Genomic DNA, 72089 nt, shown 5'->3' on the forward strand with positions numbered 1-72089 from the left:
TTGAAAAGCTACTTAGGTTTTCTTCCTCTCATATAAATGGATTACAGTCTTTGCCTCCATGCTTTGGTCCTATGTTTACTCAATGAGATTTGACACTAGAGTGGAGGGATAGGTCCACTCCCAATTTGATCCCACACGCCCAATTCCATACTAACAATCAGCGCCTGTCTCTGTCTCACACCCTCCTGTGTATTATCTTAGCAGGCCAATAAAATGGCCCATCATACTATATATACTGTATAAACATGTTAATATATGTATACATGTGGGGATATGGTATGGGGGAGGCTGACACCCTTGGTCAGGGACTTACGAGGGTGCAGGGGAGCGAGGAAAGGGGTGCAGAGAGAACCCCGTGGATCCACTGAGTGGTGTGGCAGACTCCCCAACCTCCTGCTAGGATTTGTTGGAATGTGAGAGAGGAGGATTTTAGCACCAGGCGAGCCACGCCAGAGCCACGCAGACTTCATGCCATCTGTCTCCCCCCTCCGTCCTCCTTTTGCCAAACTCATTAGACCTTTTTTTTCTCTCCTTTTCATCCCTTGTCACAAGACTAGGGGACATACTGGGATCTGCTAACGCACTAGAGGAAAGAATGGAGGGAGGAAATGGAAGAAGAAGCTCAATAAACAGATTTAGAAATCTGGGTTCATTAATATGTATTCATGATGTACTGACAGCCTGAACGACATGCAGGCTCTGTATCACAGAGAAACTGAGTCTTCATACTGGGTATGTTGTATCAAAGTTTAATGACCATAAAACACTTCCACGAGTCAGTAAAGTCAGTCAGTAAAGTCTAACACTGGATTGAAGGCAACAATGTCAAAAAGGTATTCATTTTAATAACATATTCTCGTATATTTAACTTCTATTGTCCTTCAAGAGTGGCCGCATTTTTTTTATATTGCATGTCCAGTTTTTCATTGGTAGGACTGTGAGGTAGAGACACATCGTACATTATTATGAAGGAGTTAGTGAAATGGAAGTCTTTTGTGATTAGTCAGAAACATGTCAGATTAATTATCATAACTGTTAATATGGTGTCATATATGCCCCAATTACTTAATGACCTAATAAACAGTATCATAAATAACAGTATGTTGTCGATATGTTCATTTGAACCAGTAATGAAGTCAAGTGAGTAATGTTGTATATGTACTGTATGTTCAAATCAGGAAAACAGTCATCTACAAGCCTTAATTGATCAGGTCAACTTCACATCCATAAATCCCTGAAAACAAACATTTTTCCAACATGAAGCTTTTGACAAACAGATTACACATTTAACACATCATAACCAAGTTTAGGAGGGCTCAGGATCATGATTCAGCGGGCATTATGAAATCCAAAACAGATCCCCTCATCAAATGGCTCTGTGAGCCCTGTGGTGGTCTGATGGGGTTGACCCCTGGCCCTCTCCCTGTGGGGGGCAGCTGAGGAGGGGGCGCGGGAGATCACACGAAGGCCCTGTTCTGGCTCCATGTCCAAACAGCCTGGTCTGTTCAGGAGGAGGGTGGAGGGGTGGAAGTGTACCCCCTCATCCTAAAGAGTGCACCAGGTGGCAAGGACGTGGGCAGGGGGCTTTTGATGCTGACCCCTGGTCCCTGGGATGGGATGGCTCTAGTCATTGATCCAGCCAGAGGAGGGAGGGGAGCCAGGTGCCCCTGGTGGGGATGGGGATCAGCTGCTACGGTCTGGGTATGGAGGAGAGGAGTCTGGGCCCACACTGGTCCCAGTCATGCCAGTAGTCACAGCCCCAGTGTTGACTGGCTGTGATGTTGTAGACAGGGTGCGGTCTAACACTGAAAGCAAAAGGGAACAGATTAATATATATATATATATATATATATATATATATAAGGTCGAAAAGTTCAAGGGGGCCGAATACTTTTGCCACATTTCAGGCTTCAAACATAAAGATATAAAACTGTAATTTTTTGTGAAGAATCAACAACAAGTGGGACACAATTATGAAGTGGAACGAAATTTATTGGATATTTCAAACTTTTTTAACAAATAAAAAACTGAAAAATTGGCCATGCAAAATTATTCAGCCCCTGTAAGTTAATACTTTGTAGCGCCACCTTTTGCTGCGATTACAGCTGTAAGTCGCTTGGGGTATGTCTCTATCAGTTTTGCACATCGAGAGACTGACATTTTTGCCCATTCCTCCTTGCAAAACAGCTCGAGCTCAGTGAGGTTGGATGGAGAGCGTTTGTGAACAGCAGTTTTCAGTTCTTTCCACAGATTCTCGATTGGATTCAGGTCTGGACTTTGACTTGGCCATTCTAACACCTGGATATGTTTATTTGTGAACCATTCCATTGTAGATTTTGCTTTATGTTTTGGATCATTGTCTTGTTGGAAGACAAATCTCCGTCCCAGTCTCAGGTCTTTTGCAGACTCCATCAGGTTTTCTTCCAGAATGGTCCTGTATTTGGCTCCATCCATCTTCCCATCAATTTTAACCATCTTCCCTGCCCCTGCTGAAGAAAAGCAGGCCCAAACCATGATGCTGCCACCACCATGTTTGACAGTGGGGATGGTGTGTTCAGGGTGATGAGCTGTGTTGCTTTTACGCCAAACATAACGTTTTGCATTGTTGCCAAAAAGTTCGATTTTGGTTTCATCTGACCAGAGTACCTTCTTCCACATGTTTGGTGTGACTCCCAGGTGGCTAGTGGCAAACTTTAAACAACACTTTTTATGGATATCTTTAAGAAATGGCTTTCTTCTTGCCACTCTTCCATAAAGGCCAGATTTGTGCAGTATACGACTGATTGTTGTCCTATGGACAGAGTCTCCCACCTCAGCTGTAGATCTCTGCAGTTCATCCAGAGTGATCATGGGCCTCTTGGCTGCATCTCTGATCAGTCTTCTCCTTGTATGAGCTGAAAGTTTAGAGGGACGGCCGGGTCTTCGTAGATTTGCAGTGGTCTGATACTCCTTCCATTTCAATATTATCGCTTGCACAGTGCTCCTTGGGATGTTTAAAGCTTGGGAAATCTTTTTGTATACAAATCTGGCTTTAAACTTCTCCACCACAGTATCTCGGACCTGCCTGGTGTGTTCCTTGTTCTTCATGATGCTCTCTGCGCTTTAAACGGACCTCTGAGACTATCACAGAGCAGGTGCATTTATACGGAGACTTGATTACACACAGGTGGATTCTATTTATCATCATTAGTCATTTAGGTCAACATTGGATCATTCAGAGATCCTCACTGAACTTCTGGAGAGAGTTTGCTGCACTGAAAGTAAAGGGGCTGAATAATTTTGCACGCCCAATTTTTCAGTTTTTTATTTGTTAAAAAGTTTGAAATATCCAATAAATTTCGTTCCACTTCATGATTGTGTCCCACTTGTTGTTGATTCTTCACAAAAATTACAGTTTTATATCTTTATGTTTGAAGCCTGAAATGTGGCAAAAGGTCGAAAAGTTCAAGGGGGCCGAATACTTTCTCAAGGCACTGTATACACAGTACCAGTCAAAAGTTTGGAGACACCGACTCATTCAAGGGTTTTTCTTTATTTTTACAATTTTCTACATTGTATGCTTCCCTATTTGGTAAAAGACCAAGTCCATATTATGGCAAGAACAGCTCAGATAAACAAAGAGAAACGACAGTCCATCATTACTTTAAGTTTGAAAGTTTCTTCAAGTGCAGTCTCAAAAACCATCAAGCGCTATGATGAAACAGGCTCTCATGAGGACCGCCACAGGAAAGGAAGACCCAGAGTTACCTCTACTGCAGAGGATAAATTCATTAGAGTTACCAGACTCATAAATTGCAGCCCTATTTTCACATGTGAAACTGCAAATTTCACGTTTCTTTTGTAAGGGGATGCATGGATTCTTTGACTGGAGACGTTTTTTATTGAAATGGGGTGAATGCTGAAAATTACTGAAAGTAATGCAAGGTAAAATACAGCAAAGTGACATCACCGTGAAAAAAGTAAATGTTGAATGACTGACAACCAGTGTTAGGTACACAACTAGGTTACAACAGAAAACATAGAATGAGCAGAATGCTTCACCAATGTCAGATGTGTAGTAACAAGATCAGCCAGTCAATGAATGTCACGGGTGTCGTAATGTAGAGACCAAGGCGCAGCGGGTTGCGTGCTCATAATTATATTTATTATAGCGAACACGGAAAAACAATAAACAAAGAACGACAGCTAACAGATTTGCAGGCTAAACAACAGCAGTGCAAATACAACTACCCACAATCAACCAGGTGAAAACAAGCTCCCTATATATGACTCTCAATCAGGAACAACAATGTACAGCTGTTCCTGATCGAGAGCCACACAGACCAACAAAGAAATATACAAACTAGAAAAACTTAGAATACCAAAACAAGAACATACACCAAAACCCCGGAACACATAAATAAAACACCCCTCTACATACACATAACCCCCGAACCACATAAAACAAATACCCCCTGCCACGTCCTGACCAAACTACAATAACAAATAACCCCTATTACTGGTCCTATTACTGGACGTGACAGTACCCCCCCCCCAAAGGTGCAGACCCCGTATGCACCTCAAAAAAATAATAAAAAATAAACCCCTAACTAAAGGGAGGGAAGGGAGGGTGGCTGCCGTCAACGACGGCTCCTGTGCTACACCCCCCCTACCCAAACCTCCTACAGTGGAGGTGGCTTAGGCTCGGGCCTAAGACCACCCACTGACCAGTCCACTCCTCCCAAATACCTAGGCCTGACTCGTGTCACTGTAGACCCTGGACTGTAGGGTGACTCATTCGGTTCCGGACCGTAGGCAGACTCACTCGGTTCCGGACCGTAGGCAGACTCACTCGGTTCTGGACCGTAGGCAGACTCACTCGGTTCCGGACTGTAGGCAGACTCACTCGGTTCCGGACCGTAGGCAGACTCACTCGGTGCCGGACTGTAGGCCGTCTCATTCGGTTCCGGACTAGACACTGTTGCCGGATACTCTGGACGAGATACTGTTGCCGGACACTCTGGACGAGGTACTGTTGCCGGACACTCTGGACGAGGTACAGTTGCCGGACACTCTGGACGAGGTACTGTTGCCGGACACTCTGGACGAGGTACTGTTGCCGGACAATCTGGACGAGGTACTGTCGTCAGACACTCTGGACGGAGTACTGTCGTCGGAAGCTCGGGACTGAGCTGACGCACTGGAAGCCTAGTGCGTGGGGCTGGTAGTGGAGGTACCAGACTGGAGACACGCACTTTAAGGCTAGTGCGAGGAGCGGGAACAGGCTGAATAGGACTGGGCTGACGCACTGGAGGCCTGGTGCGTGGTGCCGGTACTGAATATACCGGGCCGTGGAGGCACACTGGCGGTCTCGATCGCACCTCCTGCACAACCCGTCCTGGCTGGATGGAACTAGTAGCCCTGTACGAGCGGAGTGCTGGTACAGGGCGAACTGGGCTGTGCAGGGGCCTGATGGTTGCCGTGCGTAGAGCGGGCATAGGGTAGCCTGGACCTAGGAGGCGCACCGGTGAACAGATGCGCTGTGCAGGCATCCTCCTACCAGGCTGGATGCCCACTCTAGCACGGCACTTGCGAGGGGCTGGGATCACTCGCACCGGACTGTGCGTGCGTATGGGCGAAATCGTGCGCACTTCAGCATACCTCGGCGCTCTCCACTCCATACGTTCCCCAGAACAACCACGGGAGCTGGCTAAGGGCTCACCCTTGGCCCAGCCAAACTACCCGTGTGCCCCCCCCAAAAAAATATTGGGGGTGCCTCTCCGGCTTCCTCGCCAGCCGTGTTCCCCAGTAGCATTCCCGGTCCTCACCAGACTTCCTCCATGGGCCCTCTCCGGCCAGAATCTCCTCCCAAGTCCATGACTCACGACAGTCCACCCGTTGCTCCTTCCTCCGCTGCTTGGTCCGTGTTTGGTGGGTAGTTCTGTCACGGGTGTCGTAATGTAGAGACCAAGGCACAGCGGATTGAGTGCTCATAATTATATTTATTATAGCGAACACGGAAAAACAATAAACAAAGAACGACAGCTAACAGATTTGCAGGCTAAACAACAGCAGTGCAAATACAACTACCCACAATCAACCAGGTGAAAACAAGCTCCCTATCAGGAACAACAATGGAACAACAATGTACAGCTGTTCCTGATCGAGAGCCACACAGACCAACAAAGAAATATACAAACTAGGAAAACCTACAATACCAAAACCAGAACATACACCAAAACCCCGGAACACATAAATAAAACACCCCTCTACATACACATAACCCCCGAACCACATAAAACAAATACCCCCTGCCACGTCCTGACCAAACTACAATAACAAATAACCCCTATTACTGGTCAGGATGTGACAATGAATTAGGAAAAATCTCTGTCAAATCTAAATGAATATGTTAAATCTTCATTTTAATCGACTGTTGTACAAAATAACGACTGGAAAAAATAGGAGTGAGAGAAAGCCAGTGAGAAATCAACGTTTCAAATGTGAGCACCATTACACATCCAAGAGATGTAAATCTCAATTGAACTTATCTGGTTAAATAAAGGATAAATAAATAATACATTCAAATAGTAGTGTTGCTGGTCTCTCATTCATAATGAGCTGATGCCCTGCTGGAGTCGCTGGAAGAAGACAGTACCTCAAAATCTGCCAGCACTTCCAACACTGTGTCTGTATCTGGGCCAGGCTTGGAGGAGGGTTAGTGTTATCAGTGTCTAAACTCTGTACCTTCTATGTCTATAAGACATTTACTACACACACACACACACACACACACACACACAGACATTCACGTGCACACACACACACACACACAAACACACACCCACCCAAAAGACAGGGACTATAATCCTCCCACTTCCCTGGGGCTTGGATGTGAAAGCAGGCTGGATGGAAGAAGAAATGAAGATGTGTCTGATTCCAACAGCAGCCAATAGGAGAGCAGCGCCTTACACCCAGTTCTCTCTGATTGGTTCTCCTGGCCCTCTTCATCTCCGGGCCCATATCATTCTCTCTAATCACAAGCACACCAGCAGTCTGACCCAAAGACAACAAGACCCAGGGAGGGATGGAAGGAGGATGGAGGGATGGAAAGAAAGTGTGTGGGAGGGAACAGCAGCCATGCACGGTGTCAGTAGTAGCCAGTGTGTTATTATTAATAAAGCATTAAAAAGTGAGCACATCAAAGCATACAGGGGCCATGCTATCATACATGAAAGTAACATACTATAGCTTAATGTCTCCTAAGGCGCGTTATGGTGACGCTGCTTTCATTTGAAATGCATTGTGTGGCGAATGGATTTGTGAGAGTGGAGAAAGCGTGGCGTGGGTGCAGACCATAATTTAAAACCTGACCTCATAGGCTCTTCAAAGCCTTAGTGACTGAGGATATTTAGTGCTTACTGGTGTAGGAGACCCGCGCCAAGGCTGTATAAACAACAGATATGTACATGCTGGCATAGCTGGTGATGCATAGGCCTACTTACATACCACATGATCAATACTCACTACAAACAACAACAACAACAACATTTGGGAAACCTTTTATTTATTTTGTTCCTATTATCAGATCACACAGCACATTATATTGACATTCCCTGGGAATAAAAATGTCTCAGTTGATGTTACAATTTCTCTTTTTCCACCCCATAAACCATGAATCCTCAATCCTGCAATTGGCACTATTGCGGTAATACTCATTTTGCAAATGGAGACGGCTGGAAGTAAGACATCTTTCTCTCTCTCTCTCTCTCTCTCTCTCTTTACCACCGACGCCAGGTAATTATCCTAATCTACCTTCCTTCTCCGCTCCTGCTCTTCTCTCCTCCACCGCATCACGCTGCTTTGGACCACCTCTTGTGCCTTCATTATCAGCACTGGGAGTGTCTAATGGCTTGGCTCTCTCACAGCGCAGTCTGTCGGAGGAGAGACAGCCTGCTGAGGAAAAGAGATGGAGGGACCAGAGAAGAGGGGGGAATTGGGGAGAGGAGGAGTGAGGAGGGGGGGAGGGAAGGAGATACAGCACTGAAGGTTAACATCTCAATCACTTCGGGGGCAATTCTGCCAGACTCCGTTAGCTCCAGCTTTTCAGGCGTCTCCCTGGAAACGAACGGCGGCGGGACAAGTTTGTCTGTCGCAATGTCAAAGAGGTGGAGAGGAGGAGGACACTTTGGAGGTGGACAGTGTGCGTGTGTGTGTCAGGATGAGTTGGCCATGGGATGGGTGTATTTAGTGCGACGGGTCGTGTTTTAAGATGGGACAGGGCGGCCGGTGCACCACAACATACAACAGACTCCCACCTTGTCTCTTGGAGACAGCAAGCCATTTAACATACAGAAGGACTGGGGGTGGCAATTCAGTTGCACATTTTTTCTAAATGACACCCTTGATGGATGGAAAAATGTTGGGGTCCCTGAACAGATTTATGCGGTACGAAAATAAAATGTGTGACATCAAGACAAAAAGACAGACATTTTCAAAGCTACTTTTGAACCCCTAAAGAGAGCAGTGACAAATGCTACCACACCCACACTCCTTCTGCACCATACCTGTTTTTCAACACTCCAAAAATGTCATATAGTCTAACTGTGATATTGTACGTTGTAAATGGCACAAACACAATACACATGGACTCATTCCAAGTGTACTGTAACTGTACATTTCATGCATGGAGGAACGACACAGATTGAGATGGTCTCTGCTTCCATGTAAATATACATACCATACAGTATATATAATGAGTTATTGACTATGGAGGTCTAGCACGACATGCCTTTAGAAGGGTACTACCGTGTACTCCATTTAAATGCTAATGAATAGTAATGAATGTGTATTATATAAAGTTTACGACTTGCACACATAAAACAAATGTGTTAGCCTACACATAAACGTACCGCATGGGCGCACTCGCTCACTGAAATGATTCTAGATACAGTATAGCACATTCCGTTGAGTTGCTAAATGCTATGCAACTACATAGAGAGCTGTGCACCACTTAGATGAAAGCATGATCTCAGTGTAGAGCCTGGGTACTGTTTGGTCACCCATAAACAATTGGGTCAGTGTTAGCCTAAAACGTGGCATTAGCGCAGTATTAGTCAACAGCCTGAGTCAATACACCCCACTGGGCTCCGTGTCCTCCTACAAACACAAACAATTGCTCTAGCAAGGCCTCTGCAACTAGATGGAAACATCAATTACAGTAAATTACACCAAAACAATGAGAAACACTTTAATTTGTTTAATCTCCTGAGCTGTTTTGGATGAAAGCAATGGGCGCTGGAGTAAGATAACATTACATAGCCCAAAGTTATTACCCCCCCCCCCCATAATGTTCATACATACAGCAGGAGTGGGCTATTTATATTTTGCTCCTCAGGATGTACTACGAAAGGAGCATCAACTTCAAAATAATGTGCTCAATGTGCGGCCCACTTTATGGACGTAGCTGAATTCCAAATAGGAGACCCTGAAAATCCACGGCAGCTCCAATGTTTGTCTGGAGAGCTGCAAGCATCCGGAGTTTCATAGCAGAGAAAATAGCCACAGCTCCATTGAAACACAAAAAGCTTTATGCGCTTGTGTAGGGGAGGAAAACACACACATTATGTGATTAGAAAATAATTGTAAGTCACAATCCTGGGATAGAGGCCTCGACATTCTCTATAAGGTCGACTTTAAAGAGGAGGTGAAAACAATGGACCAAATACTCACTTTGTGTGTTCGCTCATTCTCTCAGAGAAACCACAAATGACTAGTCTACTAAATTCTAGCAACTCAAAACAGTAACTATGCACCAAAACAAAAAGCGAAGAACTTCAACCAAACACTGTAATGTTTCAATGAGCTGCTTTGCCATGGTTGATTATCAGGGGGGGGGGGGGTTGGATGCAGGGGACAGACAGATGAAGATTTTGGCTGTTCCAGAAAGCTTTTTTTGGGGGGGGGGGGTGGAGTAAATGAAAGACAAATGCCAGTAGTGCCCACTCAGCTATTTTCCCTGTCAAGATCAAAGGCTCCGCTGGACTGGCCTCTCCGCGGGAAACTTGAAATGGGCCCTGCCTTTGTTTGCTGTTGCTAGGAGACCTGCAGACAGCTGAAAGTGTTTGCAGTGGGGTACAAGATCAAAAACATTTCCAATATACATTTTTAAGACTGCTGTGTATTCCAGGCTTAGGCTTGTAATTTACAGGACAAAAATAAAAGACCAAGAAATAATGATGTCTCTGTGTGTTGGTCATGGACTAAATTGACGATTTGCTTGATTTTCGCTGTTGGCAAAGCAAGGTAGTTTAATAGTGACAGGGTTGCATGTTTATAACACACTTGGAAGGGTACATCACTGTTCTTTTCTGTAGTAGGCCTAAAAACAGTATGATATAAAGAGAAGTGAGAATCACACCTTATGTTATATCTTTTGATATTGTTATGGAGAATTAACATAAGGGATATATTCGTTTGGTTAGTCCAATGCCCCCCCCCCCCTCTCTCTCTCACACACACACACACACACACACCCTTGCCCACAAACAGTGGACCAATCAGGCCCACATCCAGTTTGATATTTACAGGGCTGAAGTTAACCTTAGCCACAATGCTAATTATAACATTGTTATGGTTTAATGGGCCCCATGATAGTTTGGGTGCCTACACATGTGTCACCGGGTGCTCATTAGCCATTATTAGGTTGACACTCAACTAAAGTCCAAACCTGCTGAGCCAGAAATAACAGGTGTCCCCTTGATATTTACAATACTGTCCTTGGTAGGTATGCAATGTGTCTGTTTGTTTAACGAGAGAGTAACGGTGTGTTCAGTGTGTATGTTGACCAGATCAATGATGAATAAATAGTCCAAGTAAGCCATGCCTCTTAAATCTTCAATTACATAACATCGTTTGGAGCCGCTTAACCCAACTGGATGACTTACTTTACCTGTAGCCATGTCAGAAGGACCAAGAAATCTGCTTCCTTTCTATTCTTCCAATTAGGAAATGTATACCTTGTGCGTAATGCGCAAACAAAAAACGTAAAACGATGGTGTTGTAGCAGTGGCATGTCCCATATAAACTTGTTTAACCTCTATTGGCTTTCTAACTCTTCTCAAATGTCTTTAAAAATAGGTGTTTATGGTAGCGTAGTCTACTCACCCAACCTTATAGACAATTCTATAATTCTTACAATTCTTATAGACGTAATTACAGTGGCCTCTGGTCCAAGGGCAAAACCTCCTCGTGTGGTAAATGTGTAATTAAAAATGACGAAATGAGCTCAATTGATATATTAAGGCGGTGGGATCTACGTTATACTTAATGAAACAAGTAAAACTGCGATCGCCATGAGAGTGACCTTCATGTCTGGAACGATTGAGATTAGAATCGTGCTGCGTCTGCCTGTTGTTTTCACCAACTCGAGCCAACTGGCACGGCATTGGCGTCCTCTCCCGGCTCCCCCTCTGCCGTGGTGACAATGACAACCAGATACCGCATGGCGTGCAAAGATGACAGAAATAGTTGCACGCCAAAGGATTGTTGGAAATTCCAGACAAACATCACGCTACCAGTCGTGAAACTCGTTATGTAGCTACTTAGCGTGGAAAAATGCCTTATAGGGTGGAATAGTCATCCCTGACCTGGGCTATACGTCCATTCACGTTTGTAAAACATCTGCAGCATCGTAACTACACTCAAGTAGTCTACATTTAAACAAGTGTTTGCTGTGTAAGTAAATGTAGCCTATTTATTTATTTTTGTTGTTCTAATGACATTTTATATGAATTAAGCTACTCTAGTATTAGTTTAGGGTGGTGTAGTCAGAGGTGTATTCTGTCTAACCATAATGCCACATGCGCATCCGGTGCGTGCTCTCTGACTAAGCCCGATTTATGGACACTTGTCGCTCGATTTGGTGATCCAATAATAACGCAGCTGGTAAAATTTTACCAGACTACAGTACAGAGCGCAGCAGACCAGATTCTACCTCCACTTCGTTTACGTCGCATCCCGCTCACTTTATCTCCCAGCCCTTTTTTCCTCAACGGAGAGAGAGACGTCAGGGCTCTCCAGTCGCTGCACAGAGGGACCCACCCCTGTGTGACATCACTCAGAGAACGTACTGTACCAGAGCTGTTTTCAAAGCGTGCATCAGCAGTCTGAATGTCCTGCCAAAAATACATGAACAACAGCAGAGTAAAACGAAAAAGTAGGCTAACGTGCTAAACAGATTTGGGATTTGCACTCTCAGGAAATAGAATGTATTCAATTTGTTGATGAGGACAGCACAATTTCTGTTTTTATGTGTTTGGTTGCATGTAAAAAAAATAAATCGATATAAACTCTGAAACCAGGATATGAATCAAATTTATCCACAAATTGTTTTGCTTGTCTAACGTCATCATTTCCCTGTCTAAAAGGATTAATATGTTGGATTAAACACCATTAGCCCAGTTTTACGCATTAAGGGGACAAAAAAAAATGCTGTACAGCAGGGGTCTTCAACCATTTCTTGCCCAGGCAATCCGGCGACCCGGAGCACAAGACGTCTTGGCCTATTCTAAAGGCACCCTACTAAAATGAGAACAAGCCTGATCATGCAAAAATGGCGATCTAGTATTAATAGACAATTGCTACTTAATAAAAAGATGAAATATACATAAGTAACTTAAAAGGCTAAAGTTTAGTTATTGTGCTAGACCATAAGCTATATGATCAATTCAAACCTGATAATGTATTATAGGCCTAAAAGCGCACAGGTGGGACTATTAGTGGCCCTTTGGCAAATGCATAGATAGAATGACGCAAATAATACAAATGCTGCACTGTAAGAGTTTTTAATAAGCAAAATAATGACCAGGAGACAATTATTCTGAAAACAAACCGCAACAGGCTGTCTTTTTCGTTAGACACAATATTAGGCTAAACAGAAAAGTAGGCCTAAACTGTTGAAAGTTTCATCAAGTCAGTAAGAGTTATCCTTCAGTTCACCTCTCTTGTCGGAACGGCTGTTGCTTGAACCCCGGTCCCCCGTGGTGACAATAAAATGCCTCGGTTACTAGGCCTTGCATAAAAGGCAAACAGTTTATAACGTTGTGAAGCAAAGGTATAGCCTGTGAAGGAGAAAGATTTAGTAACGGTGAGAGGATGGAATTCCTAGTGCGAGGTCAGGGGGCCAAAGTTACCTTTTACAAGCCCCGGAGGGTGTATATGGAGACCATCGACGTAGAACCAACAGTTACAACTCATTATAATACCAAAGACTTGTCATTGTCATCAATCAATAGGCCTATCAATCATCAATTCCACTTGACAATTGTTTTCTATTATATACTAGTTTATTGGGTTAACCAACTTTAGGCTAAACAAATGGGGTTTCATATATATCATGCCTATGTGTTGGTCTAGCCATACGCCTATACAGCCTTTCATCTTTCTGTCTGCCATATCTGTCTGTAATTTTAGAGCAGCTGCTATTCAAATTGCCAAACAATAAAGTCAAATTCGTGAAGGCCTAGACTATTGGATGCTGTGCATAACTGTTCTGGCGAACTGGGGAACAGAAAAGCCGTTGAGTTACAATGAACACAAAATAAACAAAATAGGCCGAATATGATTGGACTTAAGACTCCAAAAATCGATTATATAAAAACGGGAAAGTTATCAGTGCATAATCATCAAGGAGATAAAAATATGTTTAAGAGTAGCCTAAGAGTGTTGATCTTTTCACAGTCTTTCAAATAAGTGTTATTGAGGAGGATTTGGTGTGCGATTCCCTTTTCATTATAACGGTATTATAAAGCGTAGACTTGGAGACAGAAGGGCGAGGCTTACGTCACAGTCCAAGAGTCACCCGCCGTGTGTTCGGCGTCTCCAAGTAAAGACTTATCTGCAAAAAAAAGTTTGGACTGACAATGTGGGTGGACAGGGCGTGAAACTACTATCATCATCAGTTTTGAATGAAAGAAAGAAAACATATCTTCAACAAAAAGGGAGGCTCATTCCAATTCAGCTGCGTTGTTAGGACAACGAGAACCATCCCTCAGATGATTAGTTCCACTTCAAAAGAATTTACTTTCCGCGGTGAACGTCCCCCCTTTTGTGTCCTTACACAGGGGTTTCACAAACCAAAAGAATAATTGTATGTTTAGTCAGTCTGTTTATTTTTTCCTCTGTTCGAACGACATTTGTATTAAATAAATATAATACATATCACAATGCCCCAGAAGTCCATAAACATGTCCAACTCCAGACTAAAATGCTTGAACGCTCAGACGTCATCATAATCTGCGCCAAAGAATAAAGACACATGACCTAAATAATACAAAAGGTGTAGGATGGCAGCATAATTTAAATGGTACCCTACCCCACGCCGTTTGGAGTCGATTTCAAAAGTTGTAAAGAAATCCAAAACTCCACCGTCATACAAAACAAAAAATGTGGATAAGTGGAAAATAAAATGCATAATAATGAAGAACGTTTTTTTTCCACGTTCATAAGAACTGGGAACTCAGAACTCCACTTCGGACTTCAGTGTTTTCACGACAACTGGGAACTCGGGGGAAAAACGAGCTCTGACTGGGAAAAAAATCGTTTTGAACGGTCATCCGACTTGGAATGTTGGAGATTTCCCGAGTTCCCAGATGTTTTGAACGCAGCATATGCCCCATCTTGTTTGACATGGCAAAATACAATAATCAAACCTGTAAATAAACAAAAAATGTAGTTAATAGTTTAATGAAACAGTGGATGGCAACAACACAATATGAACAACTGACCACAGCCAATATGGGCTTAAAAAGTTAGTCCCTCTTTGTTAAATGTTCTGAATATCCCTATTCAAGAGTTACACATACTGTTACACATGCTTGTGTGACCAATTTTTCCACATATTGCATTCTGTCAAAGTAAAGAGAATACACACAACTGAGCTCAAATAGAGCAATAGTAATGTCGTCTTTTTGTAGGCACTAACGGAAGCTAACTCCACCATGTTTAGTTGCAGTGGTGGAAAAGTACCATATTGTCATACTTGAGTAAAAGTAAAGATATCTTAATAGAAAATGACTCAAGTAAAAGTGAGTCACCCAGTAAAATACTACTTGAGTAAAAGTACAAAAGTATTTGGTTTTAAATATAAGCCTATTTAATATTATCAAAAGTAAATGTAATTGCTAAAATATACTTATCAAAAGTAAAAGTATAAATCATTCCATATATTAAGCAAACCAGAAGGCACGATTTTCTTGTTTTTTATTTATGGATAGCCAGGGGCACATTCCAACCAGTGGTGTGAAGTACTTAAGTAAAAAATACTTTAAAGTAAGTCGTTTTTGGGGGATATCTGTACTTTACTATTTATATTTTGGACAACTTTTACTTTTACTTCACTACATTCCTAAAGAAAATAATGAACCTTTTACTCTATACATTTTCCCTGACACCCAAAAGTACTCGTTACATTCTGAATGCTTAGCAGGACAGGAAGATGGTCAAATTCACGCACTTATCAAGAGAACATCCCTGGTCATCCCTACTACCTCTGATCTGGCGGACTCACTAAACACGAATGCTTCGTTTGAAAAAAAATTGGAGAGTGCCCCTGGCTACAGGTAAACAAAAAATAAATACAAATTGTGCTATCTGGTTTGCTTAATATAAGGACTTTGAAATTATTTACACTTTTACTTTCACTTTGATACTTAAGTATAATTGAGTAATTACATTTAATTTTGATATTTAACAATATTTAAAACCAAATACCTTTAGACTTTTACTCAAGTAGTATTTTACTGGGTGACTTTCAATTTTACTTGAGGTATTTTCTATGAAGGAATCTTGACAGTTGGGTACTTTTTCCACCACTGACTCCAAAACTCAGACAATTTACAAACTAAGCATTTGCGTTTGGTGTGTCTGCCAGATCAAATGCATTAGGGATGACCAGGGAAGGATGTTCTCTTGATAAGTGCGTGAATTGGACCATTTTCATGTCCTGCTAAACATTCAAAATGTTATGAGTACTTTTGGGTGTCAGGGAAAATGTATGGAGTAAAAAGTACATTCATTATCTTTAGGAATGTAGTGAAGTAAAAGTACAAGTTGAAAAAAAACATTGAAATAGTAAAGTAAAGTACAGATACCTCAAAAAAACGACTTAAGTAGTACTTTAAAGTATTTTTACTTAAGTACTTTACTACTGGTTAGTTGGCCAAAGCCTATGGGGAAATTAATGGGGTATTTGGAGGGCTTTTGGATAAACGCTGAATATAAGGTCTGTGGTAAACACAGGCTTAGGAGATATGATACGTTTTGTTCTATGAGATAATCTTCATCAGCTAACATCCTTTTTGTGAGTTGTGAAGCATTTATGTAATCAAAACAATTAAAAATCTAACGATGTGCTGCTAACATGTAAAAAATAAAACTACACCTCATGTCCAATGCATTTGACATCTAGCTAACAGGCTTAGCCAACCTTATCAGGTGGACCTAGCCCAATATGTACTCTTAAGGAGCCTACCATTACTCATTAAGGTCCAAGGACCATGTATGCTCTTTCGGAGGTATACTGGCTCTGGCAGCCAAAACAGCCAAATACTCCATCTAGACATTAATCGATTCTCAATTGCGATATGGTTCTAGAAACATAAAGCCCTTTGCCTTCATATCACATCAAAATTATTTCACAAATGCAAAATATACACTTACTGTATACTGTTTTAACCGGCTTTATCACAGTTGTAGCTGGCAGTATTTTTCAGTAACAACAAGTTTCTGACGGCCTTCTTCCATGACACACTGGTGTTCAGCACTTGCTAGATTAGCTAATCAGCACTGGTGGTCCCTCTGTCTTCCATCTGTCTTCTGTAAACACCCGCTGTAACATGGAGATATGGCAGTGTGGGAACCCTAAACCTATAAAGGTGTGTATCAATGTAACCTTTAGTTTTTTGACAATTATTTCTCGCTGATCTTAAAGATAATGTCCTTTACTTCCAAAACCGTACCGCAAGCGACTCGTGTTAATGTTCAGACCAAGCGTTGGCGCTCTTAACAAAACTCCCCCGTACAGAAGACGCCTTCGTCCAATGACTCTTCCGTGTAATGTAACGGAACTGAGAGTCGTGATCAAGGGCTAAGGCTGACCCAAAGTCTGGATAACATCATTTGAGAACTGATAAAACAAGCACCTTACCGCTGAAGAGACATGGTTTCAGCCTGGACCAAAACAATATACCATCCTTGCGTTTTAGTTCGAGCAGGTAAGCAAAAATCTAACTAACCTAACTAGCTTTTTGGCGGACTAGTGTAGCACAGACTAGTTTGAGTGTTCGGCGTAGTGACATGAAACATTTTGCGACTAATGTAGTTCCATTTCTCTGACAGTTTAGCGATTCGTTAGCAACTGACTTATTTGGGGCACAAATTATTCATAATTCATAATGGTCATACTAACTGATTGATATTATCTCATTGAACGAAACGTATAAGATCTCCTAACCTTATTTTCTGGGTATATCTCAAAACCCCATTCTTTTCCCCATTCATTTCCCCAATAGGAATGGCCAATGAACCAGAGGTAGAAAATTCTAACTCATGTATGTTTTTTAGGACTACAAGCTGGTGAGCTCTATTGACTTTGACTCTGTCTCTCTGTAGAATTGCTTTTCAACCTTTTTAAATGTTTTTATTTAACTAGGCAAGTCAGTTAAGAACAAATTCTTATTTACAATGACGGCCTAAGAACAGTGGGTTAACTGCCTTGTTCAGGGGCAGAATGACAGATTTTTACCTTGTCAGCTTGGGGATTCAATCTAGCAACCTTTAGGTTACTGGCCTAACGTTCTAACCACTAGGCTACCTGCCGCCCCTTCTAGCACCTTCTAGCATTCAGCATAAGTATCAATCACATCCATAAACTCTGGGTAACATTGAAAGCATATTACAACTACAATAGCATATGTCAATGTAAGAAGCATAGCCTATTACTTTATAGCGTCTCACCAACACCCCTGCGTCTTTGATAAAGGCCTATATTACTAGGAAAATCTATTCAGTGAATCCTGTCTTGGTTTTGGCCCAGGAGTCTCCATCCATCCTCTCTCTTCATGATCTGTGATAACTCCCTGGCACAGGACACACCAGGAGCAGTCCTTTAATGTTGGCAACTGTCAAAGCTTTGATTTCTGATTGATGAGTAAGGGCTGTGCAACAACAGAGCTTATCCAACCAACCATCCAGTCCCCCTCCACAACCTGGTACTTTCTGTACCTAAATGGGTTAGAGCCTTTGCCAATTCACCCAGCTTTCTGGAAACAGGACAAGGGGGTAGGTAGTAAGATATAAATCATTCATGTGGTCATCTGTAGCCTTGGATGATATGTCTGGGGTGCTAGCTAGCTAGTATGTTTGATGAATGGGGAGCAGTGGAGCCTCTTCAGAGGAGGAAAGGGTGGACCATCCTCTTCAGTGAATTTCATAAAAAGAAAAATAGTGAAACATTTAAAAAGTTATCAATTTTAGATAAAACTATATTAAATATAGTCACGTTACCAAATAATTGATTAAACACACTGTTTTGCTATGAAGGTCAGCAGTAGCCTCAACAGCACTCTGTAGTAGAGGTCGACCGATTAATCGGAATGGCTGATTAATTAGGGCCGATTTCAAGTTTTCATAACAATCGGTAATCGGTATTTTTGGCCACCGATTTGCCGATTTTTTTTTTACACCTTTATTTAACTAAGCAAGTCAGATTAAGAACACATTCTTATTTTCAATGACGGCCTAGGAACGGGGGGTTAACTGCCTTGTTCAGGGGCAGAACAACAGATTTTTACCTTGTCACCTCAGGGATTCATTTTTGCAACCTTCCGGTTACTAGTCCAACGCTCTATCCACCTGCCTTACATTGCACTCTACGAGAAGCCTGCATGGCAGGCTGACTACCTGTTACACGAGGGCATCAAGAAGCCAAGGTAAGTTGCTAGCTAGCATTAAACTTATCTTATAAAAAACTATCAATTTTAACATAATCACTAGTTAACTACACATGGTTGATGATATTACTAGTTTATCTAGCGTGTCCTGCGTTGCATATAATCGATGCGGTGCCTGTTAATTTATCATCGAATCACAGCCTACTTCGACAAACGGGTGATGATTTAACTAGCGCATTTGCGAAAAAAGCACTGTCGTTGCACCAATGTACCTAACCATAAACATCAATGCCTTTCTTTAAAATCAATACACAAGTATATATTTTTAAACCTGCATATTTAGTTAATATTGCCTGCTAACATGAATTTGTGTCACTTCTCTTGCGTTCCATGCAAGCAGTCAGGGTATATACAGCAGTTTGGGCCGCCTGGCTCATTGCGAACTGTGTGAAGTCCATTTATTCCTAACAAAGGCCGTAATTAATTTGCCCAGAATTGTACATAATTATGACATAACATTGAAGGTTGTGCAATTTAACAGGAATATTTAGACTTAGGGATGCCACCCGTTAGATAAAATATGGAACGGTTCCGTATTTCACTGAAATAATAAACGTTTCGTTTTCGAAATGATAGTTTCCAGATTCGACCATATTAATGACCAAAGGCTCGTATTTCTGTGTGTTATTATGTTATAATTAAGTCTATGATTTGATATTTGATAGAGCAGTCTGACTGAGCGATGGTAGGCAGCAGCAGGCTCGTAAGCATTCATTCAAACAGTACCTTCGTGCGTTTGCCAGCAGCTCTTCGCAATTCTTCAAGCATTGCGCTGTTTATGACTTCAACCCCCGAGATTAGGCTGGTATAACCGATGTGAAATGGCTAGCTAGTTAGCGGGTGCGCGCTAATAGCGTTTCAAACATCACTCACTCAGAGACTTGGGAGTGGTTGTTCCCCTTGCTCTACATGGGTAACGCTGCTTCGAGGGTGGCTGTTGTCGATGTGTTCCTGGTTTGAGCCCAGGTAGGAGCGAGGAGAGGGACGGAAGCTATACTGTTACACTGGCAATACTAAAGTGCCTATAAGAACATCCAGTAGTCAAAGTTATATGAAATACAGGTCGTATAGAGAGAAATAGTCCTATAATTCCTATAATAACTACAACCTAAAACTTCTTACCTGGGAATATTGAAGATTCATGTTAAAAGGAACCACCAGCCTTTCATATGTTCTCATGTTCTGAGCATTAACTTAAACGTTAGCTTTTTTACATGGCACATATTGCACTTTTACTTTCTTCTCTAACACTTTGTTTTTGCATTATTTAAACCAAATTGAACATGTTTCATTATTTATTTGAGGCTAAATTGATAGTATTTATGTATTATATTAAGTTAAAATAAGTGTTCATTCAGTATTGTTGTAATTGTCATTATTACAAATAAAAAAAATTAAGAAATCGGCTGATTAATCAGCATCGGCTTTTTTGGCGCTCCAATTATCGGTATCGGTTCGGGTTGAAAAATCATAGTCGGTCGACCTCTACTCTGTAGGGTAGCACCACGGTGTAAACGGACAGTTAGTTTCCATCCTCCTCTGGGTACATTGACTTCAATACAAAACCTAGGAGGCTCATGGTTCTCACCCCCTTCCATAGACATACACAGTAATTATGACAACTTCCGGAGGCCTTTCTATCAGTGCTTTTGCAGCATGAACTGACATGTTGCCCACCCAATCAAAGGATCCTATAATTAATTTAGTACTGAAACCATAAGGTACAGCTAGCTAGCACTGCAGTGCATAAAATGTGGTAAGTAGTTGACTCGAAGAGAGGGAAAGACAATAGTTGAACAGTTTTGAACAAATACATTTCTTCAAAAATGAAGGAGAAGCAAGAGAGAGAGAGAGACCGAGAAATAGCTATATTTCCTTGTATTTCACTTATTTCCTTATTTCTCACTTACTTAGCAAGCAAATGCAGCTTGCTAGTTTAGCATACACAAACACCCGGCTCAAACAGAGAGGGATGCTATGTTAGCTAGCTGGCTATGGCTATCCAACACTGGAACTCTTCCAAGTCAAGGTAAGCATTTGGTTTAATTTATTTATTGCCGGGGGGCCTGCCGGTGTAACTGCTGACCTGCTTGCTGATTGTACACTGTACTGCATGATTGTAGCGGGTTTACTAACGCGTTAGTTCTATTAGCTATGTTGACTATGACGTTAGCTAATATGTTGACAGCTATGTGGGCTGTGTGTAGAGGTTAGCGGTTATGATATGAAGGTTTGGCTTGGAACTTTTTTTTTTGCCTGGTCACAGACAGGTCATTTGTTGTGAACTGAAGTCCACAAGAGAAGGGAAATAATGAGAGGAGGAGAGCGTGTAGATGCGAGAAGGAATTATACAACGAGCATTGGCTGCTATGAAAGTGAACTGTGATTGTGTGCGATCAGGGGTGTATTCATTCTGCAGAGTCTGTTGAAAAACTTTTCTTCAACGGAAGCAAACGGAACAAAACGGGAATAAACGTACCTGAATTTGTCCAATAGAAACTCTCATTTGCAACTGATGGACTAATGACTACACCCTAGATAAGCTAGGAGCAAGCAAAAGCGTACAAGGTGGTATTGTGTACCACGTTGTAAACTTGCATTCATAGGCTAGGTTGTAGCAACTTCATGATGGGCATAGGGGAAATTGGAGTATCATGTAGCCTAAACCTATCATTGAGCTGGGTAAATGGAATATGAATGAGTCATCCAATATGCTGTAACAGAAATAAGGCAATTCTCATTAAAAAAAGAATTGTCTTCCCTCATCTTAAACAGCACCGACCGCCACTGATGGGGAGTCTGTTGATCCAACACCATGGTAAGACACTGCATCCCGTCTACACTGTACTATCGCTCCACGAATAGGATTTCTCCCCAAAAACAAAAACATTTTATGGTTCAAATCAATACCAATTTAAATGAACAACAACTTATATTTGCTTTATAGCGCATTCATGAAGTATTCAAAGATGATTCGCAGAGAGGCAAAGTCATTAGAAAGGGTGAGATTAAAAGCATCAGGTGCTTTGCCATATAGGCAAAAGGGTATGTTTTGTTTCAAGTGGGACGATCACACGGATGAAAAACTGAAATAATGTGCAAATGAGCAGCCTTTCAGTAAAAAGATGGGGGGGGGGGGGGAATCCAAAATGACTGATCCATATATCCCATATCACTGATGTGGCATTGAATATAGTCAGAATGAATACATACATTTTCCTTTGAAAGCTTAGGGTAAAATAAAACCTTTTGACATCAAGATGAAATATTATTGGTTTTGGAACATACGGAAACCATGCTGGTATTGGCTATTGGCTTCTATGCAGTATTGCAGTGTAATAACAAAGCGGCCTCTTCGGTTTCAGACACTATATATGGGAGAGTGAAACTATTATGATTCTCTACATTTAGTTGAAGTCTGTCCTACCTGTGGTGAGGTCACACACAGCTGACCCTCTCTTCAGCTCCAGTCTTCTATGAAACCAGCATAACCTCTCTATGGAGCTATAGACATAGAGACACATACTATGTCTATGCCAAGAACTTGGAGAAAAAAATATTTAAGATCAAAAGACAGTGACACCCTCAGAAATAAATACAATTATGTTTGAACTTAATGCACAAAGAAATCAAAGCATAGCTATAACATACAATTTCCCCCATTCCCATTAAAGAAGGAAGAGTTGACTTGAAAAAAGGACACATTCTTGACTCAAGTGCAACTAATTGCTTCTTTCATCTATCCAATTAAAGGCAGAATTCTAATCCAAGTAGTTTATTTCTTGTTTTGATAACTCATCACGTGCCATAGCCTTGTAATCAGCACAAAAATGTGAGCATTGCATATTAATTATTTCACTGAGGGATGCTTTATGCTATTTACCCTGATGATTTAGATCTTCCTCCCACTGTACTGAATAGGATTCCTCTTGGGCTGCTCCGAGGACTTTGAGGGTCATAACACTTAATAGGCTTTTCGCAAAAATACCCTCGGCTACACACATGTAACACAATGTAAACTTGCAAACCTGTCACGTTTCGACCGATACCTCAGCGGGTAGTGCACAACACTTGCCTGACAGTTGCACCCCTCTAAGCAGGGCAGTGTAAACAGAATTGTCTTGTTGAGCCAACACTCTTAAACGTGATTAATGCCTGATGTCCACCACATGCATATGCTTTTTATTTTGCTGGATGTCTTGCCTGTATTTTCTGTACTTGACGCACATGTGCTTCGCTTTTCAACTAGCTAAAAGCTAGCTAGTTGGAGTCTGTGTGTGTACTTCCGTTTGTACCACCGCACAGTAAAGCAAAGCAGGAGTTGAAAGTATTGAACGCATGCGGTACACAGAACGCAGAACGCAGCCTAGTGCGGCACCCCCAACGTAGGGTTGTGGGCTGCTCCATTGACAATGAATGACTTCCGCCGGAACGCAAAGAGTTTGATGCATCTGGTGGACATGAGGCATTATGCTTGATCCAGCAATGCGGTGCGGAGGCTCTGTACGTGGCTCTGGCTCTGTGATGCTGTGGAGAGGACTCCTGGAAAGAGATCTGGGAGGTATTGGGGATAGATGTGGTCAAAGAGGTCAAAGGAACGCAGACTGTGGGGTATAGAAGGATGCTGGATTGGTGCACATTCAACGAAGTGGATAGTTGTCAAATCCATCATGATTGATGTTTTGTAACAGGCCCACAATGTGGTTACTAAAGTCAGGTGTGGATTTATTTGGCTGTTTTCACTGCATAACATTTAGAAGTTGTCCCTTTTCAGGTTTAGAAGAAGTGACTGCTAAATGCTAACTCTCGCTTGTATAAGCTGGTAGCATAGTTAGCATATAAAAATCGGTGGTTGATGTCAAAGTCGTTTTTTAACTGTAATGCAGTTAATCGATGACGACGACATTAACATGTATTCAGGTTGACACCCATACAAACATTATACTCCGATTTTTACTTTGACATAGTGTGATATACACATATACACAATAGCCTAAATGTACAGTAGGCTAATTTTGCTGGGGGGGCAATGAGGAGATTCGGGATCTTTCTCTGACATGTTTTCATGGCATTTACATTGTTTTGGTCGAGTCCATCTATGGATGGGGAAGCTTACCACAATAAGTGGAGGCAGTTGCGGAACAAGCTCTTAAAGCTGTGGAAATGCAGTGGAAATACAGGTGGAAAAACGGTTCTGCCTTTTTACCTCATGCTATCTTGGCTGAGCTCCTACGTCAAGCACCAGGAAAATTACTCCAACATCTCAGAAGAGGTAAGATTTGTCTTTTTGTTTAGCCAGTTGCTGGTAATTAGCTGGCTGGCTATAGACATTAGCCCTGAATCACTACGAGTGGTGCAATTTAAGTTGTGTAGATCAATTTATTGGATGCGTATGACCAGTGGCGTCTATTCATGGATGGCAAGAAATTACCAAGAGAAAATAAAAAAACATAACAAATGATTTATTTAGTCTCTCTGTGTTTCATAAATGTCCTTCAATTCGCAAGAGGCTGAACGTATCTCACCAGAGAAAGCATCCGAGTGAACAAAACAGCGCCCCCTCTGTCTCAGAATGTGTAGCCCGTCTATCTGATGCTGTCTGGTCAAAAAGAGTATGACACTGTTGGCGCCCATAAGCATTTAATGCAAGTGAAGTCAACGAGCATTTGGCTAGTATGAAATAATAGCCAATCAGCGTTGAGCTAAACTGAGTGAGCTCAGCTGTGAATGGTCCTGGCGCACAAAAAAAAAAGTGTCAAGTGAAGCAAGTTTGGATTTGGTTTCACACCAATAACATTACAACTGAAGCCAAATGTCAACGACAGAAAAAAATATGTAATTGTTGCATCTCGTTTCGTTGTTGTCCTCTGGTGGCTAGCTAGCTAGCTAAAATCGGTCCTTTCCTAAATTAGCCATGGATGGAGATAGGGATTTGGAATTGTGGTTTAACTTAATTCTCTTTACTGGCCAATGACAATAAAGCAGATTCTGATCCAACCGTAAATTCATACATTGCGCACCTGGCCTGACAGGATGGAAGTTCAACGTGTAGCTAGATGTAGTAGGCTAGCGTTAACTAGCTGGCCTGGTGCATCGTTGCCCATGAAAGGAAGCATTTTAGCCAGGTAGCCTAGGACAACAAAAAACAAAAGTGTGTAATGTGTGACAGAGTCATAGACCATTTACGCCACATAAAAGAGGAGGATGGCATTGGAGTTTCTCTACAAGTCAATCAAATCCAATTAAAAAGTAGGGTGAGTCAACATGTTGTTTCTACTTGCACGCACACACACACACACACACACACACACACACACACACACACACACACACACACACACACACACACACACACACACAGATACATACACATAAATAAGTAACATGGACAGCCACATATTTATCTTACGTCGATTGGACTAAATATTTGTTGGTATCTTTTAGTTGTCACTGTATTAGACTAAGCATAGGTGATTAGATGATGTTGAAATGTTAAAGCTGAAATGGTGCTGGAATAGTGGAGGCAGCTCCTGTTTTCTTTGCGCCTTGAGGTAATTCTCAGTGGTTCAGTGTCATAAAACATTAACTCGCTTGACCATGCTTTAGGTCATAAAACTGTTTGTTTAAATGCAATATGTTTTGTGGACTTGCTCTCCGGTTTTGTGATGAAACAAAGGTGTGGTTGAATTTATTCTGCCCACTGTGTCTTCTTATTGGCTCGGCCTTAGGCCTATATAAACTCAGCAAAAAAAGAAACGTCCCCTTTTCAGGACCCTGTCTTTCAAAGATAATTCGTATAAATCCAAATAACTTCACAGATCTTCATTGTAAAGGGTTTAAACACTGTTTCTCATGCTTGTTCAATGAACCATAAACAATTAATGAACATGCACCTGTGGAATGGTCATTAAGACACTAACAGCTTACAGATGGTAGGCAATTAAGGTCACAGTTATGAAAACTTAGGACACTAAAGAGGCCTTTCTACTACCTCTGAAAAACACCAAAAGAAAGATGCCCAGGGTCTCTGCTCATCTGCGTGAACGTGCCTTAGGCATGCTGCGAGGAGGCATGAGGACTGCAGATGTGGCCAGGGCAAGAAATTGCAATGTCCGTACTGTGAGATGTCTAAGACAGCGCTACAGGGAGACAGGACGGACAGCTGAACGTCCTCACAGTGGCAGACCACGTGTAACAACACCTGCACAGGATCGGTACATCCGAACATCACACCTGCGGGACAGGTACAGGATGGCAACAACAACTGCCCGAGTTACGCCAGGAACGCACAATCCCTCCATCAGTGCTCAGACTGTCCGCAATAGGCTGAGAGAGGCTGGACTGAGGGCTTGTAGGCCTGTTTTAAGGCAGGTCCTCACCAAACATCACCGGCAACAACATTGCCTATGGGCACAAACCCACCGTCGCTGGACCAGACAGGACTGGCAAAAAGTGCTCTTCACTGACGAGTCGCGGTTTTGTCTCACCAGGAGTGATGGTCGGATTCGCGTTTATCGTCGAAGGAATGAGCGTTACACCGAGGCCTGTACTTTGGAGTGGGATTGATTTGGTGGTGGAGGGTCCGTCATGGTCTGGGGCGGTGTGTCACAGCATCATCGGTCTGAGCTTGTTGTCATTGCAGGCAATCTCAACGCTGTGCGTTACAGGGAAGACGTCCTCCTACCTCATGTGGTACCCTTCCTGCAGGCTCATCCTCACATGACCCTCCAGGATGACAATGCCACCAGCCATACTGCTCGTTCTGTGCTTGATTTCCTGCAAGACACGAATGTCAGTGTTCTGCCATGGCCAGCGAAGAGCCCGGATCACAATCACACTGAGCACGTCTGGGACCTGTTGAATCGGAGGGTGAGGGCTAGGACTAGGGTCATTCTCCCAGAAATGTCCGTAAACTTGCAGGTGCCTTGGTGGAAGAGTGGGGTAACATCTCACAGCAAGAACTGCCAAATCTGGTGCAGTCCATGCGGAGGAGATGCACTGCAGTACTTAATACAGCTGATGGCCACACCAGACACTGACTGTTACTTTTGATTTTGACCCCCACTTTGTTCAGGGACACATTATTCCACTTCTGTTAGTTACATGTCTGTGGAACTTGTTCAGTTTATGTCTCAGTTGTTGAATCTTGTTATGTTCATACGAATATTTACATATATTAAGTTTGCTGAAGATAAACGTAGTTGACAGTGAGAGGACGTTTCTTTTTTTTGCTGAGTTTATGACATTGTCAAGGCATATGAACTAACAGGTTATAGAGCAAACACCACAATTATCACAACACATATTACATATGGCTTTTTTTTCCCTGGCTTGGCTTCCTCTGTGATTTTACCCACGCACCACTCCTGCATATGACACTCTCCGCTCTACTCTGCTCCCCGAAGCGCAAGAAGTATGAACGCTCTAACTTCTACGAAGGCCGTATCGCCATAAATGCTGTACGGCCTCTGCAAACCCAGGACTGTCCATGAATCGGCTTTTACAGTAAACATGGTAATAGTATAGCAATGTTTTTAAAACAGTTGAAATGTCCGGACATTTTCTTTATTTTTTAAGACTTGTTTTATTGAATGTTTACCTGAAATTGTAGTAACAGCCTGTTGCATTCTGAAATGATCATGTGAGCTTTAAATCTCAAGTGTATTTTTGTTGTTGCTTGACTGCACTGAGCCACCTAGGTCCAGGCAAGAAGCACATCCCCAGGGAATGATCAACGTTTTCAGTAGAAGTTTGCTTTTACCTCATATAATGCTTCCATGATATTGATGAAAATAAAACCTGGTTTGTTCTAAGGTTACTTTAATATGGTAGCTAGTGCAAGCGTAAGAGCTCCTCTCTAGCTATGTTTCAGCTAAACGTCAGCATTCAGCTACAGCCAGCAAGTTTATGTGAGGATGCAGAAATTATTCTGTTTAGTTAGCTAGCTAGCTAGCTTGCTAGCTAAAGTTTCCTAGCTGTGTAGCCTATATTATAATATGAATGACACTGTATGATAATGCTACTGTACTTTTATATTCTTATGGGAGTAGTAAAATTTCATTATTGATTTGCTAACATTACTTGATCATGAAGGATGTTGTTAGTAAGCTAGCATGTGTCAGCTATGTAATTTAATGTGTACGATGAGAAAATAATGCTAATAATTCTTGTGGATTGTTGCATTATTCATTAGTGTAATATGGTTTGGTTACATTATTCAATATTGTAATATGTTTTAGAAGAAAAGTTGCTCAGATTGTTAAAAAGTTTGTGCTTACTGGCTAGTGGCTAGTAGGGCTGACCCCATTTAGACCACTGGTCGATTGTTTGGTTGATAGGCTGTTGGTCGGATGAGATTTTTTAAGGCACGTGAGAAAATTATGGGACGCTTGTCTGAGTAGATCAATCCATTGCGGAGGCTGTGGGGTTGGCACACCAGTATCCCCAGCAGTACATTTATTGTTAATTCCCTCCATTTCTCATCTACAATGTGTGTTTGGTTATGGTAATTTCTGCTAATGCGTTCAACATATTATTATTACAGTCTTACCGTTGTCATCGTTGGAGTGGACACATTGTTTGCAGAGCGCAAAATAGGCTGTGAGAATAGTTTTGGTTTATTTCATTCCATTTACGAGTTGTCAATTTATTCAAAATGTGCATATGAAAATCATAACTGGCACCCAGATCAGAAGAAATGGTAGGATAACTTGGCACTCCTAATGGAAAAGGTTGCGGATGGCTGGTGGAGTCTATTACCGACAACTTCAGGAGCTTAATGTCAGAATCTGCGATAGGGCAGCGGGAGGAGGAGGGTGGGGAACATTTTTCTTTCTTCTGGTTAGGCTACATTGATCTCTGGCTTTCTCTTTAGTAATTTGTGTGTCTTCATTTTTAATCGTAGTGCTTAAAGCATCAGACAAGGTCAGTAGCCTACATATAGTTAATTTTATTCAAACATAGGGGGTGTCTATATATGGAAAAACACAATAATGTGAATAATGTGAATTGAAAAGTCGAAATCTCCTTCGCCACGACACTCCTCAAACTGTCTTTCATCTTCCGTAGTGGGAATAGGGCCTAATTGACAGCTATGCAGGAGACGTCAGAGGATGTGGTGACAAAGCTAACCGCTAACTGATAACTCTTTCCATTTATCTCCATTTAGGTGGGTGTGAGGCGGGTGTTAAAACAGTGTTGAGGATCAATGGGATGTTGACATTAGTGCAGGGATCTTATCCAAAAATCATCAGGCTAGGTGCCATCGCACTTTGTCATGTGGGATTTTTGCAAAAATGCCTCCCTGAAATTCCTCTACTCTACCTCAAGCTGCTACGTATGTGGAAAACCTACAGTCAGTCACCACATTCAGCTAAATTCCCCAGGTCTTCTAGTGATGAAATAACCCAGTTCCATGAAGTAACCCAGCTCTCAACCAGGCCCAAATGAGATGCTAATTTTTTCACTCAGGGAATACAGGAATACACAGCACACAACCCTCTCACCGGTTATAGAAGGATATACCTCAAATGCAACTAATAATAGTGCCTCCATTGTTCCATCTTGACTTGGAATTTCATATGATGTACTTTAAATATCAGATCAAACATATGGGTCAATGGGAATTCTGTGGAATAGGAAAGGAACACAAAAACAGAATGGAGGAGGGAAACAAAGGGAAAATATGCACTGCTGACTACAGATCTAAGGAATGCAGCAGCTATTAAGGAAATGATTTGGGAAGAGTAACGGCACAGAAGATTAATTAACCAAGTTGGTTTTTAAACTGATTGAAAGGGAATATGTCCGCACACGCATGGAGGACTAATTATTTCCAACCCTTACTTGTCTAAATAGGCTTTGTAAACAGTAGTGCCAGTGACATGAAATGTTCATAGGGTAGCCCCCCCAAAATAGGGGGTGGAATGATCAGAATGCGCTGTTTTATAACTGGTGACTTACAGTAGTGTGATATTGAAACCTCCCACTACCTCAATGGGTACTACTGTATGTTCGGTGACCACACAAGCCTGGCACACGACGGAAATACAGAATGTAAAACACAATCCAAACCCCAATGCCAGTTGCATTACATCTCTGAATAATACAAAGTGTAAACATAATTATGTCAGTGACTTCACTTTGCCTCTGGCGTCATACTCGTATGTGTGTATAAACAATGGCCCACGCAGCTACACAGATGTATTACTGTGTTTGCCTATTCACTGATTGATATAATTTTTCTTCATAGAAGATATGCAGATCATCCCACTGGGCACACACTGGTTGAATCAACATTGTTTCCACATCATTTCAATGAAATTACATTGAACCAGTGGCGACCCGTCATTCAGGGCAGGTGGGGCTGAGCTCCACCTGTTTTGAGCACCACCTGTTTATCTAAAAAATAAGAAGAAACATTTTAGGTTTTTTTGCATGTTATTTTGGCATTAATTGATGTCACATATCAGTTTGCAAACAATGTAAAAAATAATTATAGAGTTAATAAAGCCGCATAAAAACATGGTCTCTTTCTTGAGTAAGGCAGCTCCAAAATGCAGGTGTTTCAGCCTAGCTCAGTGCTTTCTGTGGTGGAGGGGCAGCCAGCAGAATATACAGGCAGTCATCATCGACAGTTGGCAATCTACTGGCAAATCATTTAAAATCCTTGTCACATGAAGATGAATTATAGATAAAAGGTATCGGAGCTCATCGGCCCTTGGATATAAACATTACACAAGTCAGAAATCGCAAATTCAACAATGAGTGGTTTGGAAGGAATTATTGGCTAACTGCAAGCAATGCAAAGCAATTACTATTTTGCTTCCCCTGCCTGCTATTCGCTGGAGAGGGTGTGTGGTCCAAGTCTGGGTTTAAGGATTTAAAACATCTGTCTGAAACGGTCTCTTTTCCAAGCTTAAAAGAAAAAACATTCACTTGCAACACACCGTGGGCCAAAGGTTGAATAGATTGGCCATGCTGTCAATGCAGCATGACTTCTGCCTCGTTCAAAACAACTGGAAACTCGGAACTGGGAAATCTCAGACTTCATTGAGTTCAAGACAACCTGGAACTCTGGAAAAAATCGAGCTCCGACTGGGAAAATACATTTTGAATGGTCATCCAACTTGGAATTGTAAGACAGGAACTCAGGCCTCTTTCTAGAGCTCCGACCTGAAGATCACTGACGTCGTGATTCGACCTTGTTTTTTTCAGAGTTCCCAGTTGTCTTGAAAGCACGTTTGATGACCAAAATTTGCCCACAGGAAGGACCGCCACGCCACTAGACTTTGGTTTAGTAATGAAACTGCACACAGTGGGAGGCATATTAAAGAAACCAGTTCTTTGTCCCTTGTTCAGTTAAAAGTGTCAGTTTTTTGCACAGCACAACAATGGTGAGTCCAAAAATGTCTTGTATGCTGCAGCATAAATTAGCTCATGTGCTTTTCTTCATGAGGAGGGGATACTATATAATGTTGTTGGGTCTGTAACCATGTTGACAGTCTCTTCCCATTCAAATATTTGTTCTCAACAGAAAGTTCAGTAATAGACCCATATAATTCCATGTTGGCGTTCGTTATTATTGAAGGACAATGAGGTTCTTATCGACTTACACAAATCCACAAGGAGTCAGTAGAAACCACATTTGTTTAAGCAAGTCAGCAATATCAGCTAAGGTTTTAAAAAGTTAGTAAATGAGGCTGAATGAACTGTTTCGCTGCGAGACGAAGCTCCGCTGATAACCAGGTGTAGCGGTGGTAAGGATTCCCTCCATGGTGCTGAAAGGAAAGCTCCGCTGTTGGGACAGCTTTCTGTAGGCCCTAACAGACCCTCATTTATTTGTATGTTTTTAGTATTGAACTCATGGAGTGTTACTTAACAACTTCAGTTCTGTATATTTTCTTGAAAAGACAATTACATACCAAACAACGCCAACCCCATGTGATCATTAAGGTTACTGATCACTAAACTTCACTTCATGAAACTTGGTAGCTAATCACAATGGGATGCAGCCGTGACCTGATACTGTATATGTCATAAGTGTCGATGAAAGGGGACCAAAGCGCAGCGAATATAGTGCTCATCTTCTTTTATTATCGTAATAAAGTGAACACTTAAACAAAAATAACAAACCCACAATCAACAGTTCTGTAAGGTTCTCAGACTATACAGGAAACATAGAAATAGAAAACTAGAACCAAAATCCCCTGGAACCAAAAAAAACCAAAACACACAAAACAAACACCCCCTGCCACGCCCTGACCATACTACAATGACAAATGACCCCTTTACTGGTCAGGACGTGACTGTACCCCCCCCAAAGGTGCAGACCCCGACTGCACCTCAAAACAAAAAAAAACACAAAACCAACCCCAAACCTAAAGGGAGGGAAGGGAGGGTGGCCACCGTCAATGACGGTTCCTGTGCTACATCCCCCCTTCGCCAATCCTCCCACTACGGAGGTGGCTCTGGGCGTAGCTCCCTTTCTGAAGACTCTGGGCCGCAGACCACCGCTGAAGGCTCTTGGCTGCAGACCGTCGCTGGAGGCCCCGGGCTTAGAGGCGTCGCTGGAGGCCCCGGGCTGAGAGGCGTCGCTGGAGGCCCCGGGCTTAGAGGCGTCGCTGGAGGCCCCGGCCTGAGGAGCGTCGCTGGAGGCTCCGGACTGAGGAGCGCTGCTGGAGGCTCTGGGCTGAGGAGCGTCGCTGGAGGCTCCGGGCTGAGGAGCGTTGCTGGAGGCTCCTGACTGGGGAGCATCGCTGGAGGTTCCTGACTGAGGAGCGTCGCTGGAGGCTCCGGGCTGAGGAGCGTCGCTGGAAGGAGAGTGTGCGGAGCAGGCACAGGACATACTGGGCCTTGGAGGCGCACTGGAGGTCTGACGCTCAGGGCTGGCACAACCCGTCCTGGCCCGATGCTGACTATAGCCCGGCGAGGGCGGAGCGCTGGCACAGGACGAACTGGGCTGTGCTGGGGAATGCGGGGCACCGTACATGGAGCAGGCGTAGGATATCCTGGGCCCAGGATTCTCACTGGAGGTCTGACACTTACAGCTAGCATAACCCGTCCTGGCTCAATGCTCACTCTAGCCCGGCAAGGGCGAAGCGCTGGCACAGGCCAAACTGGGCTGTGCTGGGGAATGCAGGGTATCGTGCGTGGAGCAGGCGTAGGATATCCTGGGCCGAGGAGCCGCACTGGAGGCCAGATATGCTGAGCCGGCGCACTTCTTCCTGGCTGCCGGCTAGCTGTCGCATGACACTGTTGAGGAGCCTGTATCAACCGCACCGGGCTCCATACTGCCTAGCTCCTCCCTCTGTGCGTCTGCTCCGTCGTGCGCTTTCCACCAGTCCCTTTCTCCGGAATCCAGCGTCGTCATCCGCTCTTCACTCCTCGACCGGCTCTGGTTTCCTCCATGGCTCCCTCCGTATAGCCCGGGAAGTTAGGTCAAGGGTCCCCCCTGACCTAGCAAAACTCCCCTTATGCCCCCCCAAAAAATTGGGGCTGCCTCTTCACCTCCTGAATAGGAGGATACAACGCCTCATACCTCCGTCGTTCCCTCTTCGCTTCCTCCAGCTCCTCCTTCGGGCGCTGGTACTCCCCAGCCTGGCTCCATGGACCCTTTCCATCGAGGATCTCCTCCCACGTCCATGACTCGAGATACCTCCTCTCCTGCTCCTTACCCCGCTGCTTGGTCTTCTTAAGGTGGGTGGTTCTGTCATAAGTGTCGATGAAAGGGGACCAAAGCGCAGCGAATATAGTGCTCATCTTCTTTTATTATCGTAATAAAGTGAACACTTAAACAAAAATAACAAACCGACAATCAACAGTTCTGTAAGGTTCTCAGACTATACAGAAAACATAGAAATAGAAAACTAGAACCAAAATCCCCTGGAACCAAAAAAACACAAAACACACAAAACAAACACCCCCTGCCACGCCCTGACCATACTACAATGACAAATGACCCCTTTACTGGTCAGGACGTGACAGTATATGTCAAGCCAACAGGGAATTGAACTTTCATGAGCAAATAGGTTTTCTTTTTTTAGACCGAATTAATATTTTGAAACCCCTCCCAGACACACAGGGCCATTGAGTAATTCTGTCACTTACATAACTGGGAGAATAACATCTGTGACATTCACAACAGCAGTAATGCAGGTTTATGGTAATGTTCAGATATGGGCATGGAGCTGGGGATGAGTGCTAATTACCACAGCTATATCCCCCTCTAATAACGGGCTAAAGGAACTCTATAAAATACACTCTGTTCTTCCATGGGGGAATGGATTTTTGATCCCCCCCACCCAATCAATATCATCTAAAACAGGATTATTCCAAAGGAGTCGAGATAGAATACCGTAATATCTGCCTTGGTCTTTTTCAAAGTCATTGGTTTTGGAGGATATGGGAAAACTTTGCAGCTTTAAAAGTCGCATTGTGATCAACCCACAAATAGGGACACGTTACTTGAAGGTGTGTCACCTCATGGGAAAAGGAGTCGTTTTCAGATGGAATGTGCTAGAGAGTAGACGCAGACACTGTAGATAACATTACCATATCACGGCACATGTCCGATAAAAGGTTACAGTACCTTATTGATCATCAAAAAGATGAAGGGACAGTCCACTACTTTCCCTTTCTCCCTTCTAAATCCACTACCTGGCTGCCTCAAAGGGAGACTGTTGACTGCTTACCCTCTCCCATGCCCCCTCATGCTCCCTGCCCTGTGGGTACAGATATGCAAAGGCTATCAATATCTCCCAAACTTCAGAGGTGCCAAAATGGCACGAGACGACATTGCTAGTTCCGGCCCTCAGCGATTTGCTGTATGCACGCATGATTTAGCATGTTATTTTTGGTGAAGACAGATAAAACAACCAAAGCGCCTCTGAGGTTGGTCTAAAACCTATTAACAGTGCATCCTTGGCTTCACCTCTGAATCTCTCCGTCTCGGGCCTACACTGTAGGGTCAGCACCACACAAAATCCCATTTGTCCTCTCCATTAATGTCACAGCCTTAAAGCAACATATCATCACAGTTCCAGAAGCTTGCTCTAACTGTAATTGAAATGGCCCAAGGGGAATTCCTTGGTTCTGGTTTCCCCTTCATCCCCCAACCTCCATCCATCAATGTAGAGTCTGGCCCTGGAGCTCTTGTAATGTGGAGAGGTTAACAGCGAGATCGCCACGCACATGCTCACTTACTGACTCTTGAACCGTGGCCCCTCAGGGCTTTTGCATGTGTACCTACTGTATGACATTTGTGAAAAACGCCATACAGCGTCATGTCAAGTACATATTCATTTAGCTGCCAGGTGCCAAGGAGAGCTCGAGAGCATCAACAGCAAATGGATGGACTTCAATGGGGATGTGATCAGAAACGCCATGCTTCCTTCAGATGTCGAATTCACAGGGTTGATTACACAGCCCCCTCGCGACGCAACCTGCTACAGATAAAATTAAACACCCGCGATTACACGCAGCTTTGAAATACCCTGGACCACAATCAATGTGATCCCTTATTTAAGCTCATCCTCAAAAGATGGAGATTTGAGGATTCATACAAAAGGTATTAAAATGCAAAATCTCACAACAACCGCAAATTGTTACTAATTAAATGTGATGGAGTTGAGAGACAGCAAAGACAACAGGCACTTAAGGTCTCCTGGTGTTGTAATTGTCAAATCTAAGGGATTCTTCTCTTTAGATTATGATCAAATTCTCTTTAACATTCTTTAACAAGTGCTCAAAATGCATTCAGTGTAATGTAAGTCATTAAGCAACGACATAAAAAATCATGTCTAAGCTAATAACCAGCCACGATGACGTGCACAGACACAGAAATAGGCAAAGATTTCTGCTCCAATGTGCTGTTTTAAGCATATTCATCTGGCTTTCACATACATGAAAGCTGCCAATTGCCCTTGCCAACAAGTGGAGGACATTAAGTCAAGCATCATAGTTGATCTCTGATAACAAGGATCTGGATGGGAGATCATAGGCAAGGGGCAAAAGCTATGTTCATCCCCCTGAAAGGATGGTATTGCCCCTCGTGGGTCTTGGGCTTGCTAGAAGTTGCCCATCTTCAAACAGCGCCAAAGAAAACCTTAGAGACGTGGATTTTGAAAGATGGACACAAAGGATTCATTGGCTCCCCTTCGGAACACATGGGACCCCCCAACCAATACAGTGAGCCTCCTCTCAGAGGGTCTCCCGTTGACTTGCTGTTGCTTCCTGCCATGAGATAACCATTGTCAGCTACATGGGAAAACTCCTGAGCTGATTGGCTGGATAAAGACCTTTAAAATCTTCATGGCTGCCCAAAGACTGGCTCATCAGAAAACTATCAGAAATATCTCTTATGTAAGGCATGGATAATGAATGAAAACAGAGGGGAGAAAAAATATTTGTGAGAGCCATTCAGAGGGGTAAATTGGAATGCATCACAAGACAAAAATGCATCAGATACAAAGATGGGCGCGGTCTTTCTCTCCTCCCAGATGCATATGTCGATAGCCTTTTTGGGGAAAAGTCTGTGACAAAAAAGTCTGTGAGCTCTGTATGTTGGGGGGCTTGGGCTTAAGTTGAAAGCGGAGCCCCAATTGCGAAGTGTGAATAGAGGGCTGTTTTAATAAGCCTGGTACCAGCTGAGCTACACAGGGGTCTGGCACCACCACTGACACCAGAAAACTGCACTGCAGATGAAGATGAGAGAGAAATCCAAGGGATCAGTCTGACCAAGTCACCAGATCAGAGCTCATGGGGATTTCTGATTCGCCATTTCGCTGTCCGTAAAAAGCAAGAAATATGAAAAATGAAGCTTTTATATGCTCAGTTGTAATCATTGCGTTGTCTTACATAAGAGTCCTGCCACTGATGGCGCGGTTCTTTTGAACGCTTGTTCATGTCAAGTTGTCAACAGGCACATAGAGGACCTGAAACAGATGACCTTGTGTGTCCCACGACTCAGTGAGACTCTCCATGAGTGACGTCCTCCTCTGACACCTGTGCTTGATATCTCTGATAGCCTGATTACATACTGTACAACCTAACCTTTATAATGAATGTTGTGTTTGTCTTCACCATCACTCTCATTACACACTGTTAGCATCAGAGTTGCGTCTGTGCCAAGCCCCTCTGAACCCCACGTGCTCCGTTTGGAGAGATAATGAAAATGAGATGAACACGACACTGAAAGAAAGAAGACAAGAGGCGCAGCTGCTTCCAGTTTACCATGTAAAGGGTTGCAGTTTCACGTGGCGAGAGCCAAGGACCAGATGAAAACACGAATGGGGGCATAGATAAGTGGAGCTTCATATATGGTGGGGGAATATGGTGGAGGGCACTATAGCTACCACAGGGCCACATTGGCGAGTATGCAGAGATTAGGGGGCCAGTGTGAAGAAGTCATGGAGGGTTAGGATAGCCAAGAGCAGAGGGAGAGAGACAGATGAGAGAGAGAGAAATGAAAGGAGGCGTGGAAAAAGAAGGGGGTGGGCAAGGATGAATGAAAAGAAACGGAGTTAGGGAGCCTCAACACTACTGGCTTGACCTGGGGAAGATGGAAAAAGCCTGGGATCCAATTAAAATCACACTTGGTCGGCCTTACCCCTCTCGCCATGCTGACGCAGCCCCACACTGGCCGGCTATACCATAGCAGTGGGCTTATACGGGTGCCACACAGCGAATGCAGGTTACGCAAGATGTCTTACACGGCGGTCGGCTATAATGCATCTCGCCCAAAGACCTGGTGTGAAAACGCGTCTCACCCTCTGACACATTGGTGGGAATCTGGCCCTGTATGTCATAACAGAGACCGGCACAGCAGATAGGCTAAGTGCGACGGTGATTCGACGGACTCCAAGGTGAAACAGACATATTCACGTGATTTCGAATGTTACATGTACAGCCAAAAAAAAGGGGCGGCTAACTCTTGTTGCTAGGCAGAGAAGCCAAATAAAGATGGCGGACAATAAACAGCAAACTAGGAATATAGGGTCCCATCATGCAGTACCAGTGATTAGCAGGGAGAGGGGGAGGGGCAGGGGTGTGGCAGGGCTGCGTGGTTATGGAATATTGCCATTGCTTTGTCAGGGAAAAGAATATAGAGGGGGATCTGTAAAGGCTTTCTGCACCGAAGAATTGTGCCTATTAGGGAAAAGAAAATCTAATTTCAGGGTGTTCAGCTCTGGCCTTCCTATGTACACCATCACTGCGCTTGCATAACAGATCAAATTGAGAAATTGATTTCCCCAAGCAAAGAGAGACATTTTCTTGGGCAATTATGTGCACAATGGAATTACTGTCTTCCCCAAAAAATGTTTTTCTGAGAGCAGATTTACCATCTTGGGAGGAATAGATCATAGTCATGAGGTAATGGAGGATAAATAACCTTCACAAGGATAATAGTTGAGGTTTGGATAGGATCATTTTGATGGAGGAGGATATATGAAATAACCTTAGTAACCTGCAACACACGTCTCAGACAGACCCTAATCCCAGAATTAATATTGGCAGTATCCAACCAGACAAACATTCGATTTTGATTGATATTTGATTGCGTAGCCAACAAAGGTGAATTGAACTTCCAAATCATGTGGTTGATTTCTGGTCAAAATCCTGGATAAATTATCATTACTATGCACGTTGATGACTTTCTGAAAATTCAATCATGAATTTGATACGTTGATACGTATGTTTAAATAACGCAGGAATAATATTAAGTTGACCAATTCTTTTGTCTGGTACGATGTCTCTTCAATTGGACAACCTTAATAACATGAAGAAATACAAAAATACTGTGTTTAGTTACAACCGATGCCCTCTGGGTAACATTGTTTCCTCATTATTTCACCAAGAACATATCAATGTTATCATGTTGCATCGATGCAACTTTTTGATTCAATTGATCAAATAAAGTCATCAACCATATAACTCGTTTTTGAATCAATTTAACCCAGGTCTTAAACAATATGGTTTAAAGGTTTGGTTGACAATTGAATTCACATTTGTTGACAACTCAATCAAACATCAATCAAACTCGACGTTGTTCTGGCGTCTTTGCCAAGTGGCTGCTGACTCATGAAGCAAGCATGACACACACCAGCTGTTGATAAAGTTCATCTAAATGAAAGGAAAAGGAAATGAAAGGGGGATACCTAGTCAGTTGCACCACTGAATGCATTCAACCAAAATGTGTCTTCTGCATTTAACCCAGGGAACCAGATTTAACAGATCTTATGAGGTTCTGGAAGGAATAAGACGCGACTCTCGGTCCATTCTAACGCTCATATTATTTTTGGATTGCACCTCATCTCACGTTGGTTGAGAGCCTTCTACTCCTCTCCAATCTGAGGCTCAGACAATTTTATCATCTCACACTGAATATTACAGTACTTTTTTTTTTTACAAGAGTTTTCTGAAAGAGGGCAACATAAAAAAACATCATAGCGTCCCCAATCAAATGTCTACTCTCTCGAAAAGCAAACAGTCTCAAGTTAAGCAATTCAAACTAGCCAGCTTATTAGTAAGGGGATCCTTGTGGTGAGATTGGTGGATGACTTCTTAGACAGATGGCTTGAGTCTCTGACATGCTCATTATTTATTTCCCTGGGCTGACAGGGAGGGCAAAAACCCAACTGCGGTCTAACTCAGTGGGCTTTGCAAAATACACCATCAAAACATCCTGCCTTGTCTAAAGAGACGTCCTCATGAATATCGTGTATGACATACACTAATACAGCATACTTCAGTTTACATGAAAGCCCTAACACGCTTATCACCTTTTGCAGCATCCTGAAAAGTGCCACCTCGTGAGGAAAATAGACTGTGTGCGCTGAGCTGGCGTTGTCGGCGATGGGTGCTGGAGCAAAAGCAGGCAAGGAAAGAATGGTTTAGATGGTGGCGAACTCGGCCAAATACATAATAGGACACACAGCTTGTGCAGCCATGTCCATTGATATCGAGAGGCTGCAGGTGATGGGCCTCAATATCCTGTAACGAAGAACATAAAGCAGACAGTCAGTCGGTCTGAGCTGTTACCATGACATCGCTGTAGGCCATGACATCATCGTTACAGGAGCATTGTGGGAGGAAGAAAATCAACAATGAACTTGTTTTAGTTTGCCTTGGGAAAAAAATATATGTGCCACCGTATTAGTTCACTTTCATCAGAGAAACTTTTAGATAAATCAATGAAGATATCCGCTGTGACAATAATGAAAACACTTCTGGTCTATCAAACTTTCAGAGTAACACAATCATAATGTAGTCCAGATTTGCACATCAGAGGTAAAGGATAGTATGCATGGGAGACACAAAATGATTCACAAAACAATCATGTAGCACAGTTCTATCTTCACATAATCGTCAGACACTGTCCCGACTAACCACACTCGAACATATCCGTGTTGACGACTTATCTAAATCGCTGCTGTCCCCTTATACATAGAAGAGCGTATTCCAAGAAACTGAACAGTGTGTGACGTAAAAGTATGGAATGGCAGACTTTCTTATCTTTTGAATAAAAGAGAAGCGCATAGTGTGGTACACCAAAATGGTCTCCTTTAATCAGAAACTGTCTGCACATGTCTTTCACTGCACATAACAGTAAAAGACATCCATACGCGCAAACGCTAGATCGTTAGGTAGTATGATTAGATTATGTTGTGAATGAAGCAGCAACGAGGTCATCATTGTAAGTGTGATCACCATCAAGTGGTATGGCTACTGTAGACAGAACCCTTTCCTCCAGTCAGACAAGTGGACATGGACACTTATCGCGTGCATCGTTTTCAGCCTGTCACAAATATGCGGCCTAGTTAGCTGTGCTGAATTCTGTGGTCACCGCTTTTCCAGCGACTCTCCCTTCTAAGTAGACTGAAATGATTTGCGCCGGAGGCTCCATCTTCGACAGTGGGAATTGGGTGTGTAAACTATGAATGAGTTATATTATAGTAATAACTATCTAGGGATGAAATGGGTAGTTTTAACAGTAATATACTATGGATCATTAGTGGCCCTGTGTTCAGACACAGCAGACAGACAGGCGATGTATGGGATGGACGGCAGTAGGACGTTGTGATGTACTAGTAGGATGTGTCTGTGTTACTGTAATATCTCTATGTGTAACTGTAATATCTGTTCTAGGATATGTCTGTGTTACTGTGATATCTAATAGGATATGTCTGTGTTAGTGTAATAACTGTACTTAGATCTGTCTGTGTTACTGACATATCTTATAGGATATGCCTGTGTTAATGTCAAATCTGTACTAGGATCTGTTTGTGTTACTGAAACATTATCAGATGAATGGTGAATGGATGACTTATTAATACTGGAATAACATACTCTGTGTTTATACAGGCAGCCAAATCTGATATTTTTCCACTAATTGGTATTTTGACCAATCAGATCAGCTCTTTTGCTAATAGTTGGGCAAAAGATCAGAATTGGGCTGCCTGTCTAAATGCAACCATAGGCACACACGCACATGGCTATACAAAAAGAGAAAAAATTGGTATATTGTAACAACAATTGAAACAATTAATAGAACAATCTATATCTGGGATATCTAGGCCTGGCTCGCTCTAAACATCAAGGAATGAATTGTTCACAAACTGATTTAAAACCAATGGAAGTACACTGTGATATGAGTCAGATTAAACATCTGAATGGCTACCTCCAAGACTGGAATTCAGCCAAAACTGCATAGCAAACTCCCACAGAGAAACAATGGTGCAGATCTGTGCACTTACAACTGGGTATCAATTGCATACAGGGGTCAAAACCATAGGGCAGAAAGATAAAGTACATTAAACTTTGCTTTACAAGTCAACTGCATATAGTAAACAGGAATTGCTATCAACACCATGTATTTTCCCTGTACAGAAATAATGCTATTCTCCTGTAGTGCACTTTTGATTGAATTTCACCTATGGTTCCAAAGGTCTTCTTAATAAACGGAGTCCGGGCGGGGCCAATAGTTTTGCTACAAAAATTCAAATAAATATATATTATATTTCAAAACATGAGCAAACTGGTATAATAATCTCACAGTTCAAAGTTTGACACAGATAGCCTATATAAGATATTTACCAGACCCAACCCCAGAGAAACACCCACACTGTAAAGACATCAAACTGTATTTATGAGTCTCGAAAAAACGGATCCCATTTTATTTCGAGGTCAAATGATTAGAAAATATGAGGAATTAACAGTAAAATGTAGGTAATCACAAAGAATGGATAACATTCACCTATAGGCCTACAACCATGAAAATGTGTGTTGTGCTTTTGCATGGTGCGCACGCAGAGATGGAGAGCTTGATGTAAAACTATAGAGTGATAAACGGACTTGCAAAAGGGGCCAGACAAACTTTACTGAAGGCAAAGCTATGACTGTAGCAAATACGCACGTATTTGACGTCGGTTGCGGCTTATCAAATAAAACCTGTCAACTGTCAAGAGCGCAAGTATTTGGTTTTGAATTTTGATTGAATGTCTTCATACGTGTGCACTCCTAATAAGATTTTACAAATTAATTTACAGTGTGGGCATGTGTATAACACATTGTGCAGCTCATGGTTGGCTATTTTAGTCGAACCAAGATTCTCAGAATTCAGCGTAGGCCTATACATAACGCTATGGATTTCATAAAACGCCAATTCAATTCCAAGAAAGCTGAAAGTGAATGCACGGATATCTAGCACAAATAAACAAAGGGCGTTGAGTCTGCGTCACCGTGGCACAAGCACATTTTCTTTGAGAATGCATTGGGTTTAATCACACACGGTCTGATCAAAGAGAATGGAGACACTTTAATGAAATATTGAATGCATAATTAATGTTACAGTATGTACAGTAGAATTTTAATTAAACATTTTAATTCTTATCAAGGAGGCCGTGGATTGTGTTCTCAACTGATCCCGGAAAAAAAAACGTATTTTACACAAAAATGCATAAAATATCCATACAGAAACAAAGAATGCAAGTGTATTCTGAAGAGGAGGGGGGTGCAGGGGGAGAGGGGATCATAGTATAGGCTTCTCCACTCATACTCATCCTTCTTGGAAGAAAGCAAAACAGCTGAAAGCTGTATTGGCCTAATGCACCGTCCTTTCATCTGATGTTTAACATTATATTTAACAAGTGAGTGTAGTAGATCTTATAGTCAATATGTGTTTGAATTACATTACATTTGAATTACAAATCATGGGAACGCATAAATTGGTCCACTTGTTATTTGGCCTCAAAATTGAACTGGACGAGAAATAATAGGTTTTAATTCAGATTTTATTTCCAAGTTCTGCCTTACATTAAACACGACATGAGTAATGCACTTTCTATGCATTCCCACAATACAATACAGTTACATTCCATGAATACCCTGTCCTTTACATATGCTGGTTTAGCCTTCCAAGCAATAATACATGTATAGTTCCTTTTATAACACTTTTGCTACTATATTCACATATAGGCCATTTACACATAGACAATCCCGTTAAATCCATTTAGTTTCTTTATCCTATAGCAAACATCATTCAAATGATAGGCAGCATTTGTATTAATGATGTCCTATTCTAATTCTCCAACGGGGAGGGGGGGCACACACACGTCACTGTAGCCTACACATGTGTTAAAACAGGCACGTTTCTGACACGTGACACAACTCAAGGCCCACCACACATAGACGCACATAGACTCTGGAGTTTGTGCGTCACAGAACAGTTAAAGCTTGCCGTCACGCATTCTGCAACGCTTTATATATATATATATATTAGCACGTTTTCAAAACTACGACACATAATGACTTCAACATGGCACATGTCTTTATAGCCTACGACATCAACAAAATACAATCAATAATATATAATCCAAGAATAGCAGATGTCATAACAAAAATAGGCCCACGTTTTGTAGGCCAACGTCACTCAGGCGACATGACTGACTCAAATGGATGATATGTCGTTATTACACTGCTTTGGTGAGAAAGAGTCCACGCCACTGTGGCACGTATACCACCCGTTGACAATACTTTTCTGAAAGGGTGAGGCAGTGTTAAATGTCCTGGAGCTCTGGGCGAAACTGTGGCCTGCTTGGTTGCATGGGTATTGGGTGGGCTCAGGTCTATAACCGCTCCTCTGGATCAACAATGGATCCAAGAGGCCATCTGACCTATGTGAGGAGTATTCCAAACTGTTGTCGAATGTGTGATGGAAACGTGTCCTCAGACTTGACTCATTTCGAACCTCGGGGGATAGAGACTGTTGGGAGGAGGTGAGGGGCTGAGCGCGTGTCACGATGGTGGACGAGGCCGTTTCGCCTTGATCCGTTACTTCGGGTGACCTGGCCTCTGCAAGGTGCTCCCCGTTCACTTCGCGCCCATCGCTGCGTTTCTCGCTGTAGTCCTTGCAGTGGAGCTTCATGTGCTTCCGGAGGGAACTTGGGTGGGTGTAACACTTCTCACACCCCCTGACCTTGCACATGTAGGGTTTATCACTGGAGTGCACGTGAGAATGCTTCTTTCTGTCGCTGCTGTTAGCAAACCTCCGATTGCAGCCCTCGAACTCACACTTAAAAGGTTTTTCACCTAAACGTGCAGAGAGAGAAATGACCGCTTGTTACGATATGGTGCCTAATGTGTTGTCAACCTCTGGGTTTGTAAACTCATCTAAACTTACATTATATTGTTATACATTTGCACATAAACAAGACAGTGACGATCGAAATAATCAACATTTTATGTTTATGAGCAAGTGGTGTGTAGGCTATAGGCCTAATTCCAAAACTTTCCTAAAATGTTCATATTTGAAGTCATGTCGATTTTAGTTTTGGGTGCCTTTTTTTCCTGTGCAATGCCAATGTGCAATAACCATTCACGTGAATACCTACATTACAATTGTTCGTGTTTGAACACAATTGTGTTGTCTTACATAACCTTAGGTCTAATCTTAACCTAACCCATAACTTCGACTGTAGGGCTAAACCCCGAATAACGTGTAGAATTGCACAAAGTGTAATGAACATTCAATGGAAACTGTGGGTTATATTATAAGATCTACACGAAAAACGCCCCCCCAAAAAATCTCAATTGACACTTCTGTCGAAAAGTTAACCTGTCGAAATATGATGATGATAATCATGAAGATAATCAACATGGCAACAAGTGGAAAATATAATTCCCATAGAAGTTTACACTACCCGTGAAACTCTATTCATATCGTAAATCCCAACAGTGAGGCCAAGGCCGCAGTAAATAGGCCCATCATCTATCTCCCCAAGTCCTATTAATGTGCTAAAACTATGTTTGAACAATTCTGTCTTATATCCAGTTAAAAAGGCATAAGATCACAAGTCATATTGCTACAGAGGAATGAGTGTGTATAGGCCTAGTCTTCAAATTTCGATTAAGCTTGGCAAAATATGTTGAAACAGCATGTGTTTTCTCATCTCAAAAAGCCCCACCAAACCAGAATTTATTTCTAAAATAATATTGTTCACTATTTCTAGACGAACATTTATTAGAAATGTGATATGTTACTGTTTCCATAGATGCATCTGCACGTACTATTCAATTAAATGGACGCCATAATAATCATTCATTCGAAATACATTTTGGCACGTACATTTTAACATCAATGTTTGCTATAACGTGGCTTTTGGCATGTATAATATTTAAGGGTTCTTACCATAAAAGTTTGCCACTGATGATTTTTCTCATTGTGTTGATTTAGACAACTCTGGCCACCAACGACATAATTCTTAATTTATTTTAGTCCAAATTACATTTATCTTTAGGGAAGCATTTGACTCTTTTATATATATATATATATATATATATATATATATATATATATATATATATATATATATATATATATATATATATATATATTTTATTTTTTTTTTTAAAGATCAACATAACAGTGTTCAATTATCGACTAGCTAAATGTCAACATTTAAATCCTGTTGATCTCTGTGAAACTTAGCAGAGATCAGGCTACAAAGGCACTGTGTTGTCTATACCTCATAACCTACTTGGCTGTTGTGTTCTTCTACTACAGCGCTTCCAGCGTTGTTCCTGCGCCCGCGCAGAGAGGAGTCGTCCCTACTGGGCTGCAACTGAGCGAAGCGTAAAAGCTACGTCACAACTCTCCGGTGTCCCGGCATTTATTTATTTATTTGAGTGAATGAGTGGAAGAAGCACCCACACAACTGGGCCTGAAAACTACTAGTTTGTAGCTGTAGTACTACAGGTCTTCTGTCCCGCCATTAGCACTAGCTCATGCTTCTCTCCTGTACAAGTAACCCCCCCACAACAATCACGACAGGCTATAAAGTCATCACAATATTACAGAAACTACACTCAGAACAACAGCACCACCCAAAAACATAAATAATGACATCCACAGACAAAAATATAATAATAATAATAATCATCATCATCATAATAGGCTATGTACATTTTAATCCTAAAAAATCTAGCATGGCAGACAGTGACGCATACTGTCATTCAAAACAATCAAAAGTTTGTTCAAAGAATTGTTTTAGCTAGCTTTTTCTAATATTTTTGTGCACTATAAAATGCTACTATAGTGCCATTATACTTACGGAGATAAGCTTGAGTTTTATTACACAATCTAACTCTCACAATCTAACTATTTATATAATAATATAATTTGATAAAAATATAAACATTTCGAATATGGTTTAAATTAGGTTATCAACATTTTCTCTGAGGGTAAATTTAGTCCCCAAAAAAGATACAAGGTTTTGGCAAGTTTAATTAATCATTGGTTTTTATGTATTTTACAAACTTTTATGTTAGCTAATTACTATTAATAGTATTACTATTATTGTTATTATTATTATTGACACTAATAGTTACATACCTGTGTGGGTCCTCTTGTGAATCTTGAGGTTCTCTGATCTTGCAAAAACTTTTTCACAGCCGTGGAAAGGGCAGGGAAATGGCTTTTCCCCTGTGTGGACTCTGACGTGATTCACCAACTTGTATTTCGCTTTGAAAGGCTTTCTGTCCCTCGGACAATTCTCCCAGTGACACACGTATTGAGAGTGCTCTGGTCCTCCGACATGTTCCACTGTCACATGGGTGACAAGTTCATACATAGTCCCGAAAGTTCTGGCGCAGGGCTGCTTCCCAGCCCCCTCTTGGCTGTCACTCCACTTACACACCAGCTCGTGCTTCAGGTTCTGTTTGGAGCATCTCAGGAAAGCGTCACCACGTTGAATTGCCATGTTCAGCGGTTTGTAGAGACCCAGGAACTGAGAGACAAGTTGTTGGCTGTTTCCCCTGGGGCCGCTGATGCTCTGGCCGTAAGGGTGCGTCCGGGTGAGGATGTCCCCAGGTAGACCCAACATCACTTGACCAGAGAGGTCTCGAGTCGCGTCGGAGGAGCCATGGGCCTGCTCGTGATAAGCGGTGAAAAAAGCGTGGCTTCTGCTATCTCTATAGCTAGGCAGGTCACGGTACCTTCCAATCCCGCCATGTTGGTTACTTCTTGATGCTAGTTGATCAGTGACGGGTGGCATGCCGGCTCCAGAACGATTGGCTCCAATGATGATGCCCCTAGGGCTGTGCTCTAACCGGTGGCTGGGGTATCCAGAGTCTGCAAAATGGGGAACCGAATGGTCAACATATGCACTGTACCTCGACTCGGGATAGTCTCGCAAATTGTGCGAGGGGCAGAGCTTTAAGGAACTGCCAGTGGGGTGCCCTATGTGCTCCCCTGCCAAAGGTGGCAGCACCACGCTGGGTTCAGTATTGCTCTCCCCGGGGTTGACGCAAGAAAGAAGGCAGCCACTAAACCTCGACAGAGTTGTCATGTTTTGTTGTGAGTTTGCAAAATCAACCAATTCTGTGCTCAAGATTTACCTAGAAATATTGTTTCCATTTTCTTTGCTGTTTATCATCTGAATGTGAAATTCTTGGCCGTGAACTTCGCAGGAGCAAGAACCAGACTCAAGTTCGTTAAAGTTGGTGTGACTCCCATGCCGTTCACTTTGCCCTCTTGATTTGTGGCAATAACCGTGGTAGTAAAAATGCTTCGAAACAGGCCATGGTGCAATATAAAAGCACAGCAGGCAAATCTGCTTTAAAAAAAGGCGCTTTGGGATTGGTTGGAATGTGGTATGATTGACAGGCGCTGGGTTTGTTTTAAAAGGGACACGCAGGCGTTCACTGCACGACTCCGTTTTCAAATATCTCATAGAAAAAGCTTTGAAATGTGCCGCGGTATAGCCTACACTGCCAAATATTGGTGTCTCTTTGACTCTAGGCGCCACATTACAACCGCCTATTTGTAAATGTCTAACGTAAATGTCATAAATGTCTTCAAATGCTGGACATTTTTGTGTGGAAGTCTAATAGACTACACAATTACGATATTGAAATGCAATGTTAAAGTATCAAATGTCAGAACTTTTAATTTAATTCCATGTTTATTTTACTGGAAGGAATAGGTTAGAAAAATACATTCTAGGTTAAAGGACCAATGCACCCGTTTTATTTCAAAATCAAATAATTTCTGGGTAACAATTAAGTACCTTACTGTGTTTGTTTTAATTTAAAATGGTAAAATGTTTTACAAAAATAGCATCTTAGCATAGAGCAATTTCTAAAGCAAAAATTTTGCTAGGACTGTCTGGGAGTGGTCTTAGTGGGGAGGATAAAACTAGCTGTTATTGGCAGAGAGGTTTGGAACTCTCTTTGTTATTGGTCTATTAACTAATTTACCACCTGATGATGTCACCAGACAGGCCAAAACTCCATCCCACCAAAACAGGCTGAAATTTAAGGCGGTCTTTTCAAACATCTCTTACACTAAAAAGGCATTATCATAATTTTCACAATTTCACAATATTAGTCCAAACTCATAGTGTGGAAATATATATAAAACACAGAAAAATCACGTTTTTGACTGCACTGTGCCTTTACGATTCCGTTTTTCGAAGTCCTGACCAAGTGGGGTAAGGCTGCAGACAAAAACAGAGGAGGGTAGCTCTATACCCCAAAAAGACCAAAATCAATCACATATCAATACATTTGGCGTACAACATCAACTATATTTAACTAAACTAAATAATTAAGCAACTTTAAAACATGGGTACATGAATGGTGGGGTACAAGCTTATAGCCTCAAGATAAAAGGGCAACAATCAAAACAAACAGACAATATGCATACGAATTTTTACTAACTATTTTGGAGAGAAAAAACGTCAAATGTATTTATTGATATTCGAATAGGCATACATTGATTATCCAATGGCTTTCCATAAACCGCTCATTTTCTTCCATTCTTGCCAGTCTACTTCTCAATTTCGCTGACATCTCTGACAAGCCGATTGGATTTTCTCTCACGTCATGCTACAGCATCTGATTTAACGAGCATGTTTAGCAAAGTCAACCTTCTTCATATCTATACACACAACTAAGTCAAACTGTAACTGCTGTCATAGCAATTCATATAGGTTATCCTAGCGCCTTAAGGGCATGCACTCTGTCATGTCTTATGCATGTAGGCTACCATCATGGGAACAATATGTGATGTACAATTATTTTGTAGGTGTTCAAAACAAGTCCAATCTGTCACTTGTAAAAAATAAATAAAAAAAAGAACAGTGAAGAATATGACTATTGTGAAAAGTATCTCTCCAAAGGCTGCAGCGATGCAACTCAGGCCATGCAGCGATGCTGCAACAACTCATCTGCCTGGCAACACACATTTCAAACAGTAATTTATCCTGCCAAAGGATTAGAGTTGTATTTAGTGGGTTTAAGTTGTAAATTATACAGGCCAATAAACCAATGTTCCCAAATTAATAGTCCATGCGTCTTCGTTTGGTTATAGTAGGCCTCTATTTTCCTTTAAGCCGTTTTGTGATTAGTTTGGATGCAGAGGTGCACATTGAATGTAGATTTAATTAGTCAACTATTATTTCTCAAGACTGTATTGTCCTCTAACTTTCAAAGTCCAGTTTCAACATTGTTGTTCTGACGTCACACTCAAGGGACTAGGCCCAGACAAAAGGAGTGAGAGGCCCACTTGACATAAAGTGCCGTAACATAGACAAACACCATTGGTCAAACTCGGTAATTATTGTAATGCATGCTCATGTTAGTCGGCCTTTAACCTGGCGCATTTCCGAACAAAAATGTAGAAAAACTTCACGCTTTAGTTACTAGCATTGTAATACGTAGCCTATGAAATAGTCTACAACGGGGTTCCGAGGTTTTAGGGTATGTCTTCGTTCCGAAATAAATTGTAAAAACCAAAAGTAGATCAACAAATCTGGTAAAAACGGACTTTTATGATCAATTACGCCCCATTGTCACCTGTCTCTGCATCACCTTTCGTTGAGGCCCACAAATCTCTCAGATCCGCTGTCAATTTATTGAATATTGACATTGCATATCGCGTGACTTCCTTATAATAATAGCTACATGCAACATACGCATAAACAACCAGACATCTTTACATTGTGTGCTTGAACATTTCACGTAAACCTATCAATCAAACTATGTAGCTAGCCTATTTAAAGCCAAAATAACATTGGTGGTGCTTGGTGGTTTATGTCTGGTGTTTTGTGAAGAAGAAGAAGAAGAAGAACATTTATGCATAAAAATAGAAGCAAAATGGGTATAGACACTAAAATAAATAAATAACACATTGCAGAGAAGTGATATAGGCTACTGTCAAAATGAAGTGAGTCATTCCAGCTTATGTAGTAGACAATTCTGCAGACTAGCTTAAAACGGGATATTCATGTTTCCCCTAATACACTATACAAATACACAATCCACATGAATGCCTTTGTCATCAATAAACTGAAACATACTGCACAGTACAATATTTATTAGTGTGATTAAATGTAGTACAGTGGTAGCCTACAGATCATGTGCACTTGTTATGGGGCAGTTGGAATGTTGATCCCCGTAGGATGTTAGTCGTTTTTCTTGAAAATGAAGAGCTATATAGTACCCAGAAACGCAAAACTGTACAGTATGCATGTGTAATAGCTTTGACTGCTAACTCAAGACATACAGTTTTTGCAGCTAAGTTGTGATTAATCAACACAAACAAGTAGTGTCAGACTAATAATATTGATTGCATTCATTGTAGAATGATACGTCAGGCTAACAGGCCTACATGAAATGATACAGACGATCACAATCAAATGTCACACTTTCTTTCACATTCAAAATACACAGCCATAGAATGGCAGAACCTGATTTAAACAGTGGCTTATGAGGCCTGAGTTGTAGCCTATAGCCACAGCAGAATCCAAATGCACTCGGCTTCAAAGAACACAAAAATGCTGTAAATGGTTGTTCATCTAGAAGTATATATATTATGAGGACAATATTATGACAGTAGTTGAATATCAGTGCAATAACCTAATGGATTTTACCTAGACTTAGCTCTATTTAGCTTTGTCAATGTGTCTGCGATGATCGAATGCAGTTTAAAATGGCACCCATTGCCCATGTTAGAAAGGGCCCTCTGTTCAGCACACAGTAAATTGCACGGCACTGTTCATGACCTGTTATTACCTAGTCCTATACGATACATTAACAGGAATCATACCCAAATAAGTGACAAACAACTATGCTCAGGCCCTTTGTTACACTGTAATAGAGAGAAAAAATGCACAGGAGCCATCGGGGACTTCATGTATTTGATATGCACCCATTTAAAACCAGCCGAGGTGGAAAAGAAGCACATGAAAAAGAACCTAGCAATATCAGTTCATAGGTCATCCTTTTTTGGTGATTTAGACCATTTTGACTCTCTGATAAATGGTAGAGTGTATCCGTGTATCCGCATGTGTGTGTAACCCTGTGTTTATCTGTGTGTGTGTGTGTGTGTGTGTATCTGCGTGCGTATCCGTATTCATGTGTCTGTGTCTGTGTATGTCTGTGTGTGTCTCCATGTGCATTCGTGTGTGTGTGTGTGTGTGTATCTGTATTTGTGCCTGTGTGAGTGTATTCATGTGTGTGTGTGTGTGTGTGTGTGTGTGTGTGTGTGTGTGTGTGTGTGTGTGTGTGTGTGTGTGTATCTGCGTGTGTATCCGTATTCATGTGTCTGTGTCTGTCTCCATGTGCATTCGTGTGTGTGTGTGTATCTGTGTTTGTGCCTGTGTGAGTGTATTCATGTGTGTGTCTGTGTGTTAATCTGTCTGTGTGTGTGTGTCTGTGTGTTAATCTGTCTGTGTGTGTGTGTGTCTGTGTGTTAATCTGTGTGTGTGTGTGTGTGTGTGTGTGTGTGTGTGTGTGTGTGTGTGTGTGTGTGTGTGTGTGTGTGTGTGTGTGTGTGTGTGTGTGTGTGTGTGTGTGTGTGTGTGTGTGTGTGTGTGTGTGTGAATAATGTGATAATGGATGAGACTATTCACTGGCACCCCACTCTTGTCATGACTTTATGAAATTTAGATGAATTAAGAGGTTTGGGGTGAAGCCATTTGCAGACAGATGTTCCAATACATCGCAGCGAGGAGTCAATTAGTCATATTGATAAACCATATCAAAGACGTAATTAAAAAGCCAACAGAGAGTCAATGGTGCATATCTTAAACTTGTAGTAGACTCACTTGTTCCAACCCATGAACTGACCACAAACACCAAAGAGTGTACAGTTACTTCTTCAACTATCATGTTTGAAACGTGCCTTTCCCAGTATTAACAGCTGAGTAGAACATGTCATTAGCAGTGGACGGGTTACGAACCCTGAAAGAGGATGACTGATTAATACAAAAAGGGTGTATCTTTGAGCGAAGAGTGCATCTATGTAACTTCAAAACTAGTCCCCCCAAAAATTGCAGGAAACAATTGAAGCACTCCATCCCACACAATGGCTAATGCAGGGAGAGATCCGGCAGATTTGTACTGTATTCCTCCTCCGTATCGTACATGACCTTTATGACCTTGGCTGCCTCTGAGTAGCAGAAGGGGTACTTGTGTCTTTAACATGGACAAACAGTGGTCAGGTGATATAATTTGTCCCAGATGGAACAGTAAAAAACTTACACAAAGCATACAAAAGCTACAAAGTTTCTAAGAGCTTCTCATTTCTTTCTAACCATAAACTACAGACAGAATCCCAAAATGGACCTTGGGTTAAGGTGTTATAAATATGAATGTGAGTGCATGAACGTGTATACCCATTTCTTAATAGTCCCATGGGATATCGGCATTGTGTATTGTCCAATCTGTTGTTAAGAAAAGATGTAGGGATCAGTTCAACTTTGACAAGCGAAATATGACCCTCTCTCTTGGTTTTACGCTCTGCTGATTTTAGAGGTGAAAAGATAAGCCTTTCCCAGAAGCTGAGCAAAAATCTATTCACAAAGAATATTTTCGACAATATTTTTCCAATAACACCCTGTGTCAAAACTTGCAACAGCTAATTATGTTTTCAGATTCATACCCACGTGCATACCTAAAACAAGACTGGTTGAAACATCAGTGCACCTAAAAATCCTACAAATATTGTAATCCATTACAACAAAAAACAATACATCAACCCAACATATCAGTATTCCATTAACGTACTAGTGTATTAAACACCATTTACCCATTTCATTTGAACTTCTTAATGTAGATAATAAAAGACTAACTCAATTACTGTTGATCATGCAATAAATCATCTTTATCCTGTGATTCAATTCAGCAAGAGATTCAGTAGTTTTACAAATGTGCACACGCACACACATATATGTATATATTCGATTAGGATTGAATTTGTTAACATTGATGGTGAATGAAATACAATATTTTTGTTTGGTGACTATTGGGTTAACTGTTGAGCAGGAACGTTTCCTCAAATAAACTTGTCGTGGGCTACTGCACGCGCGGCTACAGCTCAGGCACCGCTACACCTCTGAGAGAGGCCCAGCCATGCTAATAATGGACAGGCATTGCACAAAGACATCTACATTAACCTGGAATTTGAATAGTTTGTCAAATATTTCAAATGTGAGCTATCAAATCATTTGTTTACCATGTCCAGTATAGTTTTCATTGATAATGTTGTAAAGAAAAATGCATTAGGCCTATCTCACAGTTTGTGTCGTAAACATCAATATAAATTGCACATGAGTGCAGGTAAATTTGATAATATAGGTATATTTTCTGCAGGAACTTTGAATCGCAAGACTAATGAATTGTTCATTATCAAGGCAACGGTGTGCATGATCAACTCAGAGAGCGATTTGTATAGCTAAGCAATAGTCTTTATAAATATTAGACTACCAGAATAGTGTTTCTGATAAGCTCGTGCGCATGCTCAGGAGAAATATGAGCTCGCAACCATCTACCAAAAATGATTTCCTCGCTAAAACTACATGAAATACCTTGGCAAATATAACACTTCAGTAAGGCATAGCAAGCAATAAATAGGCATAAGTTATTTACAATTCAGATTGGGACATTCCACTGTCTGCGGTAGATTGTTGAAAAAGTACAATCATGAAAAGATAGCATATCAGTTTGTACGCAAGCAATCAAACGAAAGCAAAAGAACTCCATGCATGACAGTTTCTAAATGTAAAAAAGGAGTGTTTGGCTGCACCATCAATGCAAACGAGGAGACGAGGATACATTTAGTCAACAACAACAAGACGTTAATACGTTCATCCAAATGAAAATGTTAAGCCTATACTGGCAATACAGACCGACAGTGTTGAGAATCAATATATCTAGGGCAAAAGACACAGGCCTAGTTTTCAGTATCAGGACCTACTCCGTTATAATTGCAACAGAAACAACTTTAGGTATTCTTAAAAATGATCCTCCTGATTTCATTTGTAGATAGGCAAAAGTGGTCTTATTTGCAGTCTTATTCAACAATTCTCGAAATATTTGTGTATACCAAAACAATTCATTATATTGTATAATCTTGGTGACGTCTGAGAGACCTACGCTTTGATCATTCTAAAAGGAGCATCGGAAGTGATTGGATTTTTTATTTTATTTTTAATATCGTGATAGTAAGTCCAGTATGTGATCTTCAGTTTGTTACATCAACATCGCAAAATTGGATAACTTAGCTTTGTTTTTCTTGTTTATGTTACAACCAGATAGGTCATGAAAGGTGTTGTTGGACACTCAACTAGGCTATAGTATTTTCTAATGAGTAAATGTAATATAAATAAACGAACGTTTGATGTGGTGCTGTGGAAAGTTGTAGATAATGCTCGCATCTGAATCAATGTACTCGTCTGAAATTCAAGAACATTCGAGTGTAGGCGTACCTGTAGGTGGTTTTTTTTTTGCATCACATTCTGTGTTTGGCTCTCCTCGGCGAGCAACAGTTGTTTTTGATTATTTGGTGAAGACAGTAACCTGTAACAACACACGAGGCCTTAGGAGGCCAAAGGTCGGTGAACCTCTCTTGCCATAGTCTAAACTCCAAGACTCCTAATACTGCAGAAAAGTTGGTTGCTAATAGAATTGAATTGTGTGTTCCGTTGCAGAGACAAGTGTGCACGTGCTTCTCATCGTTAATCATTTTATAGTAACACCCTCACTGTGAACATACCACATATAATAACCTTACAGAGTCCTTTCGTTTCAACAAGTCAATAAAATATCGAAGAGGAAAAGTTAAGAAAACTTAACTGCCTGTCACTTGTGAAAGATCAGAAAGGTCTCCATAAATCTCATGTTCTAAAGCTTCAAGGCTATTCACAGTTAACTCATGTGCTCCCTCTCTCACACTGTGTGTGTGTGTGTGTGTGTGTGTGTGTGTGTGTGTGTGTGTGTGTGTGTGTGTGTGTGTGTGTGTGTGTGTGTGTGTGTGTGTGTGTGTGTGTGTGTGTGAGAGAGAGAGAGAGAGAAGAAGAGAGTGATGAGAGAGTAAAAGAGGGTTTGTGTGTGTGTGGGGTGTATGTATGTGTGTGTGTGAGAGAGGGAGAGAGAGGGAGAGAGAGAGAGAGAGAGAGAGAGAGAGGGGAGGGAGGGAGGGAGGGAGGGAGGGAGGGAGGGAGGGAGCGCACGATAGAGAGGGAATCATGCCATTTTCCGTAAAAAAAAATTGTTGTTGAGTTTAGGAACGCAGCTGAGATCTATCTGCTCTAGAAGAAGCACACACGTTTAACTTTGATGAAACAACATGACTGATAGGAGTAAATGAAGAACATGTATCTTAAAAAAGTTACCACAAGAAACAACAAAAGTTCTGAATATCATAAACAAGTGTCCCGAGCTGACTTTCAACGAAAGCACAGATTCACACACCCCCACAGCATCCGTACAATTCTCCACGGTTGCTTTCCTTCAAAAGAAAATTAAACTTAACAATTTAAATATTGCATAAATAAGAAAACTCACCTTACAATTTAAAATACTTTTTCTCGAAGAGGAATATGTTGTGGGAATGATTGCGGGGTGGAGGGCGAAAGCAGACTGAAGGACTGATTTGAAGATTTTTCTCTTTTTCTTTTTTCAGATGTCTAAAATAAAGAATGTGAGCTCCTTCCTGGGACAGATTGAGGGGAAAGGGATGTGAAAGGATTGGAGTTATAAAGCGCCGCTTGAAGCACTCAACGCGTCTCTGAACTTGATCAGATTTTATGTGTCCTGCAGCGAGTCAGCGGCAACCCTGTGAAACTCGCTCAATGGCACGAATTTTTGGATAAGCAAAAAATCTCAGGATATTACAATTACTGCCATCTTTCTTTCTGTCTTTTATTCCTGCGTCTTACACCCAATAGAGCTTTGCAAAAAACCGACCCCCTCCTTTCTCAAGCGGCTTCTAGAAAGCCACATTTCGGATCTCTGCCAACTACTTTCATGTTCACAGTTAATAAGAGACAAAATGCTCAGATAAAAAGATAGATGGATAGATGGAGTAAACATGAATTATTTCGTGTTACACATGTATTTAAAAAAGTAAACTATTCAGACATGTAGGCAGGCTATAACCAAACGTTTACAAAATGATGTCCCCACCAAAATGCACCAAATAAAGTGTTATGTTTTTGCATAGAAGCTGAATTGTGTTTGTTGGTTAAACAGCATGCTTGTGGTATGCCTGAATTCTACGACATTAATAAAAAAGAAAGGCCTTGGTCATTATCTGAAGTTTGGATAATGGTATACTTTTTCCTAATGTTGCGAGAACCCCATTTTCAGTAACTTTGTTTCATTTCATAGCCTACAGACCTATCTACAACACACATTTGCAATGACTATTGGCCTCTGGTTTAATATTTACTGCTTATAATGGTGTTTATCCAACTTCTGCAACAGTTTCTGCGTTATAAGACCGAAAATAAATAAGGCTCATGCTATTGAAGCGAGAGTGCTCCGATGCCTTACCTGAAAAATAATGCCTGCACTAACCAATCAAATTAAACCATTGAGACGAACTGCCATTTTCAATAGCAAACCGTGCCAATCAACAGACATCTAGCCAATTAACTCTCTTCTTTGGCGTCACGTGCCAAATGGGTAGCTGGGCTCTCATTGGGCGTCGTAGCACTGCCTCCCGAGTTCATTTATGTGCAGGGAGTGAGTGATTGACTTTATCAGTCCAAGGACATCATTCGTCTGGAAAGGGGGGGAAGTTTGATCCTCTTTCTCACGGATCCCAGTTACGGGAGTTTTTCTCCTCGCTCTGTAAGCGAAGGATTGTTTTTTCGTTGTTTTGGTGTTTTTACAGTAAAACAAATCTTATTCTACGTTTCAACGCACTGAAATCGGGTTCCCGTTATCCGCGGTTAGAGTGAGCTCCACTAACCTGGGGTTTCAGTTCATTTTTTCTTTTATTTCGTTTTCTAAGTTCATTTGAGCCCAATGACTATGCTCCTTGACAGCGGTCCGCAGTTCCCATCGCTAGGAGTGGGGGGTTTCGGAACACCGCGGCACCATGAGATAGGGAACAGAGACCCCGGTTTGGGACTCAATCCCTTCGCTGATTCATCCCACTCCGCAGCTTTCAAACTCAGCCCAGTGGCTCACGATATAACCTCCAGCCAGACTTCAGCTTTTACCCCGCAAGCCAGTGGATATGCTGCTGCCCTGGGACACCATCACAGCGGACAGGTGGGTTCGTACGGCGGGGGACCTTTCAATTCAACCCGGGACTTTCTATTCAGAAACCGTGGCGTTGGAGAGTCTGCTGCATCGAGTGCCCAGCATGGGATCTTTGCCGCTTCTGCTGGGAGCCTGCATGGACCTCCTGGAATCTCCGATAACCCTGGACATCTGTTGTTTTCAGGGCTCCACGACCAGGGCGTGAGCCACACTTCGCCAAGCGGACATGTAGTCAACAGTCAAATGCATCTTGGTTTACGCGGGGACATTTTTGGAAGACCCGATCCGTACCGTCCGGTCTCCAGCCCTCGGACGGACCCCTACGGCGCTCAGCTCCACAACTACAACCATCCAATGGGGATGAATATGGGGATGAATGTGCCGACACACCACGGTCCTGGGGCCTTCTTTAGATACATGAGGCAACCCATAAAGCAAGAAATGTCCTGTAAATGGATAGATGAGAACCAGATGAACCGACCCAAAAAGACTTGCGAAAGGACTTTCAGCACAATGCACGAGATGGTGACGCATGTCTCCATGGAACACGTTGGCGGCCCCGAGCAAAGTAACCACATTTGCTTCTGGGAGGATTGCCCGAGAGAGGGGAAATCGTTTAAGGCCAAGTACAAACTTGTGAACCACATTCGCGTGCACACTGGAGAGAAACCATTCCCCTGTCCATTCCCTGGTTGTGGGAAAATTTTCGCCAGGTCGGAAAATTTGAAAATTCACAAACGAACACACACAGGTAATTACTATCGTCAAGTTTGCTGACAAACAACAGCCACACGTTTAAAGTTGCCTATCCATAGGCCTGTTGTTTTCATTGTGCATGGGGAAAAGAATAGACCGAGGCGAATTTTGTTGAGAGGTTGTTGCATTTTATAGAGTAATGCAAGAACGAGTGAAGGCCGCAATTTGGTTTGTATTTTAGGCTGGGCTAAGAAATATGTTGTAACGAAAATAAAATGTGATTTTACGCACTGAATATTGCATTTGTTGAACGCTCGGGATAACCTAATTCACATCTCAATATCAAACGTGCATATGTTGATGTATTGTGTGGACATATTTCTCGATTGGAGAAGCTATCCTGCACGCTATCGAAGGTGTTGATCAAGTTACATTGTGTGTATTAAGGGAGAGACAGACACATACTTCCCCCAAACTAAAGTGTGAGAGAATTAGCTTAACTAGGCCCACATTTAGACGGACACCCCTCAGTGTGGTTTTGTGAGTCTGGCCCGTTAGTCCTTGTTTACTAGGCTAGGCTATGTGCTACTCCATCCTATTCAAATCAGTGCAGCAGTGGGGTTGTAACATTGTAGCCTATTTAAACACACTACGACAAAGCACACAACAGTAATATCAAAGTCTATATACTACATCAAACATGCCTATAAGAGCATTCACTGGTCACTATTTGTGCACGTTGATGTGTAGCCTAACAAATGCAGGCCTGTATTGAACATATCATGCATGCTGTTGCTATTCACAGTGCACTATTGTTATTCACAGGGAAGACTTCATCGATGGTGAATCAAGCCAGCATCCCTATTATATCTTGCATAGGCAGGCCTATGTCGGTATGGTAGGCTTATCAATCCACTGTGTATAGGGGTTAATGAATTGTGCTTATTTCCATCTTGCAGGTGAGAAGCCGTTCAAGTGTGAATTCGACGGCTGCGACAGACGCTTCGCCAACAGCAGTGACAGGAAAAAGCACATGCACGTGCACACTTCGGATAAGCCTTACATCTGCAAAGTGTGCGACAAGTCCTACACGCACCCCAGCTCTCTCAGGAAACACATGAAGGTAATTAACGTGTTCATTTCACCTTAAACACACAAACACAATACTCTCCCTTGACCAAGGGCTAATCAAAGGATCAGCGCCCAAAAAGCATCACGTTTTCTCTGCTGTCTCACTGGTTTGGAATGTAATAGAATAGCATATTTATTTCCCAAACATTAGGCTACTACTTGTAGGATAAGTTAGAGAAGGAAATAGCGCAGCAATGCATTAGCAATTTGATAGATCAAAGGGTAAGGTGTATTGACTTAAGCTGAGTTGACTCGTATTGAGTGTGTGCAACATATTCAACGTTATTCTTCACGCTATAGGGCCTATAGACATACAAATATATCATAGCAACTCCTCTTGTTTTATTGTATTATTATTACAGGTACACGAGTCTCAAGGTTCTGAGTCATCTCCAGCAGCAAGTTCTGGATATGAGTCGTCCACACCACCAGTTCTGGTATCAGCGAACACTGAAGACCCAACAAAAACACCACCGTCAGCCGTGCAAAACACGTCGGGGCACAGCGATGCAGGACTGCCACCCAACTTTAATGAATGGTATGTTTGAAGTCATAACCATGCTCTCAATGTGGATCAAGATTAAGGAAACCTTAAAAACCTTAAAAACTTAAAAACACAAAATTGGATTGGAACAACACGAGGAGATGAGAGCAAGCCAGCAGTAGCAGGCCTCATCCTTTCTCAGGATTGGGGTTTGACTTTTATTCCGAGTTCGAAGAAAACAAATAAATCATAAATAATGAAATAATACTTTCTAAGAATAAATAAAAGTTTTTTTTCTCCCTTTTTTAGTTTACAGATTTCAAATGATTCTTTTATTTTTCATTTTATGTATTTTCTCAAAATTGTATTTAAAAATAAAGAAAAAGGAATAATATTTCACGGTGTTTTATATAATGGTGACACACTACAGTCGCCTTTCAATTGATTGTTAAAACTTCAGACAGTCTTAAGAAACGTGCCAAAGTCTTTGTCTTGAACTTGAACAAAAAATAAATCATAAATAAATATATACTCGTGAATGTATTTCCTTGTTTGATGGGGTCGAATCTGTTGTCAATGTCTGTTTTCAGGTGGAGAAATGTGGTATTAGGTTACGATTGTTACCGTTGAATATAACGTTGCCTTTTGTTAATAACGTTGTAAATACATATCCATGCTGCCATATTTATCAATTTGTAATTTAATTATGGGTATAAGTTCTGAAACTTAAAGATATTTATGGAAATGTTTTCTAACAAGACTGTACAGATTTGGGTCATAACCAACTTAACATTCAACAAAGTGATCAACTCTAAAGCGCCAATATTGCGATTGTATCTTTTTTTAAGCAATAAATGTGTCTTATTTGGATCCAAGATATCATCTATATAAATATGATGAATTTGTCTATATGATGCCCATTTTTCCATCACTTATTGTTTAGCTTGTGAGGCCATTGACATGTGAATAATCAATTCTGTAAATCTGAATTGTTATCAAGTGAGTTGGCAAACTATATAAAACGGTTCTGTCCATATCCCTATGGTCAAATTAACTTTTTTTTGTGTATTTTACTTTGATAGAATCAGAGAATAGAGCTCAATTGTAGCATAATGTCACTACACATTCGAACGATCCATCAGCTATTGCACCCGTCGCATTTACAGATGTTATAGCTAGTTCATTCATGAATTCCAAACCAAGGTGACAGTATTTAGAGTATTTCAAATTCGGGTCAAATACCCAAACATATGAGCCAGTATGGCAGTCCTTCATAGTTCCAAAAATGTCTTTGTGCAAGTAGGCCTATGTTAAAATGTGTGCATCGGCAACAATGGAACTGTCACAACACAGTATCTTCAAAATAAAAGTGTTTTTGTCTGTCAGCTTGCATTGTTTTAAATGTAATTCTTCTGTGAAACTAAGCGTGTTATTTGTTATAAGTACTGTGGTGTTGCATATAGAGAAGTTTGATTACACATTTGCTTGTTTTGTGTGAATAAGCTGTCGAGAAAACATTTTTGTGTGAACAAAATTTAGTCTGGGAACACTAATAGATATATGTGGGTTGGGGAAAATATGTTCAGTGGCACAAAGAGTTACAGCATTGCATTGTAACCTATTTTCAAGAATTGAATCTTATGCATACCACAAAATATATTGTGCTTATGAGAACGATTTCAGACCACCAGCACTACAAAATGTAAAAACAGTACCTCGTAAGTGACAGTGATAAATAAAATACGTTTATTTAAATAATTTAAGGAATATATGTTTTATATACTATTTTCTATACATCAATTTAAAAGAAAAACTTTTTTTCTTATTCCCACAACCCGTATGCCCCATGTCCTGTCAAAGCAAATTTTTTGATGTATAAACGCAGCTAGAATGTGATGTTGTAACACTTTCTGGGAGAAATGGGTCACGCTCCAAGTTATTCCTGAAAAGCAAAATGTTTTACTGATGAACTGTGTCACTGTGCCACAATCGAGGCAAACGATGATACAACAGCGAGCCTATTTGTTATTTAGCGGAAAGAGGCAAAGGTTCCTTATACTTTTTAAAGTAGGCTATTGTTTGTTGGTTTGTTTGTTTTACCAACTATTTATGAAGAAATGTGAACATACATTTTGACTGAAATAAAATAAATGAAAAAGTAACAGACTGCGACGTTTAACATTCTTTGTCATTGTTGTATTACTCTCTGCTAAGATCATATATACATTTTATTTGTCTTCGAGGCTGTGAGACTCGGCACTTTACTTGAACTTGACACTGAGGAAGGCGCCATCTTAGCATCTTGTTTCTGGGGCGAGAGAAGGACAGGAAAAGTTATCGACTGTAGCCTTCTTGGTGCTTTTTAAAAAGGAGGTGCGATTGGGGGAAACATTCGCCTGTGGGAATGAAAGTGCCACTTAAATGGGATCACAACGTGAGAACTATCAAACTAACAACTACTAAAAAGTAAGCCAAGAGAGTGAGTCAAATGAGGACATAAGCTGGCGCGAAAGTATCGTCATACAGCATGCTAGTCAGGCTGCCAAATGTAACCACTGAGCACCATATCAGTCGGTTTAAGCATGCATTTTCTGAGTGCTGCTGACCGTTGACAATGTATGTATGGCCCACTACAGCGAGAAATAGTTTGAAAAACGTTGTAGTAGTTTATAAGCTGAGGAGTCTCATGAAAGATTAATTGTATGTTGGCTACTTCGCAAATATTAAATCATATAGGCTATCAAACTCAAATGAATGAAAATAAGTAATCATGCTAAACAACTTTATTTGCATTAACCAAAAACCCTTGAAACAAGATTTGTTTACCAACTGGTAGGCTAACGTCTGCATTTTCATCTTCAGTAATAATGCGGGAGGCCTATTGTGTTTGAATCATGATTTAACTTGTGATGATTGTAGGCTATAATTGTAAATTAATGTTGTTTGCTATAAGACGTATTTACTGCGCAGTATTTTGGGCCCAACCCCCACAGAATCTACCCCCAATTCGGGGCCTGCCCTACCCCCATCTTCAAATATAAACAGATTTAACAATTTATTCAAATTCCGTTTTCCCTCCTCTTGCGCAAGCGCACTTTTGTATTTCACAGGGACATGTTTTTCCCTTACCCGTGCAGTTCAAGTTCTTTCTAGCGGACCCCATGACGTCAAAAAATGGGACAGGCTTTCCCTGCAAGTAGCTCTGTGAAACAGAACGCTCACGAAAGCTGAACCACGCATTTATGACGACGATGATGGCATAACGGAAGAATAGCCTAACTCACACCTTATGCAGGCAAATATAACCGAATAGAACCCGATAACTCCAAACATAATCGTGTTTTGAGATGATGAGAAAACGGGGTGTAACCAAAAGAAAAACATGAAAGGCTCCTTTATGAGGATTCTCAATGGGATTAGAAAGCACTGGCAGTCACGTGGTAGGAGATGTGAAGCGTTTGTCTGACAGTGTTGTTTGTGAATACAGTAGTAGGCTCTATGTATGTGGATAGCAATAATATGAAGTGTTCATTCATCTCGACATATGGACGGGGATATATTTGGAACTATAGAACAGCTTTGGCACCGGGCGGCGCACACCATCTCTCCACGACTCTAGCGCTCACAGTCACAGATGAGCTCACATTATATTGGGAGTAGCCTAGTCATTTTGAAGAACTATCCTGGCCATAATGGGGAAACAACAAACTGGCAAACGTCTGCATAAACTGTTACGATATTATTAATTGAAAACTAAACCAACCCACCCCTTACCCTTCCTCCACCAATCTCAATCTCATAGCATGTGCTGGCTAAGCGCGGAAGCACCGTCTATAAGAGGATAAACCGATACAAGCAGGTTGCAAACGCTTTTTGTCACGCAACCGAGTTTGTGATCTTAATAAACTAGCTGGGTAAAAGATCTCGCGCAAGGCATGCTGAGTGAGCGTGTATCAGAGTTTGGGTCTGGCACGCAGTGCCATAGAGGTATGTGGAATTTGGAAGGCACAGCACGGCTGTTTAATATTATGAAAATGATTTTAAATCATAATGGTGTTGGGTTCTCAGTGATACAATAAAGTTCAAGTGGTCAAAATATCTAGGCCTATATGCAGTTGGGCCAAATCTTGAACTGGTCTCTTTCTAAACTTCTGCAGTTTAGAAAGACAATCAAGACAAGACAATCAAGGTCCAACATCTGTTTTTGTTCTGAAATAAATAAAAAATACAATAATAATCAGATTCGTCAGAACATGTAAATGGATACTTAGTTGTAAATAATTTATTAGGCCTACTACGTTTTTTATTGAGTGATGCTGTTGTGCATGAAGAAAAAAAACAAATGCGCCTTTACAATAATACAACAAAATGTAGTGTTAGAGCCTTGAAATGCCTGCCATTTAAAAAAAATAAATGTTTATTTCAAGTTTCTTAAAGTTCTCAAATCAGTGAAAACAATGCTACCTTGGGACACTATTACGCATACGCGTAATTAGCTCCTTATAACCTCAGATTGATTTAGTATTCGCGTTAAATGCCACGCATTGCAACAATCAAAGTAACACTTAATAATATCATTAGCATTTGCATACAGACTAACAGTCATCAGAGTATTACCTAGCTATGGCCGATCACCATCGATTTGCACGACCATCATTATAACCTGCTTATCAATTACTGATGCTTATTTCACCTGCAGATCGAGGCCTGTTGATTATGCATAGGTATTCACTGAGAACCGTAATCCAGGATGTGTGCCTTTTCTTTTTTTCTCGGACGTGTTACATGGCTTTTGTGATGGTAACGAGGTGGTACAATGGCATTGTTATTTACTTCAATGATTCCTAAATTGAACATTTAGAAATATTTACATTTCCAATTTATTTAGCAAGTTATCGGAAAACATTTCATTTGCAATGTTAAGTCTGTGCCTTTACTAATGGGAAACGATTTCTACAAGTTACAAATCATTAATTCAATCTGTACAGGTATTATTTGAAAACAACTCTGTCGCTTGAAATCATTCATAAACTATTCAGCACACCAACAGTAGGCCTACTTTCACACGCACATGCACACACATTTACAATCAGACACATAAATGCTGGAAGTTTATGCAGATAATATTTTCTTTGCACATTTCCAGCTAATTTAGCCTGACCAGCTTCCTATAAAAACAGATGAACGAAATGAACGAAAACCTTGTCAAACTTTCTGTTGACCCTCTCTGGTCTCTCATGTTAGGCCTACTGGAAAGAACACGATACAATGGCACACAAAGATATCAACTCAATAACCTATTAACACTGTCTGCTCCTCAAGTTTCCAGCTCATGGTGTCATCATAGTGTCATTAATTCAATATTGGGACCCCCGCCTCCCCCCGCCAATTACGCCCCAAAATAATGTTTCCATTGCAAAACGGGCGCAAAACGTAAGAATATCAATTAGGCGTCCAACAAGACAGTCTTGATTAGATTTGATTTGATTGAATTCCCTAACATCTGGGAGGGTGTCAGAGTCTTGATGAATTCCTCATCAGCGCAGGCCTGGGAGTCGCCGCTAATATCCCCAGAGTGGAAGTTGAAGCAAACGCTCTGCCCTGCAAAGCAGATGTTCAGCTATAGCGAAGTACATTTGTCTTTTGACAGATATATTTCCAACACTTTTCAGAGGTGCTAAATTAGCAATTTACATATTTTTTATACTTGCCATTCCCGAAAACAACTCCAAGACGAATTACCCCCGTGCCCCGTAACTCATCACTTAAAGAAGTCTCTGGAGAGAGAGAGACCACCTTTCTGTCTGGACTCTCATATGATTTCAAATAGACAAGGGTAATTACACCTGATTATTGAAGATGGTATACAAAAAGCTATTGGTAGTCCTAACCACTGTGCCCTGTTGAAAATGCCATCCATACCCGCTTCTCATCACTCTCCCACCCATATGTTTATACGCATGTGTCGGACCTTGCCATGTTTTCTTCAATAAATCTCGTGTATTTGATTTAGTTTAGTTCAGGTTGTAATATTATAGTTTTCAGTTATTGTCTCTACCCGCATGGGCCAACGTTTGCTTCAACAAAGTTTGCACCTGAAAGCCGCCCAGTCTTTTGTTATTGGGCCGCGAGGACACCCCACTGTGGCAGTGTCTCGCCCGGGGGAATGGGTAACAGCAGATCGCTGCCCTCCCGCCTACCTTAGCCTTTCAAAATGAATATCTAGGACAATGCGTGTTAATGTCTCTCATTTGAAAAGGTGAATTAGAAGAGGGGGTTCCAAAGTCTTTCCATTAAGACCTGAAAATACTGCTAACGGCCCAAAGTAACTTTCACGCGAGTTAGAGGATGTTTGAATGGGAAGATAAGAGTTTAACAATGTGGGCACTGAAAATGTGTAGCAGAGCTGTCAACATGCCTACTAAGCGCGCCCACCACCGCTCCAGTTACGCAATGTGGCTCGCCACATGATCCACAATTTCCCGCGGGGTTTTAATGGTTACGAACATGACGAGGCAGATCAATTCACTCTCCACGAACTGACTAATGAGTTAACTCAAATTCAAATCGCACAAAAAAAAAATGTATGGGCCTATATCAATGTGCTAACATAATAACCTTTTCACAAGACTTTATCCAGAAGATTTATCCAAACGTTGACACAGAATATCAAGGAAAGTGAGAAAAAAAATAATCGAAGATCTAATACAATTTACAATTTTGTCATGGAGCTGTCAATCAGAGCAAAACTGTTTGAAGACAGCTGGAACTATCGTTGCATAACAGTTGTCCGTTATATACCCAATCGTTTTTGCGCATTCCATACAGAGTTGCCCCCTGCATCTCCATCCGGTTAATCCAATAGATGCGTCTGCTCTGGTCCATTGCATATCACCCCCTGTACAATTTCTATCACATAACACATCACAAACAAATTATTATGATATGAATTTATTTTGTCATATAGGCTTACTCTGGTTGTTGCGGCATATCTAATCACCATAAAATATTTGTGGGATGGCTTGGATAGTTATCTCCCCAATACCCCACTGGCAAGTGATGAACAAAGGATGAACTACATCAGTCTGCTGTTATCATTCATTATCAGATGAGCTATTCGTTCAACATGCAATAAAATGGCGTCTTCTATGAAAACAAACATCCTTTAAGATCGTTAAACCTCTCCAATGTGTCTAACACAGGGTAGCCTACGTCAAATGTCTACAAATCCAAAATATAAGAATCATGTCGGACTTTGGTCAAATTATCCCCCATTTCTGCTCTCGTGCAGTTTTCAGTTTCCATGCAAGGCGGTAATATGTTTATATGTTTAATGTGAGAAAATAAAAACACGTGTCCATAACTCATATAATGTCATAGGGAAAACAATGCTCTCCATTTCACCTACACAAATCAGTTATGAGTCCAATTACTGTACATCACACTTGGATAATCAATTTAGGGGTGTTTTCATTATTTCCTTAAAATCAAATTAATTGTATGACCACCAAGACTCTTATCAGGGGACATTATGATAATGTCAACTTTTCAGACTCATGATATACATGGATTTCATTTCCCCCCTCTATAATACCATATAATGTTAGTGAAATGTTCAAAATAACAGAATGCTATTGCACAACCAAGAAAGGTTCCACTTGAACTTTAAATATCCAGGAAAACATAAGTAACACACCATACAGTATGTATACACTGAAGCGTGACCATAAGCAAATACATTAAGGCCACAGAGAGAGAGAGAGAGAGAGAGAGAGAGAGAGAGAGAGAGAGAGAGAGAGAGAGAGAGAGAGGTCTAGCCAAAAGGGACGCAACAGAGACAACACTGTGAGTAGTGGCTGATTGAGAAGGGAAAGGTGAACAGACACACTGCTCGGTCACCTCTTCTCTTCCAGGGCCATGGGTGGTGACAGTGGACCAGAGAGAGCAAGACAAAGTGGCAACATCATATGATCACAGTTGGGGCTAAAGTCTTGCCCTGGGCAACGGACCCCTTGCGCCAGTAAATAAGAAGGGAAATACCTCAATGAGAAAACAGTGCCTCAGCTCCACACATACCAGGGAGTCAGAACATGGGATGAGAGAGGTCTTAGGGTGCATGGCCTCTACAGCCAACAGAGCACCTGTATAAGGACTGTAGGTGAGGAGTAGAAGGAGGGGTAAGTTTACACAAGTGTTAATGCTTGCACTAGACGACAGGGCCAAAACATATGTTCAATGGATAGGGTAGTGAGATCTTCTGCTCCTCATGTCTGCAGCTGACACAACACTGGAACATTCCTCTCCAATCCACTCTCTGCTCTCCACATCTCCATATTTGATTCTCCCACTGCGCCTTAGGCCCAAACAATAAGGCCAGGGTTACATCTTCCCTGTGAAGAAGTAGCAGCTATTATTTCATTGTCTGTAGGTTTTGTTTCTTAGTGAATTATCACTGTTCCCATCTCGTTCCAGACTTCACACGTTCCCTTCGCTACAACCGAGCCCACAGTATTCAACATCCATTTTCACCTGGGAGCCGCCTACTTCACCCACGCTATGATGGAAAAACATCTGTGCTATTGCTAATAACGTCTACCATGTCTACTGGACACTATTGTCCTTGCATGTTTTCGTCTTAGTTGCCACTATGGCAGCACAATGAGAAAGGTGTGTGTTAGGCTTGGAGAGGGAGGGAGAGAGGGAGGGGGGACAGGTAGGGCCTGGTGAGAGGGGGATGTGGGGGCTGGGGAGCCAGGTGCTGGCGGAAATTGCCAGACTATTGCTAAAGCGACCTCATGCCAGGATAATGCAAGGGCCATAGGTGTCCCTGAGTCAATCCAAACCCTCATGCTGATAGTCTTTCAATGCCTGTGGGACAATCTCTCCCGTAATTGCTTTTTCCTGTTTCAATTCTCCTCTGGACAAGGCCTAGGAGAGACAAAAGAGAAAATATTTTGTTTTCAGCTTTGCAAAAGTGCACAACCATTATTTATGTGTCATGTTTTAGCATTTCTTATTTATTTGAAAGTGCAAATTGTGTCTCTCACTTGGATTATTGGTCACAAACATTGAGTGTTTTTGTTGTTGTCGTGCAGCTAAAAAAGTGTGAGGTTAAATGTAAACCTGGAATATATCATACATTTGATTGTGAAGCATTGTGATAAAATAACCAACAACATTATAAAGTTGATGTTTTATTCAGATAGCCTACTAGCCTAGGCTACTCAATAGGTGTGACTGAAAGTGCAATTTTGTACTTAAAAATTGCTTTGTGATCGGCAACATTTCGCATGTCTTATTACCCACTTGCCTGTTCACTAATTATGGGATAAGCGGACGACACCTTTGAAATATGTAAATGATATTCCCTCAGTTAAAAATAAACATTTGCAAATATTTTCATATGCTATTTGAGAAATTCTATCCATACACCGGTATGATGAACTTTGACATATTTTATTTTGGGATGGAGGGAGTTCACCTCTGTGCGCCAATTGAAACCCAAGCTTCTCTCTCCAAATGTTCCACTTCTTGCCTTGAAAGTACCTCATAACAATAATAGCCCATTTGACAGTCTGAAATGGTTCAAGTTTGTTTTAGTTTTTTCCCCCTTTGTGGTTTTATTATTTACATACGTTATGGGGTGTTATTTTATCACAATAACATCGAGTTTAAAATATATTCTCATTAAATGAAGGGAATATATTATTATTGTCTTAATTAGCTCTATATCAATCAAGGCTGGAAAGGCCTATAATAAATCAAACAAATGGGGTTTAATGTTCTTCCGGAACAAAATCATTTAAAAACAAAATTATTGGTCGTAAATGTTTTTAATAATGAAGGCTACAATAAAAGCAGCAGGAAAGTTTCAAGTCAAACTATATGTGTCAATGTTTTAGATGTGATATAGTCTCCCTAATTCAGCCTGTTTCTGACGAAAAGAAACTGTGCAGCCAGTGGTTTGCGTTATTAACGATTCACTTGACATGTCCTTGAAAGGCTCAGGCGAAATGAATGTCAAGGAAACTTCAATCATGCACAATGGGTAAAATTGTGCCAATTTCCCGTTAAAAACTATTAATGTGCCGCATGGTAGTGTGCAGCTGCGAGCGAATTGAATAAAACTCCAGCCATTTTAAGTTGATATGCTTCAAGAATTTGGGGACTTATTTTATATGACAGAAACATGGCCACATGTTGACGATAAGATCCATGAATCCCGTTACTACAAATCATACATATATCACATGAAACTCTCACGTAGCCTATGTGTTATTTATAGTCATAACGCTATGGCTTATTAAGTGTTTCAGTAGACCTAAATAAGTGGAATGATGCAACAAGGGTTGTTGTTCATGCATTTCTCAAAAACATAAACAGAATGCACCATATTCCATCTCAGCCAAATTCACATGACCCTAAGTATTATGCCATCTGCACAGTTTGTTTTCATTTTTGCCTGATATCAATAGAGTATCGTCTCTCCCGTCTGTCTGTTCCATGTAATATGCTGTCGTTCATGCATTTGAAATAATACATTGACGAGATGAAGGGGGAGGCAAACTGCTGTTGGCGTAAAAGTGATATTGTAAGACATTACTTTGGCTTACCAGGCCCTACTGTACTAAACATTCACACCTATCCAGATTAGGACAGTTGAATTTAAGAGCATGGTTATGAAGAATCAAAACGAATCTCTACAACAACCAAATCAAACAAATCCAATGATTTGTTTGTACAGTACTTGAATGAAAGACATAATCCAAATTTACACCAGCGAAAACAACACAAGCCTATGGTTCACCTTGCATTGCGATAAAACTGGGGTCCGATTTTTTCTTGAGCAGACGGTCACGGGGCCGGAACATAATTTTCACATCATTTGTAGACTGCAATTTGATCGCAAGAAGCCCAAACAGATATAACCATTTGACTAAAACATAATCATTTGAAACCTTGCATACATTTGTATACAATCACTTATATCTCTCTATTATGTGTGGGAATACTTTTGAACAGATTTCCAAAATTAAAATCACTTGGAGCTGATTTGCTGCTGTATTGTCAGTATTTTATGTCTAACAATAAAAAAATACTTGGGGGGCCAAATAAAATCACCAGCAGGCCAAATTCGGGCCCCCGGCCGCCAGTTGGGGAACCCTGTTATATGGAAAAAAGCTCCCTAGCCATTAATAAGTGTCTGTGTGTCTGTCCAAATTTCCGATAGTGTGTCTGCCAAATACTCCGTTTAATTTACCTTGTCTAGATAATGATTTTTCGTGTATTACCTAAATAAGGTGAAATCTGGGGCATGCAGACGCTTGTAGACTGGTTTTTGGAGTCAGTGAAGTGTGAAATTGCAACACCAGACAGCCGGCATAATAGCACAGAAGGGGGCTAATGTCCCTGCTACATTCACAGAACATTTTTATAATGGCTAAATTAAAAGAAAAAAGCTATAGATTTATACTCTCGTCAGTTTTGACATTGTTTTCCCCCATTTTATGTCAGTCTTTCTCAGTGTTGGTGATTCTATATGTCCATTTTGTTCTCTCATTAAGATTCACTAACGAGATGATTACCCTTAGTTCTCAATGTTCGAGGGAAACAATATGAGTAGTGGAAAGAAAGAGAAAGAGAGCGAGAGGGGGGGTGATGATTGGGTATCAGACCCTGCATTCTGGGCTGATCATTTGAGCCCCTTTACCCCCCCCCCAATCAGCCACCAGCAGCCT

The 72089-nt window shown here is 41.4% G+C and overlaps 2 protein-coding genes across 4 annotated transcripts; one reads left to right on the plus strand and one right to left on the minus strand.

The window, feature by feature from the left end:
- Positions 1-733: 733 nt before the first annotated feature.
- Positions 734-48463, minus strand: zic4 (zic family member 4). Of its 3 annotated transcripts, none has more exons than XM_014199411.2 (3): positions 46879-48463; positions 7795-7935; positions 734-1805 (listed from the first exon to the last, which is right to left on the minus strand). In XM_014199411.2, the coding sequence occupies exons 1-3, from the start codon at positions 47831-47833 to the stop codon at positions 1684-1686; spliced, it is 1218 nt and encodes a 405-aa protein (XP_014054886.1). In that variant the 5' UTR covers positions 47834-48463; the 3' UTR covers positions 734-1683.
- Positions 48464-57515: 9052 nt separating this feature from the next.
- Positions 57516-62513, plus strand: LOC106604742 (zinc finger protein ZIC 3). Its single transcript, XM_014199719.2, has 3 exons — positions 57516-58791; positions 59696-59859; positions 60230-62513. The coding sequence occupies exons 1-3, from the start codon at positions 57801-57803 to the stop codon at positions 60413-60415; spliced, it is 1341 nt and encodes a 446-aa protein (XP_014055194.1). The 5' UTR covers positions 57516-57800; the 3' UTR covers positions 60416-62513.
- Positions 62514-72089: the final 9576 nt, after the last annotated feature.

This window comes from Salmo salar, chromosome ssa05 (assembly GCF_905237065.1).
Source record: "Salmo salar chromosome ssa05, Ssal_v3.1, whole genome shotgun sequence".
NCBI classification, from domain to species: Eukaryota; Metazoa; Chordata; class Actinopteri; order Salmoniformes; family Salmonidae; genus Salmo; species Salmo salar.

Bases quoted from the DNA above. Each gene is read 5' to 3' on its own strand.
- zic4 (XM_014199408.2), bottom strand. The intron at 44,577-46,878 runs GTATGTAACTAT...CTGCACGTTTAG, and splicing joins TCACAAGAGGACCCACACAG to GTGAAAAACCTTTTAAGTGT.
- LOC106604742 (XM_014199719.2), top strand. From the start codon at position 57,801: ATGACTATGCTCCTTGACAGCGGTCCGCAGTTCCCATCGCTAGGAGTG. The intron at 58,792-59,695 runs GTAATTACTATC...TCCATCTTGCAG, and splicing joins TCACAAACGAACACACACAG to GTGAGAAGCCGTTCAAGTGT. The intron at 59,860-60,229 runs GTAATTAACGTG...TTATTATTACAG, and splicing joins CTCTCAGGAAACACATGAAG to GTACACGAGTCTCAAGGTTC.